The sequence below is a fragment of the Neomonachus schauinslandi genome, chromosome 7 (assembly GCF_002201575.2).
Source record: "Neomonachus schauinslandi chromosome 7, ASM220157v2, whole genome shotgun sequence".
Classification (NCBI taxonomy): domain Eukaryota; kingdom Metazoa; phylum Chordata; class Mammalia; order Carnivora; family Phocidae; genus Neomonachus; species Neomonachus schauinslandi.
In genome coordinates this window covers 9,110,542-9,182,029 of record NC_058409.1, presented here as the reverse complement: position 1 = coordinate 9,182,029, position 71,488 = coordinate 9,110,542, and the positions used below count along the sequence as shown (strand labels likewise).

The window sequence follows — 71,488 nt, the reverse complement described above, 5'->3', positions numbered from 1 at the left end:
TTCAAGTCATTTCTAAACTTAACTGAGTTATGTGTGGGTATGCTGGGCATAGGTTAGATATCCAGGGAAATGGCTGAGTAAGCTAAAGAAGTCAGAGTTTCAAGACCTTGAAAACACCAGCATTTAATGCCAAACGTTTCAGGGGTGTGAAGCCACAGGAAAAACATTTTACATGTGGGAGGAGCCATCTCTTCTCTGATTTAATTAGCACTCCTCCCCACTTGGCTTGTTTCATTCATTCATCATTACCAATGAACGGATCCTGAGTTGCCTTGCTTGTTCTCATTCCTATTGTCTTTCTCTGCGACTAGACTGCAAAATCTCCATGAGGACTGGAACCACGTGCGTTTTCTTGACGCTATATTCCTCCTGCCCAGTACATAGATGGTACCAAATATTTGTGGCATAAATGATTGGTGCATTTTCTTGAAATGTATACTTGATAATTTGGGGAGAAAATTAATTAAACTCATAGCCAATTTAACACATTGTCTTAGTATACCACGTGAGTATTTATGAAGAACAATGCAAATTTGGATCAATTTAAAATATAAAATGGAACAATTCAAGTAAATTTGCCCTTGACACTGGTGACTCAGGGTTGACTTATGAATGCCATGTGGGTGGTGAATGGGGAAATGTTTATCACATTTGTCATTAGTGGTATTTCAGGGGAAAAACTGAAAAGCACTGACTTGAAGGGTTGTCAGGTGAAGTACAGGGAGAGGAAATTTTGGCAGGGAGTAGGGATTGCGTATTAAAAAATGGAGGTGGAGGGCGCCTGGGTGGCTCAGTTGGTTGGGCGACTGCTTTCGGCTCAGGTTATGATCCTGGAGTCCCTGGATGGAGTCCCGCATGGGGCTCCCTGTAGGGAGCCTGCTTCTCCCTCTGACCCTCCCCCCTCTCGTGCTCTCTCTCATTCTCTCTGTCTCAAATAAATAAAATCTTTAAAAAATAAATAAATAAAAAATAAAAAAATAAAAAATGGAGGTGGAGAGGATTTGTGAACTGGGTTGATAGGGTATGACTAGGACTGGGGGCTTGAGGTAGATAGGGTAGAATTAGGTATTTGGCTTTATAAGGCTTTTTTTGCTTCTTTTACTTGATTGCTTTTTTGTTCTCCCTTCATATTCAGCGGAATTCCAGTCTGTTTCGGTTGGGCGGAGGGAAACCTAGAGAGGTAACTTGGTGGCTTTTTCGCAGGGGTTGATGCGCCCCGCATCCCTGCCCAAGGCCGACGACAGCACTAGTCAGTGAAGGGGCCCCAGAGAAACCAGGGGCAGCCTGGAGGACTGGAGGAGCGGCAGAACCTCGGGAAGGGTCTAGGGTTTGGGTAAGCCCGGGGTTTCTTTCCTTCAGAGTTTTGGGGCTCCTGTCTGGGATACGCGAAGGCAACGACTGCAGCCCTCATCCCAGCACCTACGTCTGTGCGGAGCAGAAACACGGGCGTCGACCGCACCCACGGCCTCCAGGCCAGGGCGTCCGGGGACGTTAAAAAGCCGCAGCTGCGCAAGGAGCGTGCCTATTCGCCTGGGTGACAGTCCCCCCCCCACCGTCGCGCGCGACTGCCGTTCCTCCGCCCCTTCTGGCCCTCTCATCCTTCTGCGCAGAGACCCCAGGAGGGTTCCTGGGACCGGCTGCCGCGGGGCCACCCTCTGCGGGTTCACGCCCAAGAGCCTACCCGCACAGAAGCCTGCGCGCCGGACCCGTATACTCTCCCTCCATGCGGCGCGTGGGGGCGCAGGGCGTGGGCACGCGAGGGGCGGGGCCTGCGCGCCGGGCCGGGACACTCTCAGTCCCGGGGGCGCGCGGGGGCGGTGGGCGGGCACGCGAGGGGCGGGGCCTGCGCCTCGGACCCGTGTACTCTTCTTCCAGGCGGCGCGCGGGGGCAGAGGGCGTGGACACGCGAGGGGCGGGGCCTGCGCGTCGGACCCGTGTGCTCCCTCCAGGCGGCGCGTGGGGGCGGAGGGCGTGGGCGCGCGAGGGGCGGGGCCTGCCGCCGGGCCGGGGCACCCTCAGTACCGGGGGCGCGCGGGGGCGGAGGGCGTGGGCACGCGAGGGACGGGGCCTGCGCGCCGGGCCGGGCACCCTCAGTCCCGGGGGCACGCGGGGGCGGTGGGCGGGCACGTGAGGGGCGGGGCCTGCGCCTCGGACCCGTGTACTCTTCTTCCAGGCGGCAGGCGGGGGCGGAGGGCGTGGGCACGCGAGGGGCGGGGCCTGCGCGCTGGGCCGGGCACCCTCAGTCCCGGGGGCGCGCGGGGGCGGGGGCGTGGGCACGCGAGGAGCGGGGCCTGCGCGCTGGGCCGAGCACCCTCGGTCCCGCCGCCGCCGCCGGGGAAGTACCCGCCGGCGGGTTCGGCGCCGGGGAGAGGAAGACGAGGGAGCCGCGGGGCCGGGCGCTGGCCGCCGCTGTGCAGGCGAGTAGCGGGCGCCGGGGCGGGAGCGGCGGCGGGGCAGCGGGGCTTGTGGCCGGCGGGCGCGCCTGCGTCCCTTCGGTGGGCGCTTGCCTCCCTCAGCAGTGAGAGTCGGCGCGGCCTTCTGCTTTGCTTCTAGTTTCCCTTTGACCAGAAAACCTGTTTTTGGGAAAAAATCTCAGAACAGAAGCAAGTGGCCGAGAGGTTCTTCGTGAGCCTCAGCCGGACACACGGAGCGAACGCTGAAACTTTCGGTTTTGGTTTTTGTATTTGGCTGGCGTCTTGGCCAAAAGCTAATTTGGATAAAAGCACTCTGGACTGGCAGCTGTGAACTAGTTTTCAGGCAATCAACTAAAAAAAGAAATCTTTAAAGGTAGGATGCATTTTAACGCTTGAAATAGTGTGTTGACTATAAATGGAGTTAACTCCATTTTATACCTCATTTATGTCGGAATGTAGGTGAGCAGGTAAGGAAAACTGCTGTACCTCTCTCTGAAGCACAGGAAATGTCAGTCACGTGTCCAGCTGTACGGAACTTGAAATGTAAATTATGTTTAGGCTGTGGAATCTTTGGCACCTTGTCTGTTGTCATTTGTTCCTCGTGGTGTTTTTATTTATGTAACAAGTACCTGCTAATAACTCTTGTTTTTAACGCCCCCAGACCAGACGTCCCCTTCTAGGTCCCACCCATTTCTTTGTTCCCCTTTATTTAAGAACGAAACGAAAAGCAGCTCTTTGAATGAAAGACTTGCTTCCACGGTTCTAGTTACACTCCTGTTTCCTCCTGCCTCCTCTCCTCTCAGGCTGCCTCCATCACCCCCCCGTGGCACTTGTGAAGTCCAGGGTCTGTGCCGGTTTTCTTTCTTTCTTTCTTTTTTTAAATATTTTATTTATTTATTTGACAGCGAGAGCAGGGAACACAAGCAGGGGGAGTGGGAAAGGGAGAAGCAGGCTTCCCACAGAGCAGGGAGCCCGACGCGGGGCTCGATCCCAGGATCCTGGGATCATGACCTGAGCCGAAGGCAGACGCTTAATGACTGAGCCACCCAGGCGCCCCAGTGCTGGTTTTCACCTTACACCACACGGTTGGTTGCTCCCTCGTCTTCCATGTTTTTTCTTCAGTTGGCTTCCAGGTCACCACATTCTCCTGCATCTCCTTCTTTCTCCCCGGCCCCTCCTCCTGTGTCTCTAGGTTTCTGTTTCTTTTCCCAGCCACTGTATGTTGGCGTGCCAGCCGTAGCGCTCAGGGCTTGGACATACTCTCTTTCTGGCCGTGTACTTTCTCCCGTCGCGGTTTCCACCCCAAGCCCTATTCCGTGGCTGTAAATAACATCTGAGCTGGTGACCTCCAAATGTTTCGCTTTACTTCTGTCCTGAGTTCCAGATGCATATTTCCAGCTGTTTCCTTAGCAGCTCAGCTTAGAAGTCTGATGGGCATTTGAACTTAGGCTATCCAAACAGCATCGGTGAAACCACAACCACCCAGTCCGCCCTTCCTGCTTTCCCGTCCTTGACCTTCCCGACCACACTGGAGCTTACTGCCGGCGTTTCAGCTCAGACCCAACATCCAAGCAGCCAGCAAATTCTGTTAACTCTGCCTTGAAAAAATACCTCGAATCTGACCACATTTCAGCTGCTCTCCAACAAAAACTACAGTTTCCTCTTACCTAGATGACTGTTAAGTGTCTCATTTGGTCCTCCTGCTTCTGCGCTTGTTCCTCTATGGTCTCTCTCCAAACAGCAGTGATTTTTTAAAAAATATAATCAGAACTTTCACTTCCCTTCAAAAATTTCCAATAGCTTCTCATCAAAATCATGACAACCGGACTCTTACGAATGCTTCAAAGCCCTGTGTAATTGAGCCTCCACAAAAACTTCTCTGATCTTGTCTGTCCCCTTCACCCTTGCTCACTCCGCTGGTGAGGCTGACCTCACTGCTGTTCTTTTTGCTTGCAGTGGGCCTGGGCTCGACCCTCACAGGCTGTTCGCCTTCACTCCCCTCGCTTCCCCATTGAAATACTATCTCGGGGGTTACTGCCTTTTGGCTATTTTAACAGCCCTTTGCTCCTGACCTTTGGTGCGGGTTGCTGTTAGATACTGAATATGATTCTCTAGTATTCCACAAAGCCTGTGGGCACCTTTAAATCATGGTGGGCGTCTAGGGTTCTCTAATATTAAAAACGCACAACCGTCTTTGTCTTGAGCGTCATTTTGATAAGTACAGTTTGCTGTTACATTCAGCGTTTTTATAAAATGTGCTTCCTGATTTGGAGAAGATTTCCCTTTACATATAGAAAATGAAAGAAAAATGGGCACTTTGCCAAAAAGAATGTGCAATGATTTTTTTTTCTCCCAATTCTTTTGTTTCATTAGGAAATGATAGTTGCCCATTGGGAGGTTTTTCGAATGGCACCAGGAATAGGTAGTTTTAATGGGAAGAAGAAAAATGGAGGCGCTTGTTCAGAAAATATACAAGTTTCTGAGTTGTGTGGTGACTAAGCCACTGTCAGAATATCAAGATTTTGTAGCAAATTTCAGGTTTCTTTTTAAAATATGTAGGGATAGAAGTGAAAAACAATATTTTTATCTTTACAAAAGGCTTTTGGGGGATAAAAGACTGTTTAATTTTTTTTTATTTTATTTAATTATTTGAGAGTGAGAGAGCACGAGAGAGGGAAGGGTCAGAGGGAGAAGCAGACTCCCCGCTGGGCAGGGAGCCCGATGCGGGACTCGATCCTGGGACTCCAGGATCATGACCTGAGCCGAAGGCAGTCGCTTAACCTGTTTCATTTTTAGTGCTGCTTTCTCACTTTTCTCCCAAGGAACTAGTTCTGTGATGACATCAGTAGCATGTGTACCTACCTTCCCTTCTTTTAAAGAGAGGACAGAAATGCTCTCATTTCAGAATTGGGATTTCAGGTTCTTGAATAAATATGTACAACGGAGGATTAAATAAACATTTAAAATGAGGGCATTTGGAGTACGGAACAAATTGAAGATAAGAACGGGTCAGTTAAGGAGAAGCCAGGAGTGAAGTTAAAATCAGAACACCTGTCACAAGCTGCTGTGTGTTCAGCGCTCATTAACCTGGAGCTTCCCAGCAGCGGAGAAAGGAGGCCACACAGCTGGAAAAGCAGGTGCCTGTGAGGATCCGTTTGTGTGTTTTTGCTTTTATACCTCACAGAAGTAAAGTTTTTGCGTTTGTTTCTGTTGTTTTATAAGTGATGAAACATTTACTTGCTCTAAGGACCTGTTGCCGGTATGAGGGAGGTACATATTCTGCCTTCTGGTGCTTTACAATAAAATAGAAAATTGGGCGCGCCTGGGTGGCTCAGGTCCTGATCTCAGGGTCCTGGGATCAGCCCCACATCGGCTCCCCCAATCACTGGGGAGTCTGCTTCTCCCTCTGCCTCTCCCCCTACTCTTGCGCACACTCTCTCTCTCTCTCTCAAATAAATAAAATGTTAAATAAAGTAGAAAATCGGAGGAACCCTGTTTTGATTTAGAATTAGCAAACCTGGACTCTTGGGAAGTTTGTGTATAGATTAAAAAACAGGAGAGCTAACAGTTAATCATGGAGATGGGCTAAAGCCATCTGGAATGTGTAGATATGGCACATAAGCAATAAAACTGCCTGGAAATCAACCTAACGTGACTTCTGTTTAAAAATACAAAACCTGGAAAACCATTTTTCTTTTTATTTACTAAAAAATCTTTTTTTCAGGTTGCATTATCATTGTAAAAAAAGAAGATATATCTACATAGAGAGATGCATATAGGTATATGTATATTCAGACATCTGGGGTATACAGATAACCAGTGTTACCTTTTTAGTATACTTTTTAACAATCTATTTTCCCTACAGCTTGTTTTGCAAAGCTGAGATCGTACTGTATATAAGATCAGACTGTATAGTCTACTTTTGTTCACTTATTATGGAAACATTTTCTCAGGTCCTTAAAATATTATTTCTAACATTTTTTATGATAGGATTCAGTCACACGAACACTATGGCATAGTTTGTGGTTGTCCTTCACCAGTGTTTGGACATTTTGATTGTTTACCTCCAGTAGAACTTTGACTAGCCTGGGATACTACACCCACGTTCTCTAATAATAAGAAAGTAGGGTCCGGGCGCCTGGGTGGCTCAGTTGGTTAAGCGACTGCCTTCAGCTCAGGTCATGATCCTGGAGTCCCTGGATCGAGTCCCGCATCGGGCTCCCTGCTCGGCAGGGAGTCTGCTTCTCCCTCTGACCCTCCCCCCTCTCATGTACTCGCTCTCTCTCATTCTCTCTCTCTCAAATAAATAAATAAAATCTTTAAAAAAAAAAAAAAAAGAAAGTAGGGTCCTATATCTCAGACGTCAGAATTACAGTGAGACATTCCCAGACATGCCTTGACAGGACGAAGCTGAGCTAGCCCGAGGAACTGAAAAAAAAAAGACTATGTAGGGGGCTGGAGGAACCAGGGGAGAGAGACATGAGCCGAGGCTGGAGCTGAAAGAGCCCGATCATGCAGCATCTCATTTGCCTTTTTAAGAAGTTCTGTGGGAGGCTTTCAGGGGTGGTCACTTTGTAGTGCATATAGATGTTGAATTATAATCCTGTACACCTGACACTTACATAATTAAAAAAAAACTTCTTTTTTATTCTAAGAGCAGTAGGAAGCCCTTGCAGAATTGTAAACGGGAGTAATGTGATCAGACGATTGTGTTTGTAAAGATCACTGTAGCTGCCAAGCGGGGGAAGAAGCAGACTGATCAGGAAAGCATGTACCACACCAAATGGGAAGAAGTGTAGTAGAAGGGTGTTGGTACAGAGGGAACATGGGAGGACTTGAGATGTATTTTGGAGGTTGAATAGACAGGACTTGGGGGAACAACTTAGAAGTGAAAGCATAGGAGAGCATCCAAATTCCATAGGAGAGGAAGGAGAAGGTGTCAGGGATGCCTCCAGGGTCTGGCTGTGGTCACTGGGCAAGTGATGGTGCCACTGGCCATAATGAAGTCTGGGAAGATGAGGCAGAAGGTACCTCCCAGGCCAGCAAGGAAATCAGAGTGCTGGGTGATACATATTATCAGAGATGGAAACAAGATATTATGGGCATCCAGAGGAGCAGTAATTAACTCAGCCTGGAGAGAAAAGGAGATGTTTTCTGCCAAATATGATGCTTGGGATGTGTCTTGAATATACCATATTTATATTCACCTCATTTTTTAAAAAATGCAACATAATGGCTCATGTAAAAAATCCAACAAGGTATGTTTGGATTGGCTAGTTCCTCTTCTGATTGAGGCAGTAATTTATGTGATAGTGATGATGATGATGATGGTAAAGAGCTCTCTTTTTAGCTCTCTCTCTAAACCTAGAAGGCTGCATTAGTCTTATATTTGGAACAGTGTCTCATTCATTCAAAGGATATTCTTGAATGCTGATTATGCTCTAGATCCTGGAGATACAGCGGTGAACAGGACAGATTTGGTCATTGCCCTGGTAGAGTTTACATTCTAGTGGGAAAAATGAGAAACTAAGCAGATACACGTACACGTCATTAACTGTAGTTGTGATCAGCGCTATGACACCACGGTAGAGGGTGCTAGGCTCCCATAACCTTGACCTTTCTAATACAGGCCTGGCACCTAAAATGAAAAATGCAGGCACTGGTTCACTTTGACCATAAATAAATATCGGTGGGGAATATTTGACAGTTTATCCTTTCATTTATGTCGGCCTTTGCCATCCTTATGGATTCTGCCTGACAGCCGATTGTCAATAATGTTATTTCAGTATAAGATCGAGTGGCTTCAAATTCTTATTGTATTCCTGAAGTTATTGAATACCCGAGTGGGATTTAAAAAGATTTCCAGTGTAAAGAAGCCAAGGAAAAGTCCACGTGTTCCTTGTCTGGCTGGCATAGGTCTGTTCTTTGGCATCCTGGCAGCCTCGTGGAGCTCGGCACTCCCATGCTGTATGTAGGTCAGGGAATTCCTGTAGTTCAGCATACTTTTTCTGGAAAGAGCCAGACAGTAAGTATCGTGGGCTCTTATGGGCCATATAGTTTCCGTTGGAACTACTCAACTCTGTCTCTCTTGCATGAAATTAGCCATAGACAACACATCAGTGAATGTGCATGGCTTTCTCCCAATAAAACTTTATTTACAAAAATGGGTGGCGGGCCGTGTTTTGCTGCTGACCTCTGCCGTAGTGCCTTGTCGTGAATGTGGATGCTCTATCCATCACGGTTCAGTTGCATAGAACAGAATCTGCTCTGGCTAGTTGAAGCAGAAGGGTATGCATTGGAGGTTATTACAGGACTTAGAGTATCGTTGGGAAAGCTGAAGAGCTAGACTCCAGGTTGAGTTTCTAGGAACACCTCAGAGCACCACTTAGCAGACTCGGTCTCGTGGGGCTGGGCTTCTGCCATGGACGCTCCTGCCAGCCCAGCAAGCTGCTGGCTCTGGAATCACACCGTCCCTGCTGGAGCCTGCCTCTCTCTCCGTAGTTAACTCAGGCATGTGAGTACTTTGATTGGCAGAACTGAAGTTATACCTGGGATCTTACCTTCAGGGGAGCCTAGGAAATTCAGCTTTTAGTGCTTGTGGTACAGGAGGTATAGGAAGGTCTGCAAACAGGAAGTTGGGAGTCAATTTTGGATGAGCCAAGCTGCAGAGTCTGCTACAGAACACCCTGTTGCGGCTTCACCTCCAGACTCTCCCCCGTCTTCGCATACTTGCACTTCCAGAAAGCGCTAGCAGCAACAGGATGCTGTCTCCCAGTATAACGCAGCTACCCCTCCTAGAAACAGAGGGGCGCTCGCTTTCTCCCCAGAAGTCCTGTAGGTCCCCACATCATCACAGGCGTTATCCCGGGACCCAGCACTCTCAGGAGTCAGGTGGCCTCTCCTCTTCTAGAGAGGGGGAGAGTAGGAGAGACCGAGCCACCCAGGACCAGGAGCTTAACCGCTCAGCTCTAAGAAGCTCACACCCCTATTTGTCATTCTCTCTCTATGAGCAAATTCCCTCCATTTCTGAGCATTCCCAGTTTCTCTTCTCTTAACGAAATCTCCTCCTGACCCTAAATTCCCTTGTAGCCGCTGGCCTCTTGTCTCCTTCTTAGCTAGGCTTTGCCCTTCCCGATGCCTCCATCTCCTGTAGACTCTTGAGCACACCACCGTCTCCTTTGGTGATTCCGCCGTTCCCCTGTAATCGCTCCCCGGGGCCTCGAGGTGCTAAGTGCTGTGGGCGCTGACCCCTGCCTGAAGCCCTCTCCTCCTTTGGCTCCCAGCCCCATCCTGGGTCTGATTTCCCTGCTGCTCCGTTGCCACTCCTGCCCCTCCCGCCTGGCCCCTTCTCGTCCAGACGCCCCTTTGGCATCAACTCTGGTCTTCAGCTCTCTGCTCTTCTCCTGTGTATTCCCAGGTGCTCACGATTTCATCTCTGGAGCCCCGCACCTACCCGTGTGAGTGCCTCCTGGACAGCTCCTCTTCTAGGTCACGGGGCAAGCTCCCTGTGTCTCAGACTAGAGGAAGAGGTCACCCCCACCCCGCTCACATCAGCGGATGGCAACACCACGCGCCAGGTTACACAGGGCACCGGCTTGGGAGGCATACCGGCTTCTTTCTCCGTGAGCCCCTGTGACTCCCTGCAGATCTTTGTGTCCCCCCGTCCCTTCGTCCCTTCCTTAGTGCAGGGCTCTGCGTCCGCACCTGGGTTACTGCCACAGCCTCTCAGTGGGTGGTTCTCCCATACTAGAGCTGTACACACCCCAGTCTGGTCTCCTGCCCTGCAGCGATGTGAAGCCGTCCTGAACAAGTCAGATCGTGTCTCTCCTACTCACACCTGCCAGGGGCTCTCTGTCTGCCAGCGTGATCACATTCAAAGTCCTTGGGCGCCTGGGTGGCTCAGTCGGTTAAGCATCTGCCTCTAGCTCAGGTCATGATCCCAGGGTCCTGGGATCGAGCCCCACTTCGGACTCCCTGCTCAGCGGGGAGCCTGCTTCTCCCTCTGCCCCCCCCCACCCCCGCTCATGCTCTCTCTCTCTCTCTTTCTTTCTCTCACTCTCTCTCAAATAAATAAATATAATCTTGGGGCACCTGGGTGGCTCAGTCATTGAGCGTCTGCCTTCGGCTCAGGTCATGATCCCAGGGTCCTGGGATCGAGCCCCGCATCGGGCTCCCTGCTCTGCAGAAAGCGTGTTTCTCCCTCTCCCACTCCCCCTGCTTCTGTTCCCTCTCTCGCTGTCTCTTTTTCTGTCAAATAAATAAAATCTTTTAAAAAATAAAAATAAAATCTTAAAAAACACAAAGTCCTCAACAGAGTATGTCAGGCCCCTCCCTCACTAATCCTGTTTATCTCCATCCTTGTGTCTCACTGGTACCCTCCCCCCTCCCGCCCCCACATACCTGAGCCATATAAGCACCTGGTGCCAACCGATCCTAAGGTCCTTGGCTCTGTGGTGCCTCAGTGGTTTTGCAAATGCTGCTCGTCTTGCCCAGAAAGCGTCCACCTCCCTCGGCCTTACTCATGCACGTGTCCTCGGCTGCAGAGGTCCCTCCTGAGCGCTTCGGCAGCGCCCCTTGTCCTGGATGGAGCGCCAGCGCGGTGACTGTTGACGTAGCCTGGCTTCACATCCCTAAAACCCAGAGGTCTTGGTGCAGAGTAAGTTTCCCACACTTGTTTATTACTAACGACGAGGCGTGCTAATTGAAGACACCACTGATGTTACACGTATTCACCACAAGGTGGTGGTGTTCAAATAGGAAAGAAGAAAGCTCCTTGGGGGCTGCAGGATTCAGGCCCTGGATGCCTTCATCTGAAATGCCTTCCGTTCCTTATTTCACTTCCTGCTGTTGGGGAGCCTCTCTTCCCAAGTGGTAAAAATGCACGTATCTACACCTCATTCTAGGGCAACACACTCTTAAGGAAGGTTCTCAATTCCGAGTGTGGTTTCTACTGAATGCGTATCACTTGCACACCATCGTGAATTCCAAACGTTGTCGGTGAAACCATCGTCCATGGGGGACCAGCTGTCTTGCTCCGAAGGCTTTCACCTCGTGGGTAAGGTCCACCCACGTTCCGGGAGGCGGGGGTAATCTGCTTGACTCACAGGATACCCCTTTACGCGGTAATCCCGTACGTCGCAGTGGCATCTGGTCTGGCTTTTGAGCAACACCTGGGCCCCAGAGCCCAGCCAGGCAGATGCAGAAAATTAACCCTCACAAAGGTCTAGGGGAGAAAAGTCAACTGAGTGGGAAAGAGAAGTTCACAGTGGTGTTTGCCTTTAGCCAGGGATGGGGACAAGAGATCTGACGGCAGGAAGCACCCCGAGGAAGCCCTGGGCAGTTTCTGAGGAAGAGGGGCTGTCCTGGGAGGGGAGCTCTCCTCCTGCCTGGGATGTCCTCTGCTGGGGGTCTTACAGGCACTGGGGCCCAGAAAGAATGACAGCGCTGGGGACACAGCCATTTCCCCCTAACCGGTTCCATCCTGTACTGTTGATGTTTCAAAGGGAGCTGGAGGTTTGGGGCAGTCCTTAGGAAGGGGTTTGCTTTCCTATTTTACTGAGACTGTTGAAGTGGCCAAAAGGGAACTTTCATGGGTGTCCCCTGCTGCACGCACCCAGCCACCGTACCTGTCCTGTCTCTTCCGCCCTCTTTCATTTTCACTAGGGAAAACGGTCCTTTCTCTCCCCGGCGAAGGCAGACCCCCCATTGGTACACCGGATCCCCCCTTGCCCACATGGGCCATCACTCCAGCAGCCCTTGTCTTTCTCTCCAGCATCACTCTCCACTAGCTCTTTCTCCTTAGGTAACAGTCATCTTTTTTAAAAATATTTCATTTATTTATTTGAGGGAGAGAGAGCATGAGCAGGGGGAGGGGCAGAGGGAGAAGCAGGCTTCCTACTGAGCAAGGAGTCGGACGAGGGGCTCTATCCCAGGACCCTGGGACCATGACCTGAGCTGAAGGCAGACGCTTCCCCGACTGAGCCACCCAGGCGCCCCACAGACAGTCCTCTTTGTAGCAAATCCTCTTAGGGCATCACACTTCCCCCAAACTCTTACCCCGTTTTTTTCCCTTTATGGCAAAATGTTTCCAAGTAATTCTTTGTACTCAGTCTCGAATTTCTTTTCTCTTGAAGCCTGTGCAGTGAGGTTTCCCCCAAAGCTGCACACCCTACACCCTCCATCCAGGGCTCCTTAGGCGGCCTGGCTCATTTTGCCTCTGGAAGCGCTGCAGGACCATTACACGCTCCCTTTCCCTCGAACCGCCTCCTTCCCTTAGCGTCTTGGTCAGCACCACACTCCACTGGTACTCCTCCAACCTTCCTAACCACTCACTCTCTGTTGTCTTTGCTGGTTCTTGCGGTTCTTGACCTGATAACGCTGGTGAGCCCTAGGGCTCCGCCCGTGGACCACTTCCTTTTTCAGTCTGTACATCTTTAACAATCTCGTAAGTCTTTAGATTTCAAATACAGTCTACACAGTGATAAAAGCCAAATATACATCCCTGGGCTGGCCCTCTCCCCCACATTCCTGACTCTGTATCTTCTGCCTACTCAGCATCATGAGCAAATCCTGTCCCTTCAACCTTGAAAATACACCCACTTCCCCCCGCGTCCACTGCACCCTGATTCAAGCCACCAGCCACCACGGTCCTCCTGGGCTCCTGCAATAGCCTCCACCCCCACTCGTGTTCTTGCTTCTCTTCGCTCTGTTCTCAGCGCGACAGAAGGGCTCCTGTGACAGAGAAGTCCTATCATGTCGTCCCTCTGCTCAAAACCTTCCCTTGGCGGCTCCTCCCCATTACCTCCTCCCTCTGGACGCCTGCTCATGAGCCCCACTGCACCCCCACCTCGTCAGGCATTAGGCCCTCTCCTGTCTCAGGGCTGGGATGTTCTTCCTCCAGATGCTCGCACAGATGCCTTCCCACACCCATGTCTTATTAAGATGGGTCCCTTGTTCCCTGACATGTGCATTTAAAAACAAATAAACAAAACTTCCTCCAACAGTCCTTTCTGTTTACCTTTTTCCCCCTAACACTTAACCACTTTCTTTTTTTTTTTTTTTAAAGATTTTATTTATTTGAGAGAGAGAGAATGAGAGAGAGCAAGCACATGAGAGGGGGGAGGGTCAGAGGGAGAAGCAGACTCCCTGCCGATGCGGGACTCGATCCAGGGACTCCAGGATCATGGCCTGAGCCGAAGGCAGTCGCTTAACCAACTGAGCCACCCAGGCGCCCCACACTTAACCACTTTCTTACATACCTTTTTCCCCCTAACACTTAACCACTTTCTTACATATTGTACGAGTGTGCATATGTATTTTATACTCTATTATGTGTTATACATATTTCCTTTTTTATTGTCTATCTCCCTTTACCGGAATTTAAGCTTCATGAGAGCAAGGATATTTTCTGCTTTGTTCACTGCTGAATTTCAGCTATTAGAAGACTGTAGATGGTTAACTAAATATTTGTTGAATGAATGAATTCAGACCGTGCCTTTTTAGTAACTGCTTACCATGCTGGATGCTTTTCTTTCACTCTAAAGAAAAACAATCTTCCTCTTTGGGAATTTGTTTGTATTTTTTTTTTTTAAGTTTATTTATTTACTTACTTTTTAGTAAGCTCTACGCCCCACATGGGGCTCGAACTCATGATCCCGAGATCAGGAGTCACGCACTCCACCGAGTGAGCCAGCCAGGCACCCCTGTTTGTATTTTATAGATTCAGCCTCAGCGTGTCATCAAATTACACATCCTCACCCTGCGGTCCTGAGGGGATGGACCCGAGTCGAGTGAGAGAGCAGCCTGAATTTTAGAATTCATAAGCATCTAGAACATAGCCCTAGAAGTACCACGAATTTTTAAAAATAAAGGGCAACGTGTTTCTCAAGAATGCCATTTGGGCAAGGAGGAAACGCTATGAAGAAGAGGGGTGATCAGGCTTCCTCCTGACAAGTCTGAAGGAATGCTCTCAGTCTCTGTAGATCCATTTGCATTTTCTGAATTTGGATATAAATGGAATCAGATTCTGTACTTTTTTTTTTTTTGATCTGGCTTCCTTCATACAACATAATGAGTTTGGGATTCGGTCCACATCAGTGCATTTATCAGTAGCTAATTCCTTACAATTGCTGAGCAGTCTTCCGCGATATGGACATCAAACGGTTTGATTCTCCCTTTCCCTCTTGATGGACGTTTCTCACGTCGTCCTCATTTCTGTAAACTGGTAATTGTATCTAAAGACTTGGTCGGAGTCAGGCTAAACATTTTTGGCAAGACTACGTGATGCGTTATGCTGGGTACATATCGAATTGCATCAGAAGGCGCATACGGTCTGGTTGTGATTGGGAAGGCTGAGCATTTGATTGAGGGCAGTGAATCTGTTCTATCTTTGAATTTTGGGTTACATTCATTGAATTTCTATTTCAGATGCATTGGGTTTTATTCTGATTTTTTTTCCAGTCTCTGTAGCGATGTATTTTTTTCAAACGGCTTTATTGTCACGGCCTTTTGCCCCTGCATGTTCTCTGATTTTTTTCAAGCCTTTCCGCCATGTTCATCTGATTTGATTTTGATCATGTTTATTCCATTCATTGCCTTCTCTGTTTTTTCCTAATGGCGTTAGACCCTCGATTCATCTGCAGTCTCTCTCTTCATGTAATTCTGTTCTCCCAGCTTCGATATTTTTGTTTCTTTGGTTACCCATTCTCTTCAGTGTGGCGTAGGGCAGTGCCCCTCAGAGTGATTGTCTACGATACTGTAAGAAGCGCACACCGAAGGTAAACCGTGCTACTTTCTTCTTCGAAAACGTCCTGCAGGGGCGCCTGGCTGGCTTGGTCGGAAGAGCATGCCGACTCTTGATCTTGGGGTCGTGAGTTCAAACCCCATGTTGGGTGTGGAGATTACTTAAAAATAAAATCTTACCGAAAGAAAGAAAGAAAATGTCTTGCTCTGAGAAAAACGTCAGCTGAGCTGAAAAGCATGCTTACCTGATGGGGTTGGCGCCAGACCGATCAGAGACCAGCCGCTTGTCCCCGGACCGCACTTGGAGTAGCCCCGGCCTAGAGCCTAGGCACTGCTTCTGTAAATTTTTCTTTAGCTCCCCTGTTATGTATCTAGTAACCGTAACAGCTGCCAACATGTTTGAGAACTGTTCTCAGCCATTTTGGTCTTCATAAAACCCCTCAAGGTAGGTACTGTGATTGTCACCATTTTATACACATGATGAAGTTAAAGCACAAAGATACCAAGCAACTTGGACTAAGTCACACAGTATTTTTATAGCAGGGCGTTGGGATTTACATTCAGGCAGTCAGATTCCAGAGCACATAGTCTTTTTTTTTTTTAAGATTGATTGATTTATTAGCAGGAGTGTGCACCGGAGGGGGGGGGTGGGGGATAGGGAGAGAGAATCTTAAGCAGACTCCCCGCTGAGCGCAGAGCCCGACAACCCCGGGGCTCGATCCTACAACCCTGTGATCATGACCTGAGCTGAAACCAAGAGCCAGACGCTTAACCGACTGAGTCTCCCAGGTGCCCCCAGAGCACACAGTCTTGATGAAAATGGAATTTTTTTGTCTTTTGCATGCTATTATTCTTCTTAATATTCTTTTTCGTTTCCTATAGTCTGTATGGCTACTTGCCAAGAATGCACATTTGTCATACTCCTCTTTTCACCTTACTCCCCTTTAATGTGGGGGATCCTATTGGGACCCTCTTTGGCCAGATACAAGGTGAGTACATTCTGGACTCCCCTTCCTTCTTATCTAGGACCTGTTGATCTTCCCTTCAGAACTTCAGCTCAAGGACTTCATTCTGATGGGTTTTTTTCCACAGAATTGTTGCCCTCAGAGGATGTCATTAGCTCGGTGGGGCTCTTGTCAGCAGCTTTGGTCTTAGATCTTTTCTGGGACAAGGGGTGGAGGTAGGGATGTCATTCTTTCAGGTTAAAAGCGCACCCACACACACCCACACACAAAAGTTTCAGTCTTACAGAGAGTAATTTGGCCAAATCTCTCATTATTACAAACGCATTTGTCCTTTGATGTAGAAATCCCATTTGGGGAGATTACTCTGCAAATGAACTTGCACACCTATGGAATGACTTTTATAGAAAGCTGCTCTCTGCAGCATTGTTCATAATAGTAGCAGACTGGGAAGAGCTCACATATCCGAGAACAGGGAACAATTATGGTACAACCACGTGGTGGAAGATTTTGTTGTAAAGAAGAATGAAGAAGTTATTGCTACTGTGGAAAGCTCTGAGCTTAGAGTATTAATGGGAAAAGCAATCTCTGTCCGCTGCTGTTTTGCAGTGGGTGTGTGTGTTTTTTTACACATGTAAATGATACTTTTTTATGAAAAGGAAAGAAAAAGATATATATTCATAAAGAAACAGTGGAAGGATATAGAAGAAACTAATAAAAGTGGTCACTGGTAGGAGGCCGTGGGGGCAATAGGCGGGATGGGGAAATGAGAATTTTCACTATCAACGTTTTCAAAGTCATTAGGTATTTCAGCCACTACCTTTTCTTAAAAAGTAAATGAAAAAATGTATACACAGATGTCTTCATTCCTGTGACCAGTGACTCCGTGTGCCTCTCCCCAGCAGCCACCTTCATGCTCCTTCCATTTCACTGAGGGGAAGAAGGTGTTTTCAGTCTGCATCTGCCTGTCGCTGACAGGGAGGGGACCTTCCAGAATCTTCCCAGGCTCCTTCTGTCAGCCTTTCATGCCTGCCTTGCGTTGTGGGAAAGCCCTCTGGTAGATGGAGTCTGGCTCAGCGGGAACACAGTCATGTTCTCTCCGGTCCTTCCAGCCTTGAGCACCACAGTCCCGGATGGAGGTCATCTGCCCATCTAGGAAGCACTGTGGTGCTGGCAGAGGCCTCCCTCCGGCTCACAGCTGTGCACGTCTCTTTCCCGTGGCCGGCTCCTTGCTCTCTGCCTCCACATTAGAAGGTTATAGTGAAGTTTTCCAGACGTTGTCGCTCACCCTCTTCTCTCTGGGCTGGGGAGGAGGGCTCTGGAGTGGGTTGGAACAGCACCATCATAGATTTCTGGAAGCTTTTGCTCTTTTTTTGCTGACCAGTGTTTAAGAAAAACGAGACCTAAAGTTGCAGTTCTCTTCTTTTGTTACTTATTTTTGTTCATATCAAGAGATTCCGTGAGTCTGGCTTGACACATCATTTTACCCTAGTAGTTTGTAGTTTGGGACACTTTTTATGAATATCTGTTGTCTTACTCCAAGCATATTTACCTGCAGTGGCTAGTGAGGAAGGTAATGGTCTTAGGTTGGTTTAACATTTTAATTGACACTGTAAATAGGGTCTTCTGAACGCTTAACAATTTTTTTGAAATTATAATATAGTTAACATACAGTGTTGTGTTAGTTTCAGGCATACAACATAGCGATTCAAAAATTCTATACGTCGCTCGACAATTATTATTTAATATGCAGGAGAAGTTTTTTTCTTCAGCTTTGCGGAGTGACACCTTTTTCCGTAACACAATAACAGAGTCAGCAGTGAATCTTAACCAGTGAAGAGTCCAAATTCACGCGGTTTTGTTGTTTGGAATGTATGTATTAGTGTTTGAGAGGTATGCCTTAAAGTATCTCTCGGTAGCTGTCATAATATACTGTGGAGTAGAATTTAAAGTACAGACATGATACATTTACTAGAGTAGCCAGCAATCCCCTCACTGTTCAGAGGGAGTAGCAAACCCTTTCACTCCTTAGGTACGTTAGAAAGAAATGCTCTGTGTTTTTCCTTATCTTTTCTTCCCATAACAGTTCTTCATAATGTTTGCTGAGTGGTTTCTTCTAACCTTGAATTATCTTGGTACATGTAAGCTGTGTTATCTATGTCATGATGATCGTAAGCCTAATTAAATTCTTGACTTGAACTCTGGTCTTTGTTCATAAACAATAAATTTAAAAGCTCTGGAATAGAGCCCCACCCTTTTGTTTGAAGTATGAAACCTGTATTTATCTGTTCTAAATTTTCTTTCTTTTGATAAAAGAATCCCTCTTGAAACTGCCTGTTTGGGGTTCTGTTAACAACACTGCTGAAGATTTGCTTAAACCAGATTCAGTGAAGCACTTTTCTTTCACAGAGGATCTAATTCTTCCACTCTGACTTCAGAATTTTTATAAAATAACACAACGAGGGGCGCCTGGGTGGCTCAGTCAGTTAAGCATCCGACTCTCGATTTCAGTTCAGGTTATAATCTCGGGGTCATGAGATCGAGCCCCACTCAGTGTGGAGCCTACTTGGGATTCTGTCCTTCTCCCTCTGCCCTTCCCCGCTCATGCTCGCTCGCTCTCTCTCTAAAATAAATAAATAAATGAAATAACAGAATGAGGATAGACTATAATGATTCTTTGTTGATTTCACTGGAGAAGATCTGTAGCCTTTGTTTCCAGATTTCACTCCCAAACCCAGAAGTTAATTTTTTCCTGAGGTGAGTACTCAGTTTTCTGAAGCATTCCCAGGATTAGCTAGAAAAAGGTATCCCTTACTTTCCCCAACCCTATAATTGCCCTGCCAGCCCCACGCCACTGCCTGACCCGCGGCCGGCGGAAGAGCTCCGAGCCAGTGAACCCCAGACGTTGTTTCATTCGACCTTTCAGATCTTCTCTCTGTGCTGAGTTAGTCGAAATGCCAGCTGGTCGTCTTGGTATTTGTGTTCTGTTTTGTATTTGTGTTTGATACGAAAATAAGTTGAGTATTTAATATTTGAGTATTCTGTCGCTCTCGACTTTTCTGTTTCTAGTTTACACGATAACTGGAGAATGAAAAAGTTGGATTTAGGGGCACCTGGGTGGCTCAGTCGTTGAGCGTCTGCCTTCAGCTCAGGTCATGATCTCAGGGTCCTGGGATCGAGTCCTGCATCGGGCTCCCTGTTCAGCAGGGAGTCTGCTTCTCCCTCTACCACTCCCCCTGCTTGTGTTCCCTCTCTCACTGTGTCTCTCTCTGTCAAATAAATAAATAAAATTAAAAAAAAGAAAGTTGGATTTAAACTCCATAGGGACAGACTGGCATGGTACTGTCTCGTCTCACTCAAATACCAAAGCAGTTGACTTTATTCTGGAGGTTTATAATACCATGTCAGATTTCCAACAGTCTCCTGTTCCATTAAAGGGACTCCCTGTTCCTCTCCCCCTTGACCACCCGTGGTAGTCCTCCTGAAGCTCATAGAAGACGAGGGGTTTCCTTTCCCCAAGATCCGATTGGCATTTCTTCCTCAGGACCTCTATATTATGATCTCTTTGAGGCTTTCAGGTTGAATGAAAAAATATTTTTTTTTCCATTTGTAATGTTTGGATGACATTCACAACATTCGCTCGCTTTGTTATTTCTTCTCTTTGTAGAATGAAAAGAAATGTTGAGAAAGAAGTAAAGCTCTCGTCCTCTGCCTCAAATATTTATGATGGGTGTCGGGAAGTCTAAAATAGACCCCTGCCCTCTCTCTCTCTCCTGGGGTAAAAGCCCCGGGGTGGAAATGAGTCAGAGACGCCAGAGGTCAGTTTCCAAGACACCCGACGACCTCTCCCTGTGCCATCTGGCTGAGCCTGGCCCCGCGGCCCTGGCGTCCGCTGGGGAGCATGAGGGAGCCGAGGGCCGGGGAGACATGTCGGAGAAGGAGGATGAGGACGAGGACGAGGTATTCCTCAAGTTCGTGATCCTGCACGCGGAGGACGACACAGACGAGGCCCTCAGAGTCCAGAACGTGCTGGAGAACGACTTCGGCATCAAGCCCGGGATCATCTTTGCCGAGATGCCCTGCGGCCGGCAGCACCTGCAGAACTTGGACGACGCCGTGAACGGATCTGCGTGGACCATCTTGTTACTGACCGAGAACTTCCTGAGAGACACCTGGTGCAAGTTCCAGTTCTACACGTCGCTCATGAACTCGGTGAACAGGCAGCACAAGTACAACTCGGTCATCCCCCTGCGGCCCCTGCACAAGCCCCTGCCCCGCGACAGGACTCCCTTCGCTCTGCGGACCATCAATGCCCTGGAGGAAGAGAGTCGGGGCTTCCCCACCCAAGTCGAAAGAATCTTCCAGGAGTCCGTGTATCAGATCCAGCAGGCTCTGTGGAAGGAGAGCCGAAGCAGTGGCCGCCACCAGGCCCTCTCCTGAGACGGAGCCCCCAACACGCGTCTGGCTGGCTCTTGTCTGGCAAAGGCCACCGCTCGTCTCCGCTTAAGAAGGCCCAGCTCTGGCAAGAAGTTGACAGAAGCTGACGCAAACCCAGGCGCTCAAGCATGATACATTTCTGCGGGACACCACATAGACTTTGGAAGTACTTTTCCATATTTCGGATAAACTTGAGACTGTCCGAGCTTCGAGAACATTCCTCTTTTCCTTTTCTGGGTCCGGGCGTGTCACAAAGGATAGCCTTCATTTGCATCCCTTGTGTCAGTCCTTGAACACAGACTTCGGTGAGAGATGCTGTACAGATATGATGACGCTTCCATTTGTTCGCAAAGGACACGCGGGACAGAAGGTCCCCAGGAGATCTGACCGCCCTTCCTTGGGAGGCCCCTCTCAGAAGTGCCCCAGTGGAGCGTGGCTGGTCTCGTGGCCCCGACGAGAACATTCAGAATGTTGAGTAACGATGCCTACGAAATTAAAAGCCGATGCAAGAGTGGTGGGGCGCTTTACAAGACACTGATCGACTGTTGTTTTTCCTTCTGCTGGAATTGGGGGATTTGGAGACAGTGCCTACCATTGACTAGCCAACCATTTGGTGGCGCTGTGGCTAGGGGACTCCGGGGAGCCCTGTCCTGAGGTCCCCTAGAGCCTCAAGCTCTTGTTAGGTCATCCGTAACCAGGGCTTCATGTGCACGGTTTCTGAAACGTGTGTGTGTCCTTGGCTCGGTGTTCTCCTTCATCTCTCTCAGGGCAGCCTTTAAAAAATTCCTCTCACTCACAGGACTCTACCGAGGAAGTATTTCTCAGCTCGGTGATCAGAGTAGCCTCAGCGTGTGCGCGTCTGTACGTCGTAGATTATCCGCAGACTTAGGATGGAAGCAGGAGACGCGTTCTGTGTGCCGCATCACAGCCTCCCGCAGAGGCCTACCCAGCCCTGTCCCGTCCCCTCATGCCCTCCTGGCTCACCTGCAGCTGAGGGAGAGGCCTCAGGTACAGACGGGCGACGGGCTGGAGTGCGAGTCACGTCATGTTGTAACAAGCAGAGCGGCCACTGGGGACCAGGAGACCTGGTTCCTGTCCAGTCTCTGCTGCTCGGGCTGAATGTGATCTTCTCCTCCTTTATCTGTGACATGAAAGGCTTGAATTGATGGAGCTCTAAAGGGCCTTTGTCCTCTCTCAGAATGTGAACAACAACTAGGCACCAGAAAAGGGGACAAGCGAAAAAACAACAATTTTGTAATGTGATGTGTAATAAGTTGCAGGAGGCTTAAGATAGGCTCCCAATGAAAGGATATGCTAATGTGTTGACGGCATAATTGATTTCCGATGCTATCTGCTACACTTTCATAGTCAAAACTGAATTACAATACTTGCTTACTCAGATTCTTTTAAAATACATTTTTTGTAGGGATTGTTGAGTAAAGACGTTCTGCCTGGTGTTTCTTTCTCCTTATCCTCACTTCGTGTCTCCTCCTAGTCCTGGGGTCTGCTCACATCTTTCTGCCTCCACCTCTTCATAGCCATGACCGAATGTTCTGCGAGGAACTTTTCCCATAATCCTGCAAGTAAGTCAAACCTCCTACTTTATAGTACTCCTTGAAGAAGAGATTGTTTTCATTGTGCGGTGACGTTTGCTTAAAGTCCCTTTCTATTACAGTAGCTTACTACTCACTTTTCTTTTTCAGTTTTAATAATACGCTTTTTTTCCCCCTCTGCGGCTTCATCTATCTCCAATTTCATATAGTAAAAAAACATTAACCCACCCTTCCTGCTTACTACCAAAGCGGGAGCCATGGATGCTGGATGGTGTTTTTTAAATAAATGTTTCTATTCATTACCCTTGACTACACTTGATTATTTCCAACTCCAGGGAAGACTGTGGGAAAGTATTTTGAAAAAAAGGCATTAATCTGTACTCCTCCACAGAGTACCAGGCACAGCGTCTCCTTCAATCTGGAGTGAAATACATTTTTTGTAATGAAGAAAAATATGAAGTCCTGAATAACTGTGTATGTTGCAATTAACTGCTGTAAAAAGAACTACCAAATAACTATACCGAGGATGACAAGAAGTCAAGGTGCAGCCTTGGTTGTATGTTTGTGTGTGTGTACGTATGTGTAGATCAGATTTACACGCACACAGAAATTCTGTAACACTGTGCCGCACGCTGGAGAGCTTCCATGTGGAGGACTCTCTGGGCTTCATTGCCCACCCTGGAGCTTCACAGAAGGGCCTGGGTTGTGCCGAACAGGTCTGTTAGGATTCTTCCAGATGCAGGAAACAGAAACCCAATGCCACGTGACCCACATCATAAGGTAAGCTTCTCTAACTTAACAAGAGGTCCCCTAAGGTATGGTGACTCCAAGGTGTCCTTTAAAAACCCAAGTTCTTGGGCGCCTGGGTGGCTCAGTTGGCTAAGCATCCAACTCTTGATTTCGGCTCAGGTCATGATCCCGGGGTCCTGGGATTGAGCCCCGAGTCAGGCTCCCTGGTCAGCCTGGGAGCCTGCTTCTCTGTCTGCCATTCCCCCTGCTTGTGCTTTCTTGCTCTCTGTCAGATAAATAAATAAAATCTTTAAAAACAAACAAATGAATAAAACCCCCAAGTTCTTATAAACAACGGCATATTATTCTACCTCAAAAAGAAGATTCTGATACATGCTCCAACATTAGATGAACTTGAAAACGTGTGAAGTGGAAAAAAAAAAACAGACGCAAAAGCCAAACACAAATATTATATATAGGACTCTATGAGGTACCTAGAACAGGCAAATTCATAGCAACCGGAAGAACAGAGGTGACTGGGGGTTGGAGGGAGGGAAGAATAGGGAGTCATGTCTAGTGGGTACAGAGCTTTTGTTTGGGGTGATGAGAAGTTTCTGGAAATGGATGGTGGCAATGGTTGTACAACATTGGGAATGTACTTACTGTCACTGAAGTGTATGGTTAAAATGGTAAATTTTATTTATATTTTACCACAGTAATAAACAGAAAAACCCAGGATCTTCTCATCCTTTGGTCCTGCCGTCCTCAGTGTCCCGGTTGAGCCCCCTCAGAGTACCCTGGCTGCTCATCTATACAGCTGGGGGAGAGCAGGGGGAGGGCCAAAGGCAGAGGGAGAGAGAGAATCCCAGGCAAGCTCCATGCCCAGCGTGGAGCCCAGTGTGGGGCTCGATTCCACGACCCTGAGAGCACGACCTGAGCTGAAACCAAGAGTCTGACGCTTAACCAACTGAACTACCCAGGCACCCCAGGTTTTATTATTTTTAAAAATTTCCACCTGCACCCAGTGGACCCCTTCCCCTGCTTCCCGTCCCCCATCCCCTGAAGCCCACTGCTGTGGAGTCAGACCCCCACCCTTTCCCTCGATAAATTGTGATCTTAAGCGAGACCCCTCACTTACTGGGTCTCAGGGTCCTCATCCAAAAACAGAGCTAAGAATACCTGGAGGGTGGGATGATTCTGAGGATTCAGTGAAATAATGCGCGTGGAGCACAGAAGGACCTCCCGCTTAGCCAGGCTACTACAGTAAGATGGGACGCTGGGTTGGGGGGGGGGGCAGATAGGATTGCCCCCAACCCTACTTTTGGAACCCTGGCAACTCGTAGGGAGCAGATTTTAAAGAGAAAGCGGACCTTGTCTCCATGAGCCAAGCCGAGCTGTGCAGATCCCATCCCAAACCCAGAGGAGCCCCTGATGGCAGGGCTGTGTGAGCTGCGGATGGTGGGTGTGGCTGAGGCCTCAGCTGCCCTGGGCGGTCGGTCTCGTGTCCCTGCCTCTCCTCCTGCACATAGCCCGGTCTTCCGCCACCGGCTGCTGGGCCGTCCCCAGAACATGACTGTCCCTCCGTACTTGCGGGAAGGTCGGAAGGGCAAGGAGGAAATTTCAGAAAGCTGCCAGGCACTTGATGGAGTGAAATCAGAGCATCTGAAAATGGATCTCCCTAAGCTGGGGACGAACGGGAATGAACTAGCGAGAGAGAATGGACGTTGTCCTTGAACCTGAGGTTTCTCACGAGATGCCGCCGAGGAGAGAGACGCTTTCGATTTTGAACCTTCCATGGCTGCCTAGGAACGATATTCTTAAAGAAATGTGTCCTCTAAGTCCTACTTGGCAGTCCACGTTGTTAATACATGAAGTTCAAGTTGGAGTAAAGAATACTTGAATGTGCCATTAACGAATAACTCAGAGCATTGGAAATTACTTGATCCAAAGCCCAACAAGTGAAGCTGTGGAGAGAAATAAGAGAGAGTTGCTCTCTTTGCCAATGCACTAGCTTTCACAACTGTTTACTCCAATATCCGTACTCCGTTCACACCTCCCTCCCTTTCTGGCATGAGCCAGAATTGTTGGGGGGCTGCTAGGGGGTGGTGAATAACGCCTTCATTTGGAATCACACTCCTCTCCTTGTCTTCAAATAGAGTTAGCTCTGAGTCACTTTACTCGAGGTGAATAAATAGGAATGCTTTTTTTAGCAAATAACAGGAACCTGCATTTAAAGACTTTTTTTTTCTTCTTCATAATCAAGTTGGGAATGTCCCTGCCAGTTACCTCCTCAAACAACAGGTTTAAAGCAAGGAAATCTCGGCTGACTAGCTCCTCCCGGGAATTTTTGTGGCCACGGCCAGGATGCATAACCAGCTTTACAGATTTCTTAACTCTATTTATAAATAAAAACATGAATCTGAAATTATATTGTGGTGATGGTTGCACAATTGTGCAAATATACTAAGTCTGCTGAGCTGTACACTTCGCATGTGTAGATTTTATGGTGTCTAAGATACAGCTCAATAAAGAATGAAAAGCAAACAACACCCCCCCGCCCCCCGCCCCCCCGCAAGCCGCAACAATGAAATGCTATAACCATTCGGAACACAGTTTGGCAGTAGCGAGTGATGTTGAAAATGGGGCTATCTTGTGAATCTAGTGATTTTTCCCCTGGAGCTGTGGAATTGTACCCTAGAGAAAGCCTCCCACAGGTATTGAAAGAAGCAGGTATACGGAGGACATCTGTTGCAATATTCTCTGTACTAGTGAAAGACTGGAAGCAATCTAAATCTCCAACAGTGGGAGAATTCAGAAACCCGTTATGGCAGGTACCTACAATTGACTACTTTAGAGCTTTTAAAATAACAAAGCTTAAAAAAATATCAACATGTGTTAAGTCCCAAAAACAGTGCTGGGGAGGGTGCAGCCAGCTATAAAATAATATGGACCACCTGATAACCGTTTATATAAAGTTTTAAAACACACAGGTGGCACTCTTTCTTGACGGATACACACATAGGCGACAGTATGTTATTTTCAATGTTTTTTCTGTATGTTCGAAATAGCTAATCTTTTTTTTTTCAGTTAGCACACACTTGCAGTCGTGTTCAGTGCTGTAGGAATTTCCTTACACATGCAATGAATTGGGGAATGAAAAAAAAAAGACTCGACAGATAATTTAGAAAAATATCTGCTGGTAATAATAGGTTTCATTTTTTTATCACCTACGGTGTCAGGCACTGAACTTACATTATGTGCAATATTCTGTAGTTCCTAGATGCTTAGTCTGATCATGTGCAATATGAGTCCCAGGAAGCTGAAGCTGGAGACACGAGTCCTAAGCCCCAGGTTCACAGGCTAGAAGACGATGGAGTCATTAGAATGTCCCACGGTCTGGCTCCAAATCCTGGTGGTGGTTGTTAGGCTCCATGATGCTGTTTCTCAGTGGATCTGCCTGCTTTCTTATGGTGGAGAATCTTAGGAGAGGTCAGTGGTGCAAAGAGAAAAAAAAAAAACAAAAACATAGCAATTTCTAAATTAAACCCCAGTGTCTGTGTGTAGTGAGGTTGCCCTATTTTTAGTCTTGGCCTACTGTGAGTAACTCATGACTGGGAGTCAGGAGATACATGTCCTGACTCCACGGAGCTGTCTTTCCTAACCTTTTCAGTCTTCTGTCTTCATTAGGCTGAAATTTTATCCTCAGTTTTGCATAGGACCCCTGCTTCGTTTTGCTTTGTCTTACTTGCTTTCTTTGCGCAGGCTAGAGGTTGCCGATGGTAAATGAAACACTGATTTAGAGGGAGGAAGAAGAATGAGAGGAGCAGGATAAGTGGACATTGCGTTTATTTCAGGAAAATCAGTGTTGCAGCGCTCCCGGATACATATAACTGTGGGTTGTTGCTATGTACCTTTAGGAAGACAAGGTGGTTTCGCAGAATCACAAAACACTAAGGGAACAAATGTAGACATTCACATACACTATGATCTGTGAGTTTCGAGAGGGGCTAGTTGTAACACAAATTATTTTTCATGAGTAGATGATACTATAGATAAAATTCCTATGACCTAGAATGCCATATGTTTTGATGACAGGACAGCCTGTGAGGACGCATTATCTAAGTTCACGTCTTAGAGCTGCTGTGAAAAGGAAATGAGTCAACCCAGGTAAAGCGCTGAAGACAGGGTGGGTGAGACTTTCCAGGAAGTCCCCGTCGTCCTGTTCCAGCCCATGACTTCTGGCCGACTGCTAAGTGATTAGCTAAGCAGTTAGATCCAGATCTTGGTTGTTGCCCTATTTTTTTTTTTCCCCATTCCAGACCATATGGGTTCACTTTTCCCTGAAAAGTTTGCCAAAAGCCAAGGAACAGTCCATCTGCCACTTAAACAAGAACAGATTTATTGCTTTCAACTTAAAAAAAATGTCAAGATGAGCTCCCCCTCACTGTGGGCCTCATCCCCCCTCACTGTGGGCCTCCTCCGTGCTGCATGTCTGGTGGCTGGTGCAGTCCCGACATCCATTCACTGGAGCAGAGCCCAGGGAGAGAACTTAGGGGCCGTGCTCTAAGGCAGGAGGTGACAGAAGGATCAGTGGTCGCTGACCCCCGGGACTCTAATACTTTCTTTGTTTCACTGGATTTTATATTTGCTAAAGGCCTGGAAGGCTCCCAGCCATTCATCCATGGGTCAAGCTAAGTGTGTTTTCTTTCCCTAGGGTTTTTTGTTTTGTTTTGTTTCATTCTTAGGAAGAACTTCCCCATGTGAAGATTATTAAAATTATCCTCCTTGGGTACCTGGCTGTCTCAGCCAGAAGAGCATGTGACTGTTGATCTCGGGGTTTGTAAGTTCGAGCCCCACATTGGGTGTAGAGATGACTTAAAAATAAAATCTTTAACATATAAATAAAATGACATTATCATCTGGTTTCTTCTAGTGCCTTAATGGGTTTATCATCCACATTGAAGTCTTTGACCCTTGTGGAATTTATTTTGGTGTAAGGTGTGAAATGTTGGTGTAATAACTTTTATTCCAGTTGCTTAACATCCTTTTGTGATCATCTGTCTCTCCCCAATAGTTTTATTTATTGGGATTATTTATTTTTTTAAGATTTTATTTTTAACTCATCTCTACACCCAACGTGGGGCTTGAACCTACAACCCTGAGGTCAAGAGTCGCACGCTCCACCAACTGAGCCAGCCAGGTGCCCCACTCTCTCCGATAGTTTTAAATGCCATCCCTTCACCTCTTAAGTGTTCATGGATGTATTCTGGGCCTATTCTTAGGCTCCATAGTGTTTGCTGTTAATCTGTCAATTTATTCACGCATACTCATCACACTGTTTTAATTATCGTCACTTTATAATATGCTGTAACATCTGAGAAAGCTAATCCACCCTCACTGCTCTTCATTTTCAGAATTTTCTTCTCCTCTGCTTGCATGTTTACTCTTTCCTAGGAGTGTGAAACATTAATTTTGATAGGTTAATGTTAAAATATGCTTATAATCCTGCAAAAGTCCTTTTGTTATTCTTATTAGGACCACATTACATTTATGGCTTAGTTTAAGGAGATTTGGTATCTTGAAGATGGGTGTCTTCCCCTTGAAGAACATCTTACGCCAAAGAGCAACACGGTTGTATACCATCCTGGGAGCTTTTAACGAAAATGCCAACCAAGGTTTTGTGTATGTACATTGTGTATGTCAGAGTTTAAAGCAGAGGAGGATGCCAGTATGGCTGCCTGATTTTCACTACCTCTGAAATACCTATTACATGCAGAGCAGTATCTGTTTCCCCTAGTGCGTCTCCATGCTCTCGGGGTGAGTGTTGTAAACTGTCTGCTACTCATCCTGTGCTGAGGAATTACACTTAGTATCCTCAGATACAGGGAAACATGAGAACTGGAAGGCAACTTTCAGAAATGAACATTTCTCCTAAGTTTGGTTTTATTTGAAATTGTTCTAGAATGCATTTTCCTCTTAGTCCCAAAGTATTTTATTGCTGAGTTTTTAGATGTTCCTCCTAATTTTTCTAAGGATTTCAAATTTATAATACACGTATTTTTTCTGGATGCTTGAATGACTTCTTTGAGCTGAAATTTTGTTGACGCACCACTATACATTTTAATCAATGAATGTACATCAAGGTTTGAAATGAAAGAAGAAGATTTATATAATAGTAGCCTTTCCGTTTGTGGATTCGGGAGGATAAAAATTTTCTCTGAACAAAAAAGGGGCGCTTGGGTGGCTCAGTCGGTTAAGCAGTCTGCCTTCGGCTCAGGTCATGATCTCAGGATGCTGGGATGGAGCCCCGTGTCAGGCTCCCTGCTCACAGGGAGTCTGCTTCTCCCTCTCCTCCCTGCCCATGCTCTCTCTCTCAAATAATAAAATCTTCAAGAAGAATTTTTCTCTGAACATATGTAGTTCCATTCAGTGCTGAGCCTGTCATTTAGACGTCCCTGTATAAGATATTTGTAATCGCATATTTTTCTGGGAAGTGAGGATTTTTCTAAGGTTGAGAAATAGGACTCCTAGTTCCCAAGTGTTGAATAGAGAGCTATTCCTACCCTCACCACCATTCAAAATCTCTTACTGAGCACATACCGCACGCCAAACATTGTGCAAGAGGCTGAAAATAGGAAGATAAGTAAGATGTGGTCTCTGTTCGCAAGGAGCGTTCATATGAGTGAAAGACACAAGCCAGGAAGTATGGCCACAGCAACAGAGTAAATGCCTCATACCAGGTACTGTGGAAGACAGAAGAGGAGCTCTTGGACTTTGAACAACCACCTAGAAATTCCACCCAGTGGGGGGCATCCTCGGTACCCTTCGGTAATAATGCTGCTGACTGATGACAAAGACAGTGATGACAGGACCCGGCACTGTGCTCAGCACTTGTACGTTATCGGCTTACTATTCACTTACACAGAGGAGGTTAGGACAATAATTGTAGTACGAAGTCACCAACGAAAAGACGCAAAGTTGAGCTACAAACCTGGGTCTGTCTGACATGGCATCCCAGGGTTTGGAATGCCGCAGAGCTAGATTCGAATTCTAGCAATGCACGTTCTCCCCGGGTCGCTGTGGGTCAATTACCTCACCTCTTTAAGCTCAAACTTAACGCCTCTGTAAGATGGAGGTAATTATAACACCTGTGAACAGTGCTGCCCCTTCCTACCTGATAGCTACTTCCTCTCCCTCCCTTGCTGATGGAGCCCACCTCCAATTACTGAGGCTGAAAACTCTAGATATTCATGTTCTCAGTTGCCACTTTGTGACTAGGGTCTGGACAGATGACCCAATGCAACTCAGTGGGAGGAACAGTTCTTCTCTAATACAAATTAAAGCTAGGGGGCCCCTGGGTGGCTCAGTCAGTCAAGCGTCTGACTCTTGATTTTGGCCCCGGTTGTGATCTCAGGGTGGTGGGATCAAGCCCCACATCGGGATCCGTGTTGGATGTGGAGCCGACTTGGGATTCTCTCTCTCCCTTTCCTCCTGCCCCTCCCCTTTCATTTTATGTGGTGTGAAGCCCAATACGACTCTAGCCAGCTTGCGGTCAAAAAGAGGGATGCCATTGACACACTGAGGAAAACTTCAGAAAAGACAGAAAGCAAAGCCGTCCTTGTTGACATCCTTGTGCCAATAACATCATGGAGCTCTGTGGGCGCCGTGAATAATACCTTTTCTACATTTTTTAAACCACTTTTACTTGGTCATTCTGTTAGTCATAGATACAGCCTATTTATTGAGTTTTAGATGAGCTAAATTGTATGAAGCACTTAGTATAATATTTGCATGTAGTAAGTGCTCAGTAATAGAGGCTATTATAATCTTTTTGGTCAAAGTTAGCATGATTTCTATTTTGTAGCATTTGATCATTAGTATAATATGGAGTTTTCTTTCATTTTTATTTTTTTTAAGATTTTATTTATTTATTTGACAGAGAGCGAGAGAGCACGAGCAGGGGGAGTGGCCGGTGGAAGGAGAAGCAGGTTCCCCACTGAGCAAGGAGCCCGATGGAGGGGCTCGATCCCAGGACCCTGGGATCATGACCTGAGCCGAAGGCAGACGCTTAACCGACTGAGCCACCCAGGCGCCCCTCTTCTTTCTTTTTTAATAACTAAATTGACCAGATCTAAGCATGTATGTAATGTATAAAGCAAATAGTCAATGCCATCTGACTTCTTAAGGGATTAAACAGTGCAGAGTAACAACTAGGTGAATGAGCACAGCGTATCAAACTATTAGATGAGTCACTGCATCAGTCATTAGTTGCTTTCCAGACTCCTTCTATGATTGGCATTAAAGGATCATGGGCATCCTGACTAACCGTCAGGAATGCACCTGCAGCTCTACTCTCTGCCCTGTTAGGATATAGTGAGAGGTCAGCAGGCTGCAACTCAGAAGAGGGCTCTCCCCCGAGTTCCACCGTGCTGGCACCCCCATCTCAGACTTCTAGCCCCCAGAACTGTAAGGAACACATTTCCGTTGTTTATGAGGGAAACAAATGCACCAGTAGTTAGACAGGTTGGATTTATTGCCTGCCGCAGAGTCGGAGAACACACCTCTTTGGGAATGATGGAGCGTTTCATTCAGTAAAAGCCTATTTGAAAGAACCTGTTAGGGGCATCTGGGTGGCTCAGTGGATGAAGCGTCGGCCTTCGGCTCAGGTCATGATCCCAGGGTCCTGGGATCGAGCCCCACATTGGGCTCCCTGCTCAGTGAGGAGCCTGCTTTTCCCTCTGTGCCCCCCCATCCCCACCCCCTGCCCACCGCTTGTACTCTGTCTCGCTGGCTCTCTCAAATACATAAATAAAAATCTTAAAAAAAAAAAAAAAAAAGAACCTGTTACAGGATTGGGATTTTGGGTGGGTAATTTGCAGGGGGTGGGGAATCTAAAAAAAAGACAGGGCTTTGTTCTAGGTCAAATGCTGTAAGAAAGCAGGGCCAATTCTGTAATTGGGAATCAATAAATCCTATCTAGAGAGAGGGGAGGTTAAAACAAGGATAAAGTTGCACTTGGCTAATAAGTAGCAGTCAGTCCAGCTTAGCCAAGTGAGATGTTGGGTATTTTCTAGGTGACACACTGACTTTATTGCTGTCTCTGCTTAGGCAAAATTATGGAGGGGCCTTATTTTGTTTCCAGTCTATCATGATCTTAGAGTGACATTGGCTGAGGGGGATGTTGGGTGAGATGGTTGATGTCTCATGGGGAGTAGCCCGGCCTCACTGTGAGTGTAAGGCAAGCTTCTGGGTGTCAGGGGCTGTCTTTTCTGTGTTCTTTCTCAGTGCCAGGTGCAACAGTAGAAGACACACACATGCCCTTCTTCGTGTAATGCTGTGTTTTGAAATTCAGAATGAAAAGCAGTAAGGTGAGGGTGCTTTCATATAAAGGGAGCAAAATGCCGTGCTTTCTTTTAATGGTTCATGTTGGGGAAATTCTAGAATTCTCTTTAGCTGGTTTAAGGAGGTTAGGTTGGGAATACCCCACCAAGAACAGGAAAATCTTTCCTCAGAAGGGTATAGACTGGCCATATCCTTCATCCTGGTACCAAAGATAAAAAAGGAATTCTTAACTACGTGTGCTATTCATCCACACTGAGTTTTTGGCAGTCAAATCTCATTTGTCATGCCTGGTTAAAAAAAAAAAAAAAATCCAGTGTTACCTTTTGGAAAATCCTTTGACTGTCATTGGTTTCTCTTTGTATTTATTCTTGTATATATATTTAACAAGAGATGACAAAAGACCATGGTACTAACTTGTTAATTAACGTACGGGGAATGGTATTGTAAGTCACAGATGAGCTTTAGTCAGTGTGAATTCAGTTCTCAGTTCTAGAAATATTTTATTTTTAAAAGATTTTATTTATTTATTTGACAGAGAGAGCAAGAGAGCATAAGCAGGGGGAGCAACAGAGGGAGAGGGAGAAGCCGGGTTTCTGCTAAGCAAGGAGCCCAGTGCAGGACTCGATCCCAGGACCCTGGGATCATGATCTGAGCTGAAGGCAGACGCTTAACTGACTGAGCCACCCAGGCGCCCAGTTCTAGAAATATTTTAGAGCCACATGTCTACTTGCAAACGAATAGTAAACCATGAAGACATAGGAGTCATAATTACAATTAAAGCTGCAATTCGATTCTGGATTGCAAGTTGGGAAATACATCACGTAGGAACTATTCAAGGAGACCCTTAATAAAAGCATTTTAGTAAATGTCACTTCTGAAAAAACATTTTTTTAAGATAGTACTTGGATAATAAAAGGAATAGATGATTGCTGAGTAGATGTGTGCAAAATAGACACAACACTGTCGTTCACACGCATAACAGCACTACTCATATGTGTGATTTTAACTAAGGCAGGATTTTATTTCTTATTTCATTTTCATTGCAAAAACCATTTTCTTCATTCAGAGAAACTAAACACCCGTGTTATAATATCTTTTTGTTTTTCATGCAAGAGATCTCAAGGGTGAGGATTACCTTCGAGCTTTCGCATTTCTTTGCTTTTTTGTTTTGTGCCTGGCCATAGTCAGTTGCTACTTGTTCATTTTCTCTCCCCTTCTCTTCTGGATCATATTCTGTGTATACTTGTTCCTGTAGTAATCATTTATAATCCCCTATAAACCTGTCTTGAATTAATATGCATGCATTCAGCTCAACGCGTCTGCTTCAGGATATGCTCAAGATGAAAAGCAAAATGAATAGCATTTGACTGCTCCCTTCCCCTTCCATGTGTCCCGACAGAAAGGCTTTAGTGGGAAAACAGAGGTAGCGAGGTAATGGCTTGGCTCTGCGGACCTCAAGTTGCTTGTCAGTGGAAAGTAAGGGTGAAGACACCAATGTATGATTCTCAAACTTTATTGCGCACCAGAATGCCCCGGTGGGTGCGTTAAAATGCCAGTTGCTGAGCCCTACACCCGAGAGTTTCTGATTCCTTAGGTCACAGGTAGCCCTGGAGAATGTACATTTCCAGCAAGTTCCCAGGGGTGCTGAGACTTCTGATCCAGGGACCACACTTCAAAAACCTTCGCTGTCTTGGTAAATATCTCTCTCTTGAAACCCCCACCTCCATGGGCTGTATCTTCCTCCTTTCAGGTCTAACCTTTCACCATGATGAGATCACTTCGGGGTGTGAATCAGTGTGAGGTCTCCACCTGTGGCTAGTCCCCGGGTCAGCTTCAGTCTTCCTAGGCTGCTTCCTGACCAGTTTTGCAGGCTCTTTGCTCATGTTCCTGAGCCTTTGTTTCCCTAATATCTTACCCGGGGCTCTGAATCTTTGAAACGTCTTCTCTGGGCCTTACCTCCAGCCTGCCTCCCGCACCCACGTGACTTGAGGTGCCTGCCACCCTCTTTTCTGTTGGCATCAACCGTTGGTGGCCTGCCATGTTCTGTGGTCACTCAGGTCCTTCAGGAAACTTCTCACCTACAGAATGCTGACTTCGTTCAGTTCCACTGCTGGGATTATGATAACGAATTAGAACTTCCCTGGGGGATTTCAGGCACATGGAATTGTGTGATTTGATTGAGTTTGGAAGCGGGGATATGTGATTATTAGCTGTTGAGTCATCATAACTTCAGGACAATGAGTAATGGATGTATTGAGTAATAACTGACTTGAGTTCTGCAAAGGCAAACTTAGATTGAGCAGAGTCAAGGCGTATTTAAGAATTGTGTTAGTTTTGGGGCGCCTGGGTGGCTCAGTCAGTTAAGTGTCTGCCTTTGGCTCAGGTCATGATCCCAGGGTCCTGGGATTGCGCCCTGAGTTGGACTCCCTGCTCAGTGGGGAGCTTGCTTCTCCCTCTCCCCCTGCCCCTCCCCCACTGCTCATTTTTTCTCTCTCTCTAATAAATAAATAAAATCTTAAAAAAAAAAATTGTGTTAGTTTTCTCTTGCTGCATAATAAATTGCCACAATGAATGTCATAAGGAAACACCCACTTGTCAGCTCCCAGTTCTGCGTGTCTGCGGTCCAGAGAGGAGAGCCAGGTCCCCTGCTCAGAGCTGCAGAGGGCTGAACTCAAGAGTATCAGCTGGGTGCAGGCTCCCTCCCCTGGAGGAAGAATCTGCTTCCAAGCTCATTCACGGTGTTGGCAGAAGTCAGTTCCCTTTGACTCTAGGACTGAGGTCCTCATTTTCTTGCTAGCAGCCGGGTGCGACTATCCACTCCCAGAGACCACTGGCCTTCCCTTTCATAGGCAGTCTGGAAACACGGAAGCAACAGAAGCTGTCGAGGCCAGGGAGACTCTCCCTTGAGTCACATGCTCTCTTGCTTTGACTCTCTCTGATTTCAAATCGCTCTGATTTCCACCAGCCAGAGGAAGCTCTGCTTGGAAAGGGCTCGTGTAATGAGATGAAGCCTGGCTGCATAATCTCCTGGTGGATATTTAATGTCCTGTAATCATGGGAGCGACATCTCGTTGCACTCACACATCTCACAAAGGTGAGATTTGTGCAAGGTTGAGGGACACTGGCCGGGGGGTAGGGAGGATTCTGACTACTTCAGTCCACCCTCTGACCCCCAATCATTCACGTCTGTCCCACGTGCAAAATACACACACCTCCTCCAAAGGTTTCTGGGGGCTTTATATCCCTTTGTAGCGTCAGTTCAAAGTCCCAAATCTCATCCAAAAATGGTCAGCTCAGAAGTCCAAAATATTCATCTGAATCAGATGCTGATCAACCTCCTGGATATAATGAGTTCTGAGCATAATTCCTTTGTATTTGTGGATCTGTGAAATTAAAGAGACAAGTTATCTACCCCCACGTGCCCCGGGGGCAGCTTGGGCAGGAAATGACAGTTACGGGCATTTCTGTTCAACAACGGGGTAAATGAAGGCACATAAGAACTATCAGTCTAAAGCAGTTTTTTTAAAAGATTTTTTATTTGAGAGAGAGCGAGAGAATGAGCAGGGGGAGGGGCAGAGGGAGGGGGAGAAGCAGACTTCCCGCGGAGCAGGGAGCCCAACAGCGGGACTCGATCCCAGGACCCTGAGATCAGGACCTGAGCCGAAGGCAGACACTTAACTGACTGAGCCACCTGGGCGCCCCAGCCTAAAGCAGTTTTTACATCCAGCTGGGCCAACTTCATTGGGTTTCAGGGGTTGGAAGTAATCTTCCCTGACTCTGTGTTTCACTCTCCAGTCTCTTGGTTTTTCCCTCCTGACTCTTGGTTCTGCCCTCGGGGTGAGGGTCATTGGAGGTCATTCCTAGAATGCTGCCTCCCGTAGCAATGATATGATTGTTTGTGTAGCCCACATTTCAGGTATCTTGAGGAATTTATGGCAGATACATAGGAACACATGATATATTGATAAGCATACTACAACCCAAATGTTTATAAAGCTAATAAAATGGTACCCCAGTTTTTAAGCACAGAGATATTAACCACCACATGTCAGGTTATGAGTCATTCCCCCAGCAGTGAGCTCATACTCATAAGACGATGACTTCTTGAAGTAAGGAGCATCCACCGGGAATGGTCATCTAATAGATGATTATCTCAAGAACAAAACATGAGGAAATCAAAGAACTGAAAAAAAAGTTTACAATCAATACTTTAAACAAAGTCCTCTCACATTTCCTTAAGCCAGGGCTTCTCTAAAATAGACAAATCTCATCAATAACAAAAAGCCAACTGAATCTCATTTGCATTTGGGTAGTTAACTTCTTAATATTAAAATAACAAATCACCACAACCTACTTTTGGCACAGCGCCTAGCACATGGAAGCCTCTTTGGGGAGAATTTCGGCAGTGGTATTAATTTAAATCCTATAACGTTGGAGAGCACTCCCATCCATGCAAATCCGTCTTGAGTGGGACCCTTGGACAAAGTCACAAGAAGGCTGATAGAGGCAAAAAAGAGAGATCTCTAATGATCTGCAGCAGACAGAGTCAAGGTAGGGACCACCTAGTAAGTGAAACCTAGAACCCAAACACGAATCTGATTCTGATTCAGAGGGAATCTTTGAGATTTCTGGATAGAGTGGAGGGGATTATGGTGTTGGAATAGCAGGCCAGAGATCACATTAGCAACAGAGCAGAAAATGGACTAGTGGACAGAGTGAGGAGAGGACAGTGGGGAGACGTGACAGCGATAATGTGGACATTTCATTCTTCTCGCATTAAAACAATGGTCTGGACCCACTATCAGCACTGAATGTTCTCTGGGGCATTTCTCGAGTAGCAGTCGTGGACTCGTGCTAATATAACTGTCACTTCTGGTTGGCAAGTGTGACAGTGGGTTATTGTTGCAGTTATGACTGTGCGTAAGGGCCTGTGTGTGGCTGGAGACGCACACGTGTTTGGTCAGCAGAGACAGGACGAGAACTCCGGGGCTGGCCTTATTACGATAATCTAATGGATACTCCTTCTCGAGTCCCTCCTGGGTGCAAAACACTATATTGAGTGTTTTACAAATGTTAGCTCGTTCAGTTCTCAAAGCAAGCGCCTGGCAGTAGGAACGTTTAGCCTGTTGTACAGTTCGGGAAACTGAGGCTCCAAGAGCTATTGGTGTTTGGACACATGATTAGTCGGAGGCGGTTGCCTCCGTAGTGCTCTGTATACTTTTCTCAAAGCTTGCCCATTAAATTCAAATTACCTGTTCACGTGTCTGTCACCCACACCAGACTGTCGGGTCCCGAGGAGAGGGACTCTGTCTTATCTTGCACCTAGTATGGGCCATACACGGGTGTTGAACTGAATTATCTGCCTGTGACGCCTGTGTTCTTGTCATCCGGCAGGTGTGCTAACTCCCCAAACTTAGTAGCCTTAGGAATGTTGTAAAAATGTGGCAGGCACACAATCTGGGCCTGGAGGCAAGGAGAGTGCAGAGTTTTAGAAGACCTTCTAGAAATGACCTGTGTTCTCTTCAGAGGAAGTCATTCTCAAAATTCTTCACTCATGCAAATTCTTCTTTATTTTTTAAAAAGATTTTATTTATTTGTCAGAGAGAGACCACAAGCAGGGGGATCGGCAGGCAGAGGGAGGAGCAGACTCACTGAGCAAGGAGCCTGATGTGGGGCTTGAACCCGGGACCCTGGGATCATGACCTGCAGCTGAAGGCAGATGCTTAACCAACTGAGCCACCCAGTCACCCCCATTCAAGCAATTTCTTGATGACGAGGAGAAACTGGTCTCCATGAACAACACTATTGTTACAGAGACACTTGCAGAAATTCTTTGTTCTTCTACCATTCTCTCCCCTCCACCTCCTAGAGCACACAGCGTCACAGGAGAAATCGGGCAAATAGTTGTTGCATGTGTCTTGTGTTCCTGGCATGGCTGCTCGGCACCAGGTAACACGAGGGGACGGGGCACAGGCCCATGGAGTGCACAGATGAGCTGACGGTAACCAAGGCCTGACCGCAGCGAGGAGCACGTATGGGACTACACGCTCCAAATTAGCCTTTCAAGGTAGAGAAAGTGCAGAGGACCATTAAGAGGCCTCCAGGCAGCATGGTGAAGTAGGCATTCACTTGGAAAGCGTTGTGCGTGAGGCCTGAAGCCAAGTGCTGAGCAAGAGTGTGTCAGAGATGCAGGGTCGCGATACCAAGATGGCGGGAAGGAAGGCTTGGAGGAGGAGAATGGTAAGAACCAAGGACGTGGGGCAAGTGGAGACCGGATCCTGGAGGGCCTTGTAAACCACATCACCGTCTGTAGCCTTCTCCCTAAGAGCAGCGGGAAGTCCCTGAGCGCAGAGGAGCGGCATGATCTACATGCATTCCTCTCTGACCAACGGAGGGGAACATGAGTTGAAGGAGGCAAGAGCAATTGTAGGGAGTTAGGGCATGAATGCCTCCATCTGCGAGGATTAATAGAACCACCCTGCGAAGCACCAGGACTGCATTCATCACCAGGTTAATTCTCGGCCCAGCGAGACCTCCTTTGCCTCCATCATGAGTCTGTCTGGACATTTCCTGAGGGTGGAGTGAGGTGGATGGCGGGCTGGCTTTGCGTACTCCTGCGGCTTGTCCCACCCTGACTCTCTCCTCCACTACGTTCCACTCATGTTTGACTTTCCCAAGTGCCTTGAGCTCTTTATCTTTTCTTTCTTTTTTTTTTAAAAATTTAAATTCAATTAGCCAACATACAGTACATACTTAGTCTCAGATGTAGTGTTCAATAGTTAACCCAGTGCTCATCACATCTTTTCTTTTTTGCTTTTAACTTTGCAACAGGCCCTTGATCAATGATGTTTGCTCCTGCCCTGCCCCCCCCCCCCCCACTCCCAGACCACCCTTTGTCCCGGCTTTGCTCATTCCCACCGGTTGGCTGTTTTTCCTCCAGCTTTCTCGTCAAATGTCCTTTCCTCAGGGCAGCCCACCCTGACCCCTGAGAATACCCGTCAGGCCCCTGTCGTGCTCGCTCGCAGACATCCCATGTTTCTCCTTCCTAAGTGTGTATCGCCGTTCGTTCTGTTTCATTGTTCCTGTTGTTCAAAAATCTTTCAATAGCAAATGAATGAAATCCTACTCCAATGGGCTAAAGCCCAACACAGAAGAGGTGGCAGGAGGGGATGCACTGGTTCACAGAACAGGGAGCCCGGGACAGGGTCGGCATGAGCAGGAGGACCATGGTCCATGGTCAAGAGCTTGGGTTCTGTGGTGAGACTGTCCGGATACCGACTCCACTTGCCACTGGCCGACTGGTCGTGCGATTTCGTCCAAGTTACTCCACCGCTCCATCCCTCAGTTTCCCCATCCGTGTCCCAGCGCTTCCAGCGTTAGGAAAATCAATAAAGCAACCAGCCTCAAGCTTTTCTACACAGCCCCTTCCACAGAGAAACAAGAAATAAATGCTCACTGTTATCGTCAGCGGCAGAACGAACGCCCGGTTCCATATTTCTGGAACCTCTACTCCCGCCTCTACGCGTGGCTACAACTTTGACCCCTCCTTTCGGGTCTCGGCTCACACATCCCTTCCTGGAGGTCTGGGCTTCCCTTCTGATGAGTAGGTGACGGGGGTTGGGATCTGCCTGCCCCACATCTGGTTTGGTCTGGGAACTCGGGCAGAGGCTGAGTCTTCCTGCCACTGGTTCTGCGTGGTGCCTGATGTAGAAATAGACTCAGACTTAGCAGTGAGGTACATGATTCTAACTAGGGGACCCAGTCTGGTGGTTTTACCCCCCAAAACCCCACACCCTGGATATTGTCTACAGCGCCCAGTCCAAGAACACCCACCACATTCCTGGGCAGGAATAATAAGGGATTCTAGCCCCAGAACCTACTGAATAGATAGATGCACTGGATTAGAGTTTGGGTGTTGTCGTGGATTAGAGATTGGGTGTGGGCTTCTTTATCTGTGTGTTGTCATGGATTAGAGTTCGGGTGTGGGCTTCTTTATCTGCATCTTGTTGTTTGAGAGTAAAGTGGAACATGGACAAATCAGGCCTTTTGACTCGCTGATCTGGAAAGCAGACCTTGAGATCTGGGTGAAAGACTTGTATTCGGGACCACCCCTTGGCTGTGGAGCCAGTGACTTAGCCAGGTGTTTTTAGCATCACGTCCAGCTTGCTCTCAGTAGAAACAGAAGTCGATGGTTACTTGACAGCCTTTAGGCTAGCAGAGGCTAAACGTGGGCCTGCCTGGCCTGCTCAGGAAAGTTGCATGGCCTTCTCATCGAGTTCACCTTCTCTTGCGTGGTTTCCCAAGCTGCTCCATGCCCTGACTCCTTCCAAACTCTCCCTTCGCTTCTCACCACTCCCCTGTCTGGGTTGTTCCCTAGCCACATGGAACTTCTGTCAGTTCCTCAGCAGCCAGGCCCTCTCTTGCCTCTGAGTCTTTCACTCTTCCTGGAACTTTCTTCAGCTCTTCCTCTGTGACAGCTCCAACCGTCACAGCCTCCGGAGAGCTCTACCCCCAGCCCCCCCCAGCCCACGTGAGATACTCCTGATGCTCCAGGAGGACAGGTAGGACGTGATCTTGCTCATGCGCTCTGTGTCCCAGGTCTCGCTGCTGGGCATGGTGCATATCAGCACAAAACACATGTTGAGAGACGAAGAGACCAAGGGAAGCAGTGAATGAATGTATGGGCAAAATATACCTATCCTCCATGAATGACTAATCAGAGAGTTACTTGCAATGGGGAGGGACCTAGAAGGTGAGGGGTTGTGGGTGTTCTTGGACTGGGTGCTGTAGACTAAGGAATGGAAGCCTGTCCGAAAGGCCTGGGAGAACCCTTAGGTCAAATAATAAAGTAAAGTAAAGTAAAATAAAATAAATAGCAAACTGATTTAGCCAAAGTACAACAAAGCCTAGAAAACTGACCGACTGTCATGAGCCTAAGTAGGATGGATGCACCGCTTCAAGGACACATCAGCTAGCCTGCTCCCGAGGATTCAATCTGTACTTCTCGAGGGGGAAACTTCCATTTATAACACAGATCTACCACAAATGTAGTCTTCAGACAGTTCCTCAAGGGCCCTCCACAAGAGCACGGAGCTCACAAAACTGACACTTTAGGGCCTTCTCCCCTTCTGACCAGGACCCATGACCCAAGATTGGCTTGTGAGAACAGTAGGCTACTCTGGCCATGCGGGGGCAGGAAGGGAGGCTGAGACTTAGCATGGCGCCCACCTACCAGCGTGGGCCAGGCTTTGAAGAACTAACAACTTCATGGCAGAGAATAATGCCAAAAGAAGAGCCAGACAGGAGCCGCTATTATGAGGAAACACAGCAGCTTTGGTTAACGATTCAGGCAGCCAGTGGCCAGAGTGTTTCCAAGCAGAAGTATGGGGAGTTAGAAGGTGTGTTCACGATGGCTTCAGCAAGAGTCAAAGGAACAGAATCCTCAGCGTCAGGGCTGAGCTCAGGGTTGGGGTCAGCACAAGTTCACGTTGGAGCTACCAGTAGGTGGCAGGAGAAAGAAGCCAGAAGCAAGTGGGAGGGGTCAGGGAAAGTGACTGTTGTAGCCCTGGCCTCTTTAGAGAGAGGTCAGCAGTGAACCCTGCCAGGCCCTTGCAGGAAGGACCTAAAGATGGGGTGGAGACCCAGAATCAGTGGACAGGGTCCCTCGATGCTCAGGAAGTCACAGGGATGGGAAATGAGGTGGGGCTGATCCTCAGGGGGATCCATCTTACACAATTCTACGCTGGGACATAGCGGATTCCACCGCAGGACAGCTGGTGGCCTGTGGTTTCTAGAGCCGTGAGCACCTCGGAGGTGTTGCAGCCACCCCGGAATTTAGGTCGTCACCTTGGCAGAGAGAGAATCGTCACTAATAATTCATCCCAACGCATGGGGGGTAGGAGGCCTTCCAGCTGAGTGTCTAAGGAGGCGCCTGGGAGCTCCCGTGTCGGGGTGCATCAGCAGGTGTGGGAGAAGGCAACTTTGAAGTGGAGTCTGGAACTGAGACAAGATGGTGAAAACACCAAAGGGGTGAGGGTGGTGAAAGCCAAACTCACTTCCAAGGCTCTTTACGAAATAAGGCACCAGATGACCATTCAGGGGCCTACGGGCAGGCGTGGTGGCTTTGATCCCAGGGCTGGGAGAAGGGGGAGGAGTGCCCTAGACCCAGGGTGGGGTGGCAGTAGGGGACCTAGTTGGGCTACTGGATTAGAGGTGGTCTGACTCCTCCCTCTCTAACAAAGTGTGGCTTCTAAGACATTGGGTGGAGTCTCATATGTTTGCAACTGACAAGAACTCAGCCTATGTGACATCAGTCTGGGCAGCGACAGAATTCAACACGAGGATTTCTCACTTAAGGTGTGGCTCATCAGGGTGTAAACCAGGTTGGTAAACTGCCCAGTAAGCAATTCTTACAGCATCAGTGGGGTCATCCATCAGTCATATAGCCAGCATCCTTGGGCCTGGGCTGAATTTGCTCTTGGCTAATGGCTGTCTTGGGTTTTCTGTCCAGTGAGTCTTACTGAGTAGACACTAAGGTAATTGGGAGAAACAGGGCTAGGATGCCCACCAGTGATGTCACAGTCTCTTTACAAAGTTGGACAAGAACCCATAAGACCATGTTCTCCAACTTAGAGGGTGGAAGAATCATCTCCTGGATTTGTTAAAACGCGGACTCTTGTGTTTCACATTGAAGCTAGTTAATCTGAATTTCCAAGAATGTGTTCCAGGAGTCTTCCCCTTAAATAACTTTCCTAGGTGGTCCATATTCTTAAGATCTGTGCACCATACCCTAAGAAACAATAATGTCGAGGCCCATTCTGCTGCAGGAAGCAGAGATGGCTTTTTTATCTCACGAGGATGGATAAGATCCTCCACTGTTTGGCTCACTCATGATGGCCTGGATGCGGTTGTAAGGAGTCTGGGAGAGATGTGGTCTTCAGACCTGAGCCAAAATCAAGAGTTGGGGGCTCAACCAACTGCGCCCCCCAGAGTTCACCATTTTTTTTTTTACATCATCCTCATGGGCAGTTTGTTCTGGTGGCAAATGGAAGAATGGAAGAATGGGTCAATGGGTCAAATTTCCTACTACTAGTCATTTATTTTGAGAACAATGTAAGCATCTCCCCCCTACACTCATCACGAACTCTGCATTCTAGTGGAAGACCTCGGCAAACTCAAGTGTCGGTGCGGGTACATCTGTAATATTTTTTTACCTGCTCTCTTATTCACAGCAGCCAGGACTTTTTTCAACCTCAGAGCGAGTTTCCCAAAGGTAAACACTTTCTCTGTTCACCAGTCTTCAGTCAGCGTGCATCTGGTCCACCCGTAAATTAGCCAGCATATCATTTGGGTCATTCTGTCCTTTGTAAATCAAGATGTTTTGTATATCCTGCCTTTAAGGACTGGACTTTTGGCTGCTTCCTAAGGGAAAAAAAAAATGTAGATAGGTGGTTATTATTTAGAGTTTAGAAGCCTGTTGTTAGCACCCTGTATTATGATGTCATTTTGCTGAAGATTGCCAAGACTCAGTCTGGATCCCTAGAGGACTAGAATGCCTTAGTTTAATTCTGCTTCCTAGCTTGCAAAAAGGGACGTATTCAGATATTCAAAAGAAATTCAAATGCCAAAATCTGAAAAAGAAAAAAAGGTGAGATGGATAAATATTCAGGGGGGATAATTACTGGACGCATCTGCCAGACTGGGGCTCAGGCCAACGAATTACTGGTGAGGCAGTAATTCCTGGTTGATTAGTGGCCACCCACATAGGCCTGGGCAGCCAGGCAGTGGCAGGCACAGAGGTCAGGGCAGGAAGAAGGGCCAAGACTAAAGGTCATGTACACATGGATCATTGTCAGCTGCCCTTGATGGACAGGACTGTGCTTCTGACAGTGGCCTCATATCTGGGGTGACTCTGGCCTCTTTCATCTGCCCACACCTGGGAGCCTCTTTTTAGCTCTTCAAGATCCTCAGATTTCCTGCTCTGAGTGACCAATTACATCCTCACCTCTTCGAAAAATTTGGGCTTCTGTGTCAGAACTTCTGGACATTGTTGAGTGGGCTGGGTTGGGATGTATCAAGGGAGACTCTCAAGGGGTGGAAGCCAGTTCTTGAGACTCTTCAGGATCTTTCTCATCTATTGCTCCTAGAGAGCTGGGGTCAGGGCCCTGACAACTTCAGGAAATGGGCTAACAGAGGAAAGAAGCAGATACTTTTACAATGACGCCGGATTTCTAGCTGGTGATAATGTGATGAGTAAGATTATGGCACCATGCCAGTGAGGGAGACAGTGCCAAGAGATGATCAGAATTTGGTGATCGAGTTGCTGCCTCTTCCTTATGCATAGTTCAGGGAAGGAAGGAGAGGCTAGGCCAAAATATACAGGGAGAATCCAGAAAGCTCCCGGCTTCAAGAATTCTGCTCTGCCTTACTTCTATGATGGTAAGATTCATCAGGGCTCACGAATTTCCTTTGTAAAAGGTGAGTACCCCCTGGATGTATTCTTGCTTTAAGTAGATTACTTGCACCCGGCCGAGCTCCTGAAACTTCCAAGAGGGCAGCCGACCTAGAGAATGTGAATTCTGGTGGAGTTGTACAACTAGGAAATGGTGAGTTGTGATGCACTTTGAGGGAGGGGAGCTGGGATTTTGCACATTCAGAGGTTGCCTAGGGTACCACCCTGTGTCTGGGGGTGGGGGCGAGTGGGGAAGAAGGGAGGGGCCATTTACCTGTGTCCGGTCATCTCCCTGCTTTCTCCATTGGGCTCCCTCCCTTCTCCCACTGCTTTTTGGCTGGGCCTACTCCCACTCATTCTTTAGGATCCACACCTCCTTCCCAGCCTCGCCCAAGGAGCATTGGCAGCTCCATCCTTTGGGCCCTCGGGGTTGTTTATATACATATTTCACTCTGATCTGTTTATCTACGTTTCTCCCACAGCCATGAGTTCTTTGAAAGCAAGGATCCATGTATTCACTTAGCATCTGACAGAGTACACAATGGGACTCACGATGCACAGGCGATGCTATGCACACGATGAATGGATTGATAACAATAAAATCCTTCGCACCTTGTTTAAACAAATGATCAATCGGTGTTGATAAAATAGGTTTCTCATACGATAAAGGCGTTTCTGAATGGCGTGGGGAAGGCTACGTGCTATTTTTGTGTTACTTCTGTATTCATGAAAGCAGGCTCCTTTCATGCTTTTCTGAATTAAACTGCTGCCCAGTTAGTTACTGAAAACAAAAAGTATTTTTTCGTTCACCCAAATCAGACCAAATTAACGAAGATCATCAAAACCGTGCAAGCGGACGGTTTCACTGAAGTTTCTGGTTTAAGCAGAGGCCAGCAAGAAGTAAACGTTTGAAAATCCCCAGAAGTGGGGCGCCTGCCAGGCTCAGTCAGTGGAGCGGGTGACTCTTGATCTGGGGGTCATGAGTTCGAGCCCCACGTTGGGTGCAGAGATTATTAAAAAATAAATAAACTTAAGAAAAAAAAATCCCCAGAAGGGAAACTGTAGAAAGAATACCCTACTAATTACAGGAGATTATATGGACCCCCAAATCACAAGGGTGGCCAGGCGAATTTGGGGAAATTTGATGCATCATTTTACACATTCTAGAAGAATTTTAAAAATGTAATCTTCAGTGGGTGCATGGTTTGGTGAATTCAGCACACTCCTTTGCTGCTCGTATCGCAGATTGGCCTAACTCTTTGGGAAAGCAGAATGACAGTATGTATGAGAAGCCAGAAAGAAGTTCCATAATCCAACTCCTGGAAATTTATCCCAAAGCAATACATGAAAAGAAGAAAACCTATACGCTTGAAAATGTATGTTGTTCTGGTAATAAGGGTGCCGTCTCTCTACTAGTCCAGTTGGTCTCCATCACCCTTTCAGGCATGGGATGATGTTGCCTCTGGGCTCCCAGTGTCCTGGGGGCCTCCCAGGGAGGTACCCTCACCGACACCTGTAAAGTGTTGGGTCTCCCACAAGCCCAGTGAATCAGAGCTGTGGATGCAGGCAACACCCCACTCCCCTCAGAGCAGACCAAGGATTCACCTTGGCTCCTGGCTGTGGCGCCTCATTTTATGTGCCATCCCTCTGGGTCCCTCCCCATTTTTCCAGTCCGCTAGTTCCCACCTGCACCATCTGGAGGCTCCTTAGAACTTGAGTCCATGGTTCTTCTTGGTATATAGCCCCCAGAGCATTCTCAGGCTTTTAGGAAGACAATAATTGCTGATTAAATCAGAATCCAAAGCCTTAACAACCAAACCAATCCCTATCCAACCAACCCAATCGAACAAAAACCTTTTACTTCCCATTCAGAGAGTGTTGGGAGGAGGCAGGTGTTTCGAAAAAGAATGTAAGACCATTTAACAAAAAAACAAAAGGAATTTTAGTTGAGATTCTTTAAGAAAAGTAAAAACTAAAAAAAAAAAAAAATTAGAAGAACAAGTTTGCCAAAATCTTTAGAAATGGAGACAACCTCCAATAGGGGATTGATGAGTAAAATTAGTGGTCCTCAAACATTTCTGCTTACTACATGAAATACTGTTTACCCTCTTGCATATTTTTAGGTTAACATTTAAAATTTTCATCATAAGTTTAAGTAGTTGCAAAGGAGGCAATTTCCTGCATACTATAAACATTAACATTTTTAAATGGAATAGTCGGTCTCTTAAATGAATCCAATAAAATGTAAACACCATAGTGATTATGCCTACTATTCACCATTTTAAAAATATATGAAAAGCCTCTTCTTTACCTACAGTATAGTCTGCCTAGTTTATTTTTCTCTTTACACTATAACTGCATTCCATATTCTCACCCCTCAGGATTAGATCCTAATTTCATGTATTTCTGTGTTTGAATGTATTTTTTCTATCACCCTACTATACTTCTCTGCAATGAAAAGATATATACATTTAAATTTCAATTTTTAATTTTCCTGTGGCTAAGTGCTGAAACATTTTCTTCTAGATTGAGATATATTTATCAGTAATAATCAAGTATTCAAAATAATATAAAATATATTACAAAGTTTTAAAATTATTAGACATAAGTAATTTTTTTTTTACAATTACTGCATGTATTTGTTGTTGAATACTACTTCTTACAAGAAAGAGATATAGTTTAGCATCAATGTTTTCTGTTTTTCATTTTTGTAAATTCTAAGAATGTTTTTACCATTACTAAGTAGATGGGGTTGTAAGGTGTTCTGAACTTTTCAATCCTTTGAACTCCTTCTAATTTATACACTCATTTAGTGATCTTAAGGTCATCCTTTATTGAAAGCAATTATTTGGAAATCATATGACTTGCAGAAGAACTTGTTACACAGCCATTAGAAGTATATACTTTCTCGGGCGCCTGGGTGGCTCAGTTGGTTAAGCGACTGCCTTCGGCTCAGGTCATGATCCTGGAGTCCCGGGATCGAGTCCCACATCGGGCTCCCTGCTCGGCAGGGGGTCTGCTTCTCCCTCTTCCCTCTCGTGCTCTCTCTCATTCTCTCCCTCTCAAATAAATAAATAAAATCTTAAAAAAAAAAAAAAAAAGAAGTATATACTTTCTCAACACAGTCCGGTATTTTAAGTAGATAAAAAACTGACAAAGTTTCCCTGAAGTTTTTACACCCTGGAATAATGCACCCTTTTAAGATTCTCAGTGAATGAGAGTTATGCCCCCCCCCTTTTTTTGCAATTTGGAAAATATAAGGCTATGGTGATACAGTTGGGAAAAGAAACAGGGAGACACCTTGACTGCATTCTCTAAAACAGCACATCAGTTTCTGGAAATAATATAGATGCAAGTTGAAGATTCAGAAACAAGTGGTCTTAAAATGATCTTAAGTGTGCACCTACCCCTTGAAAATCCCCTGGGGGGGTGCACATCTCAGTTTGCAGGCCATTTACATCATCTTATTGAATTTGGTAAGAGAGACAGGTCAGCTCAGGCTACGTCTTGGTTGGGATTTTGTAACTGGGATTTTGTAATTTTGTACCTTGGGAGTATAGAACTGTGACACTAAGGATAAAACAGCTATTCCTCTGGGTTGGTAGATTGTTAAAGAAGGCTGCCCTGATCCTTTATATTCTATTCTTCTATGTTTTCTTCTCAATGCTAGTAACCTGAACTTCAATTTTGGGGTACCAATGTGGAGCCCGTATACTGACTACCTAAATAAAAAATGATTATTAAGACTGTAAAAACATGAGAAATCTTTAGAGTATGGTAAGGGAAAAAAGCAAAATATGTAGCTGTATGAAAATTAGGACTTCAATTATGCAAAACTATATCAACTACAAAACTACATAAATTTCTCGACAACACTGAGTCAATAAGCAAAAATGAAGTTGTGATTTGTGTGTGTGTATGAAATGTCTTTTAAAATAATGATTACCTTTGTGAGGCTGGGGTCAGATAATCTGTCTAATCTGATATTCTCTTTCCCCCAGTGGTACCCAAGGAATTGGGTGCAAGTTTAAGTTCCCCAAAATAAAGCTTTCAAGAGATGGATGATCAGTTTTTCAAACACTATTTTCTCATCACGATTCACTATGGGCGTCATTCCCCAAACATGCTTACACTCTTCTTCAAGCTGGTTTAATACATCCCATGTCTTAACGTCATAAATTTGATAAGTTTTCCTCCTGCTCTATGATACTCTTTATTCATATTAACTTTTTAGCTTTCATTTCCTGGTTTTATAATGTTGCAAGAGTTCAGGAGCTCGACCTTGTTGACTTACGCTGCTCTGAAATTTTACCACTTTTCGTAAATTTTTACTTTTTAGAGTCCTTATTTAAAAAAAAAACAAGTCATGATTGGCAGCCTCCCAAACGAATCTTTTTTCTCAAATTTCTGTTTCTAGTGTTTTTCTCGTTTTGTTTTTCCGAGATCTAAGCGCTCGGTGTATTTCCACCAAAAGGAGAGAAGAGTGTAGTCCGAGAGCATTTACGGGTGCGAAGGAGTAATAACAGCCACCACCCTTCTGGAAGTTCTGGCCATGGGACCCGAAGGTCCCCCAAACCAGCCTCCCGAAACAGGCGCGGCGAAGCGAGAGCGGAGAAGCCCGCGAGATGCCCGCACCGCCCCCCCCCCCGCCACGGCCCCGGGTCGCCGCGTTACGGCGTGGCCCCGCCCCCTCGTGGCGCCCCGCCCCCCCGCGTGCCTCACGCTGGTGCGTCCTCCGTGGGGCTCGCGGCCCCGCCCCCTGCGGCCCCGCCCCCTGCGGCCCCGCCCCGCCCCGCCCCGCCCCTACGCGGTTGCTCGCGGCGGCCGCCGCCCTCCCCCGGCCCAATGGCGCGGCTGCCGCGTCAGTGATGTGAAACCTCGCTCAGGCTCGTCCGGCCCCCGGCCCGCAGCCCATTACACCATCCGTCGCGGCATCCGCTGCAGCTGCTGTAGCCCGCGCAGACAGGGAGGGCGGGAGGCGGCTCGGCGTGGCGGGGCGGGGCGAACGGCGCGGCCGGATTCATTCCTGTGGGGCGCGGGGCATGGAGGAGCTGCGCGGCTGCAGGCGGAGCAGGCCGGCCCGGGCGGCGGCGCGGACAACGGTTTCCATTTAAGGGGGGCGGCCCGAGCCCGAGCGGCCAGCGGCGGCGGAGAGGACCAGCCCCCGGGCAGGTAGTGGCGGCGGCGGGGGGCCCGCCGGAGCCCGGACTGCGGCCTGAGGCGCCCGCGGGGAGGCCCTGGCGGGAAGGGGAAGGAGGGCGCCCCCGGCAGCGGAAGGCGGCCGCCGGGGCTGGAGGCCCCAGGCTCGGCGGCCGCCCGGGCGGGGGTCGTGGTCGCTCGGGGAGGGGCCGCCCGGGTCTGGAGAAGGTGGCGGTGAAGATTCTGGAGGGGGCGACGGTGGTCGGGGGAACCTGCGATCCCTGGCGGGGAGGGGGCGGGGGGCATCAAAATGGGGCGGGCGAAGTTCGTTACAAGGCGGCCGGATTTCCTGAGAGCCTCGAGTAGTTTTAAAGGAAAGAGAAGCTGTAGGGCGAGGGCTTTGGCGTTAGCTGTGTCCGACCTTTTTGTTCCTTCTCGAAACCCATTCTGGCCACCGCGAGGCCTTCGCGCCCTTGGCTCGCTCTCTGCAGAAAGGAGAGAGAGAAACATTTCTGAACCCGCGTCTCTTGCCTCTTTCGGTTGTACTCTCCTGGGCGTGTGCAAAGCAAAAACTGGAACAAAGCTAGGCTGGTTAGGCGAGAAAACCGGTTGCCTGTAGTGTTTCAATTTACCGTGTATGGAAAAGAAACGGCCTGCCACCAAAACATTTGGGTCGGTGTGCACCTTCTTGTATTCTTTCCCACAGTGTTTGGGTGGCTTGAGGAGTCCCTAAAGTATGCCGCCCCCATCCCCCGCCGCCTAGGAGTAGAAATTAAAGAAAACCTAAATAGTGTTTTTGCCTTTACCTCTGGAAAATTGAAAACTGCTACTTTTCCTTTTTCTAGTTCGGTGCTCTGGTTGTCAGATGTTGCAAGGCAGTAAGACAACAGACTCTCCGTGGTTTTATATCCGTTTGGGGTGCAGCGATTAACATTGAACTTCGGTTCCTGTAACTCTTGCCTGTGTCGATAGAGTTAAGCTGGGGAGTTTTGCTGTGAAGGATAAAGAAAGCGCAGCCTCTCAACTGGACATAAATGGATCTAAAGACAGCAGTATTTAACGCAGCTCGGGATGGCAAACTCCGGCTTCTCACCAAGTTGTTGGCAAGCAAATCCAAAGAGGAGGTTTCCTCCTTGATCTCTGAAAAAACAAATGGAGCCACGCCACTCTTGATGGCCGCCAGGTATGGGCACCTTGACATGGTGGAGTTCCTCCTAGAGCAGTGCAGTGCCTCCATAGAAGTGGGGGGCTCGGTCAATTTTGATGGCGAAACCATCGAGGGGGCCCCCCCGTTGTGGGCCGCCTCTGCCGCGGGACATCTGAAGGTGGTGCAGTCTTTGTTAAATCATGGAGCGTCTGTCAACAACACAACTTTAACCAATTCCACTCCCCTTCGAGCTGCCTGTTTCGATGGCCATTTGGAAATAGTGAAGTACCTTGTGGAACACAAAGCTGACTTGGAAGTGTCCAACCGACACGGACATACGTGCTTGATGATTTCGTGTTACAAAGGACACAAAGAGATTGCTCAGTATTTACTTGAAAAGGGGGCAGATGTTAACAGAAAAAGCGTTAAAGGTGAGTTCACCTTCTTCATTCCGGCTTTCTAAGTGTTTGTCGTTATTTTCAGGAAGTCTGGTACCTCTCTTTAACCAGTGGCTGCTGAGTCAGCCGACACTGACAGACCTGTTTTGATGAGGTGTCCCTTCCAGCACACCCTTGTTGGTCGTGTCTCCGGTATTTGAGAATATGTTGAACGAGTGTGATACAAAGACCTCAGTCACGATGTTAAGGAGCATTTTCTGTCTCTGATTTGGAGTCCCTTCCAATTCCTGGGTTCCCCAGAGTTACGGGGGATGTTAGTGGCAGTTGATCTGAGCCCCTAGGCTTGCATTGAATCCACTTGAGAATATACTTCAATGTAATGTATTTTTCTTAGCTTTGGGTTTTTTTTTTTTTTTTTTTTAAGAACACCGGTGGAGTAGAAACTACTATATTTAGTGAGTCATTGTCTTATGTGTCTTAGCTAGGCATTTCGTTTGTTATTCTGTCAGGGAAGGCCAGGCCACACTGACCTGGAAGGATTAATACCAGTTGGTATTAGAGAAGGGAGAAAATCTGTTCCCTTATTCTCTATTTATTGTGTGGTCAATAGAAAAACCTTTCACATAGAACATGTATTAAATATAGCAAGAGAGAAAAGAGATTTTAAAAACTGCTACAATCCTGAGAGCAAAACAAGGACTGGATTAGACAGACTTGGATTTGTTGGCTAGCAACAGTGTAAACACCTTTGTCCAAAAGAAGAGCTCGGGTTTACTGTTGGGTGTAATTTTCAGGGATTGTAATAAGCCTAAAGCAGCAAATGACAGTTGAGAATTTTGTTTTTGAAACTTTTAAAAACAGCTGTTTTGGTCACATATTTTGATACTTGGAAACCTTCATATTTATTTATACAACAGCAAAGTAATTAGCTGCCCCATTAAAAAAAAACCAAACTATTAAAAGTAGCCTACCTGTATGGTAAAAAAATAAAATTCAAACAATGCAAATTGATTGACAGTGTTCACAATGAAAGAATCTTACCACCCCTGATTTCTGGACCTCCAGCCCACTGGCAAGCTACTATTTAGAAGCACTATTTACGGGGTTTTGTGTGTGCTGGAGATGGTCTGTGCAAACATAGGTACGCTTGTCTATGTCTCTTCCTTCCCCTTTCCCTTCCGTTAGTTGATACATACTGTTGTTGTTGTCGTTGTTTAAATCTTGAATTATCTTGGATGTCATTCAGTTCCAACACACAGAACTGTCTCATTCTGTGTATGCACAGTAGTTCATTGTATGAATCTACATAATTTATCTAGGCCCTGTTGATGGACAGTGAGGTCACATCCAGTGCAAGCAGTGCTTCTGTAAATATTCTTGAACAGAAGTGTGTCTTTGCACACACGGGTGAGAATGGCTGTAGGATAGATACCTGTAAGTGGGATTGCCGAATCAAAGTGTGCATTTATCATTGTGTTGGTGTCTGATTGCCTTTCAGAGAGGCTAAACCACACCATTATGGGACAGTACGTGGTTATTGGACAGAATTTACTGAAATTCGTATGGTCTTTTTTTTTTGAAAGGTTTGATATAAAATGATGCAGGCTCATTGTGATTTTCTGTAAATTTTTTTTTCAGAGAAAATATAAAAATCTCACAAAATGCCACTTAAGAGATAATCGTTCCAAAGATATTTCTGAACTTATTATATACATAGATGTATGTAATTTTATTTTATATGCTCTTTTATAACCTTTTTTTAAGCTTAATCAGTAATATCTTTAATGGCATTAATCACAGCCCTTTAATTTCAGTAGTTGCATACTCTCCTAATGGAGTTTTCTGTTGCTTCTGGTTTTTCAGTAGGAGACAAAATGTTTCTGTAGACGTTCTTTCTTAGACATTTTTTCATTTGTTCCTGATTATCTCTTTGAGGTGGGTTGTTGGCTTAGAAGACAGTGTGACATTTTTGTTTGTTTTAAACATTTATTCCTTGAAAGAATGCTGTTTTAAGAGAACAGTTACTGTTTATGTGACCATGTTATTATCGGGAATGCTTTGAAATCATAACTAGCAGAGAAAGCGTTAAAAGGTATGGCTGTTTGTTTAGGCTTGTTGGATTTTTTGTTCCTTTGTTTTGGGCTTTTTATTCATTCAAAATACAGATTGTCGAACTTACATATTTAAGTGAGGTTGTTTTAAACTCTTAGGTCACTGGAGAGATGAGTAGTGGTACCGTTTCCCTTATGGTTTTCAAAGTTGCTTTGTATACTCTTCTGGAGATAGAATGTGTGCGAGAACTGTGCTGTAAGTAGCTCATGTTCCTGTGAGCATTTTCCCCTGATGAACTGAATGGTCTCTAACTCGATTACCTTTGCTTTTTCAGAAGAATGTTCCTTTTATCACCATCATCATACAGCCTTGTATGTGAGGATGTGGTCAAATGATCTAATTCTAGAGTTGTTTTTGGTCAAATGATCTAATTTTAGAGTCCTTCCACCCCACCCGCACCCCCTGTATCAGTATCTAGTACCTGTGCCTTTCAAAAAAATTACATGTAACATGAGAAAACAGTTTTATACCAGAAATTGTTTTCAGATAGTCTCAATTTTGTATACATACAAATATATGTCATATATCTATGTTATGTAAATATGTGTGTGTATAGGTGTGCAGTGCTTTTTACCTGTTATGGTCCCTTTTAATTTTGACAGTGACTCTTAATTAAATTGGGGGCAGATTAAAGTGTATATGCACCCTCCCCAACTCTGATCCCGAAGCTTCCATTCTTTGATAATCACTCTCTCACTGGCTCTAGATTTTTTTTTAATGGGTCGGTGCATAATAAAAAAGCAGGAACCAATTGAAACTGAGGCAGGAACACTGGCGAAGGATCTATCTGATAGAGCATCAAGAAAGGATCCCCCCCCCCCCCACACACACACATTTTCGCCCTATCCAAGAAGTAGTAGAAAAGAGTGATGAGATTAGGGATAAAATGAAATAGTTTCTTTTTTTTTTTTTTAACATCCATCTTTATTTTATTTTTTTAATTTTTTTATTCTTATGTTAATCCCCATACATTACATCATTAGTTTTAGATGTAGTGTTCCATGATTCATTGTTTGTGCATAACACCCAGTGCTCCATGCAGAATGTGCCCTCCTCAATACCCACCACCAGGCTAACCCATCCTCCCACCCAAAATGAAATAGTTTCTTAGGGAATGGTATATGTCAGCTGTTGGAAATTGTTGTGAAGGAAGAAACCACCAGTAGATTATGCTTGGTCTGCTTAAACATCAAATGCACATGACTTCTGCATTCCATTACTTTTTAACAGGCAGTTGGCATTTGAATATACTATTTTAACTTTTTTTTTCCCATGACTTTTTAACAGGCTCTTGGCATTTCGAACAGGTTTTAGCCAACGGTGGAATTCATTCCCTAATTCTCTCAGAGAGCACTTCCTGAGTCCCTCAGTGTACCAGGCTGTTATACTTTAGGATGTCCAGAACTGAGTAAGACAGCCTTTCCAGTCCTTGACTCCTTGCTCTTGAGCTCATGGTTTGGTCGGAGAGACAGGTTCGTGTGTAGGTACTTAAACCATAGTAGGCTAAGTGCAGCAACAGTGAGTGCTTTCTTGTATTTGATTCTTGATAATACTTTATCACCGACCACCAGCTCGTTACCTGCGGGGACGGTGGGTTCTTTGTTTTCTCATGGCATTCACAAAGAGGAGAAAAACTTTGAGATATTTAGGAATACTTCTCCAGTTTAACACAGCAGCTGATTTTTGCAGCAGGAGAGTAGGTTGCTATTTAAAACCATAGACCCCAAATCAGAAGTGATTAGACAAGCCCATAGAGCTACCACATTGATTTCAGCACTTCATGGTTACGGTCATCTTTGGCTTGCTTTGTTTTCCCTCTTTTTTTTTTTAATGTTATTGTTGGATTTAAAATAGGATCTCTGGTAAGGTTACTTTAGCCCTTCAGTTCTGCTTTTACACCCACATTCCATTGGGCAGTGATTTGAGTACTACAGACCAGTAGAAGAGCTTCTCTGAGTTGGGTTTGGGGAGACTGGCCCTAAGAGGACAGGCTATCCTCCTGCATGGGTTAGTCTTTTTAAATACCCAAGGTAATTAGGTAAATTGGTAATAAGATAACCACTGTGCATTTTCTGTAGGCAAGACATTGTGTTGGACATTTTGGAGGCTTACGAGAAGATAAGGACGTTGCAGTGTGAATCTCTGCTGATGGATTTTAGGAGTGTGATCTTCATGGAGATATTGAACTGGGCCTTGAAAGGATTGTCAGGGTTCAGATCTGTAGAGTGTATTTGATACAGTTTTAAAGGTTTAGGAAATGGCATAAGGAAAGGCACATTGAGAACCTTGGAGGATCCAGGAAGTGGAAAAGTAGGCATATTTGGACCAAAGGGCACTCAGGACTAGATTATAAAGGACATTGACTTCTAGGAAAAGGAGTTTGATTCTTTATGCAGAGGTAAGCTAGTGAAAAGTTTTCAATTGAGAAATAACTGGGATTTTTTTGGGGGGGAGCCCATCTAACTGGATTCTAATTCTGTTACATTGTGAGCTCTTTAAGGCTAGAGGCCTGGTGTTTGTATCCATGTGGTGTTAGACAGGGTGGCTCATAGTGAATATTTGGTAAATGAAGTTTGTTGAATGAAATAGGTTGGATTTAAGAGAGAAAGGATTATAAACTCCCTGATGGCAAGGACTGTTTTGTTGTTCTTTCACTACGGAAATAAATCCATACATGAAGACGTGAAGTAAGAAATTAAGGCCATAATTGTGAAGAATGAGCAGTACAGGTAGAACTCCAGAAATGGGAGAAATTCGGGTAGGCTCATAAGTAGAGCTGGCTTTAAAAGGGTTTGAGAGAGAGCTAGTTCAGGCAGTTTATTTGCCTTTTTATTATGGAAATTTTCTAATTTCTGCGTAAGTGGAGAGAAGAATATGACTTGAACCACTGTGTACTTATCACCTTGCTTCAACAGTTACCCACATTTGCCAAGGTTTTAAAAAATACATTTCTCTCTCCTCTCCTTTTGTTTTCTGCAGTAGTTTAAAGCAAACCCCAGGCATGTTATATTAGTTGTCTCCCATAGTATATAGGCATTTTAGGGTGTAGATGTATTTCAGTCAAGACAACGTGAAAAAAGAAAGAAATCCCATTATTTTTTTTTTTACGCACTGTAAGTGCAAAGGAATCTCAGGTAAGAAAATCTCCCCTGTAAATTAAGAACATTTGGTTGGTGTTAAGATCAGGGACCAAGAAAATGACCCTTGTCCTGTCAGTAGGCTCTTCTGCTGTACGTGACTTTCTGTGTGTTGGAAGCAGAAGTTGTCCATTCTTTCTTGACTTTCCAGGGTTCTGCTCAGCTGCTGGTCAACCTCCACACACCTACTTTCCAAGATTTAGAGAGAGGGACTTAAAACTTCCTTCTCTTCTGTGGTGTATCTGTGTTTGTTTTGATTTAGTAATAATGTTTAAACGACTTACTGGTTGAATTCATTAACATTTTAATCCCCCCTCATCAGGTTGCTCCTGCAAGTTGTGCACATTCGTCTTTTCCCTCTTGTGTCCCCTGGCACACTTCTCCGTGTCCCCAGGGTAGAAAGTGTGTAGATTGAGTGCAGTGGGGAAGTACTCCTCTTGTTCCTCTAGGCCTGGAGATTGGATTTTGAACTGTGAATCCTCACAATTGAACTGAAGTGGAGAAAATAAGTAGATCCTGAACTCTCCTGCCCTTTTAGCTGCACGAACTTAAGACAGAGGCTGTTTTACTTATTGACCATTGGGTATGAGTGGTTCCCTCGCTGAGTTCATCTTTATCAGATTTTCCTAGATTACAGTTGTTTCTTTAAAACACAATTCCGGAAGCCCTTGGCATTCTGGAGACGTATGCTATTGAGACATCAGGAATGTATGTGATGGAAGATAGAGGTGGGGAAAGGCCCAGGTAAAGAAGTCATAGGGGAGTGGCAAATCTGCCAGAAACATCTTTCTTCCCTTTGTCCCCCACGCTTGGGGAAGAACAACGGCTGGAAAGGGAATTTTAATGAAGTCTGAATTATAATGTTGATGTTTTGACATTGTGTAATTTTCACCCAATTACACTAATATTTGCTTTAGTCCTGATCCCTTAGCTCAGTTCCTCTTAGCCTTAAAATTCCACTTGATGTCAAGACCCATCTCCCAGGCACTTTCTGATTTCCCTTTGAGTCATAAGAATTCATCTTACCTCTAGATGCAGATGTTTTTAGTGTTTAACCTTGTTGTGAGCTTCAAGGGCCTGTGTTGTTAAATTTCCATATGCTCCGAACTCAGTGCCTTATACAATTAATGAAGGGAAGGCACATGGTAACCTTGGCACAGTTTGTATTTGATTCTGCTCTGATTCCTTTTTTTTGAACTCCTGTCCTTGAGTATCTCTAGAGTTAGAATATACACGGCTAAGGGAAACATCCTAAATGGAGGAACCTTCTAGTGCTCCTTGGATATCCTGAAGTGTTTCTCTCTACCCCTTCTCACTTCTTCCCTTAACACGTACCATTTAGTTATTCCAGGAATAAAATACTTGGGATCAGCATTGTTCTGCAGTTGAATCGCAGGCCCCTCCCCATCTTTGGAAGTGGGCCTCTTACAAGTCCCAGCTACAAAGTTGAAGAAGAATGGATGGCAAGCACAGTAGGCTAAAGAGGAGAGGTGAGAATTATTTTTGTGCATTTCCAGCAAATCTGTTACAGTAGGAGACCCTTTAATTGCTGCTTCTAAAGGTCAAAAGTTACACTTCTACCAGAAACACAAGTACTTTGATTTTAAAACCGCTTTGAGACACAATTTACATACCATTCCCCCATTTAAGTGTTCGCATTAGTGTATGTTCACAGAGTTGTGTGGCTGTTGCCGCAACCACCTTTTCCTCACCTTCTCCCCGCAAAACCCATATCCAGTAATACTTACTCTCATTCCCCCCTCCTCTCCCACCCCGAATGCAGTAACCTTAGGTAACCGCTGATCTTTCTGTCCCTATGCATTTGCCTGTTCTGGACATTTCGTAATAAATGGAAGCATAGTACGTGGTCTTTTGTGGTGTGCTGCTTTCCCTTAGTGTGATGTTTTCCAGGCTCATTCATTTTGTAGCATGTGTCAGTACTTTATTTCTTTTTATTGCTTTAGTCTCTTTACTGTATAATCCCTTGTGTAGATAGACCACATTTACCCATTCATCAGTTAATGGGCATTTGGATTGGTTCTCCTTTTTGGCTCTTGGAATAAGGCTGATACGAATATTCATGTACAAGTTCTTGTGTGGATATAAGTTTTCATTTCTCTGGGACAGAGATGGAGGAGTCGAATTGCTGGGTCACATGGCAACTCTGTGTAACCTTTTAAGGAACAGCTCAACTGTACCATTTTACATTCCTGTCAAAAGTGTAGGAGAGTTCCAATTTTTCCACACCCTCACAAACATTTGTTATTACTCTTCTTTTTTGAGATAGCCGTCTTAGTGGGTGTGAAGTGGTGTCTCATTGTGGTTTTGATTTTTATTTCTTCAGTGCTATGATGTTCAGCATCTCTTCACGTGCTTATTGGCCGTTTGTTTATCTTCTTTGGAGAAGTGTCTTCGTATTCTTTGCACGTTTTATAATTGGGTTATTGTTTTATTACTGAGTTGTAAGAGTAATTTTTATATTCTGAATACAAGTCCTTTATCAGCTATATGATTTGCAAATATTTTCTTCCATTCTATAGATTTTTTTCACTTTCTTTTTTTAAGTAAATTTAGTTTTTTTTTTAAGAAAACAAGGGAAGTTAAGAGTAACAGAAAGGGAGTCAGATACACCAGTAAAAAGAAGAGGAACAAGTGAAATGAGTACTGGTCACAACTTAATTTTTTTTGGTAAATGTCTCTCTCATTTCTTTTCCTTCCTTCCTTTTTATTGAAGTAAAATTGACACACAATATTGTATTAGTTTCAGGTATACAATGTAGTAATTTGAGTTAAACATATGCAGTGTTCACCATAATGAGTGTAGTTACCATCTGTCACCATTCCATGTTATTACAGTATTATTGGCTATATTCCCTATGCTGTACTTTTCATCCTTATGACTTATTTTATAACTGGAAGTTTTTACCTATTAATCCCCCTCACCTATTTCCTTACTGCTCAAAGTAGCAAAGACCAGCAGCATGGGCTTCCCTTGGATCCACCCTAGATCAATTGAATCAGAATCCACATTTTACTGTGATCCTCTGGTGACTGTGTACATTAAAGTTTGAGAAGCACAACTGTATTTGACTAAAACAGACACACACAAAACTTGAACTGTGTGAGGACTTTACAAAATAGCAATCTGTTGAATTGATATTTCTAGAAAAAGCACTTGAAATTGTAATAGACATTTTGTATTTGTAAAATATTTTACAGCCCTTGTGAGAACATTTTTGTTTCATTAAAAATAGAAATTGGGAGTGGTTTAGAAACTGACTTAATTCTAATCCTGGAGAATCTAAGTAATCTTACCCAATTGAGATATTTATAAATTCTGTGTCGAAGTTCTTCTATGATTTAAGTCATTAGTTGATTGGTAACAATCTCATGCAAACAATCACTTATTAATTAGTCAAACCCAAACATCTGGTTTGGAGCGAGGGCACTCTAAGGGCTCCAACTAGTTATTACTCAAAATACTGGTATGTTTTGGGATTACTTATTTTAGGAAAATCTCACCCCTTTGTTAGGCACTTACACAAATCCCTATCTTTTATATGCCTGCTATCAAAAGATTGCAGGTTTCTTAGGATTAACAGCAACTAAGATTGGTACTTTTAGATAGGTCTTCTTGAGAAATACTACCATGTTTTTTGTTTGTTATTTGTTATTACCTATTAATCCCCCTCACCTATTTCACCCATCCTCTCTCACACCCTCCCTCTGGAAACCACCAGTTTCTTATTTTCTTATTTTACTAAGTTTTTTATTTTAATTCCATTATAAACATACAGTGTAATATTCGTACAATACAGTGATTCAGCGCTTTAAAACATCACCTGGTGCTCATCACAGGTGCACTGCTTAATCCCTATCACCTCTTTCCCCCATCCCCCCCCCACCTCCCCTCTGGTGACCATGTTTTTGTGCATGAACACTTGCATCATTTCCTTCCCTTAGTATCCATCCCAGAAGCATCTCAACGAATATGGCTACTTTTTATTCTTAGCACTCTTTCAAGGTTAAGTTACGTAGTTGAAAATTAATATATTTATATCATACTATTTTAACTTTCTGTATAAATACTTTAACTGAATTAACACTTTAAGGACCATTAGCTTGATTTTTAAATGTCCATTTAACAAACATGTCTTTTGAGAAATCATGAGAATTTTCCATAATGAATTCAGTGTCAGAAATTTTATTTTTTCTCCAAATGAACATGTTCTGAGTCAGACACTGAGAATTGCATAATACAGTATTTATTTTCTTCCTTTTTTTTTTTAAAGGTGAATTATATTTCAGTGCTAAATAGCCTTGATTTCATCTAAGATGCCTGGTAGTATTTTTGAACTTTGTGTTCTATTTTTAATTGTCTTTCTCACTCTGAGGATACAAAATTAAGACATTATGAGGTAGAGATACCAAATCTTCCATCATATTATGGAAACATAGAGGCGCATAACTGAGGGAAAATGCTTGAGTTGAATATTCAGTAGTACTTGGCATATGATGTTATGCACCAAAAATCTAAATCACTGATGTTACTTAGTAAAAATTATATATGATTTTATTGGTCTTTGGCATGTAACTTAGCACAGACTGGTCACAAGAACATAGTAACTTGATTTTTAAATTCACCTTGTTAGATGTTTTCACAAGAACTTGCATTTCATCCTGAAAGCATAGCTCTCTTGAATGAAACTGTTAATAGAGCAAATACAGCAGATAGCTGATTATCATTTTATAAGATGAATAAAGTCAGACTAATAATTCCAGAAACTGGAACATAAATAGACTTGTCATAAAAGAAAATAAAGTTTGTGAACAGACATGGAAAAATGTCCTATATACCTAGGTACAGAAGTAATATAAATTAAAATTCAAAATTAATCCTAGTGCCGGAAAGAATACTATAAAAGTGGATCTTTTAGGGCGCCTGGGTGGCTCAGTTGGTTAAGCGACTGCCTTCGGCTCAGGTCATGATCCTGGAGTCCCGGGATGGAGTCCTGCGTCGGGCTCCCTGCTCAGCGGGGGGTCTGCTTCTCCCTCTGACCCTCTTCCCTCTTGTGCTCTCTGTCTCTCATTCTCTCTCTCTCTCAAATAAATAAATAAAATCTTTAAAAAAAAATAAAATAAAAGTGGATCTTTTAAAAGATTGTCTAATTCCTTTGGAATGAATTAGAGATGTATCTTAAGCTGTCATATACTTGTGATTCTGTTTTAAATTAGGCATTAATTTTTTCATCTTTTAATTATTGAAGTATAATTTATACACAATAAAACCCATCCTTTTTAGTATATAGTTGTGTAAGTTTTGATAAACATACACTGTAGTTTATCCAGCAGTACAATAAAGATAGAACAGAAAGTTCTTCATGCCCCTTTGCAGTCAACTTCTGTCCCAGAATCCACCTCCTGGCAGTCACGTATTATCTGTCCTTCTAGGTTTTTAGGCATTAATTTTTTTTTTTTTTTTTAAATATTTTATTTATTTGACAGAGAGAGACACAGCGAAAGAGGGAACACAAGCAGGGGGAGAGGGAGAGGGAGAAGCAGGCTTCCCGCCGAGCAGGGAGCCCCATGCGGGGCTCGATCCCAGGACCCTGGGATCATGACCTGAGCCGAAGGCAGGCGCTTAACGACTGAGCCACCCAGGCGCCCCTAGGCATTAATTTTAATAGTGAAAATTCTGAAGCAGTGCAGATGTCCATCAGCCAGGGAAGTGTTTATGTGAACTTGGACATGCCTCCTTACTTGAACTTCTACGATAAAGCCATTAAGAATGATGATGTGTTATCTGTGGAGTTCATGTAGACTACCTACTGGTCACTTACCAGGAGAAAATTACTAAGATGTGGGAGAAAAGCAGGTAACAGTTGTATATGGACTAATTACAACTTTATCAAAACATCTATATAGAGAGACTGGGACCTGAGACAAAAATTATAGTTGCTTTAAAATTAAGCTTTTTGTTTGTTTGTTTTTGAAGCTTCTCTTTTCTAAACTTTGGAGGCAAGATCTAGGCTATAATTCAGAAGCACTTTTTTAGGGCTTTGAGGGCATGAAAGTGTGATGGTCATATACTTAACTTGTTAGAGAAGTTACGATCTCTCTCCTAAGACTTTACTTTTTAAACTTATTTTATCCTCAGAAGCTAAGTTTGAATCACTTTTTCTGATAATCAAGTATTAACAATTTAAGGCTCTTACCGTAACCTTAGCAGTGTGCTAACTGCTAGTTGGGATATAAAGGAAATATTATGTAGGATCTGTGTCCCTTAGGAATAGACCGTTTAGGTAAGAAAACTGTTGTTTGTGGCAGTAACATTGTACTTATTGTAAGGTATTACATAATACCGTATTAGTTCATGTAATAGGAATACCCACCAGGAAGAGTGACACATTTATTCACCAGGCAGCCTCAAAATGACAAGTTGGTGTGGTATCAACAAGCAAATCTCTTTAGGTGGCTGATGTTGCTGTTGAAACTTGAAGGACAAGAAGTTAAAATGGTAAAGAAGAAAGAGTATATTACAGAAAAACGAAGAGCAGAGGCGTGGAGGTTGAAGTGAGCAGGCTTGTCCCCCGTGCTGGGAGGGACACTTAGGCTGGAGGGACGGGAAGCGTGAGTAGGGTCTCCGCCATGTGAATCGCAGGCACTGGCAATGTCCCAGAGGAGGTGTTGGCGGACTAGGGCCCAGGCGTCAAAGCCTGCCCCCCTCCTGTTTCTCTGCTGCCTGACTGTGAAGATGTTATGTTTGAATGGTTGGGGGAAAAAATGGAATGAAGAATAATACTTTATGACCCATGAAGATGCCCTGAAAGCCCTATTTCAGTGTCCGTAAGTCAAGTTTTGTTAGAACAAGACCATCTCCATTCATTGAATGCATTGCCAACGGGTACTTCTGGCCATGGCAGAATTGAGTGGTTACAGCGGGGACATTACGGCTTGCAAGACCTAAAAATACCATCGAGCCCTTTATAGAAAAAGTTGGCCAACTCCTGGCAAGATTCACAGTGCAGCATTCATGTTGGACACGAAAAATGAGGCTGGCCAAGTAGGGTAGGCAAATAAGATCTCAGTCTTTTAAAATCCATTTCTCATAGTGTACCTTGTGTGTGTTCCCACTAACCAAGATTAAGCTTTACTTCACATAACGTTTTCTGAAACTCTGAATTTCTTTCTCTTTGCCCCCCTGCCTTACACGGATAGTGCTTTGAGAATCAGTGTTGTAGAATTTTGAAAGCCATCTTAAAGGTTTTCAACTGTGGAAGCATGAAAGGTTTTGAGTTGGAAAGTAACGTGATCGGTGGAGTTCCACTATGAGGTTTGGCTTATATTAGATAGAACTTACTCATCAGATTCTAGTATGACTAGCATTTAAAATATGACCCCAGGAATGCACAGTACACTGCAGTGGCGATTGGGAGACATGGGTTTATGTTTTACTACCAGTTTCCCTGCTTTTTGTTTGTAGAATAAGTATTTTCTCTGCTTTGCCTAGTTATGAATATAAGATTATGAGGGGGCAACTGCTAATACATCAGATTCAGGAAAAGAGAAAAATGGTGTGCTAACATATGGATACCTTTTTTTTCCCCCCCCCGGAACTGGATTTATTGAGTGAATGGCTATTTTAACTCCCTTTCTCCCCATTCCGCGCCCGCCCCCGCCCCTGGATACCTTTTTCTTCTCCATTAATCTCTGCTTTTATGATTCGCTTCAACTTTCTCTGGGTCTAATTTACTGTTTTTCTCCTTTACTTTCTTGAGATGAAAACTGAGCCATCTTTTTAAAGCCTTTCTTTTCTAGGGTGCACATAGAAGCACAGTTTAAGCCACATCCCACAGGATTTGTTACTTAAGGTTTTCATTTTCATCCGGTTACAAATATTTTCTGTTTTTCCATTGGGGTTTCTTCTTTGACACATAGGTTATTTAGCAGTATGTATTTAAATTTTCAAATCTGTGGAGGTTTTTCTAGTGTTTTGTTGTTGCTGTTGAGGGGTGTGGGGGTGTGTGTGTGTGTGATTTCTAACTTGCACTGTGGACTTAGAAGATAATCAGTGATCTCAGTCCCTTGCTGTTTCTGTGAGTCTCACTTTATGGCCAGAATGTGGTCAGTGTGTGTATTCTTTCCTATATCCTTGAAAGAAAATGGTATTCTATAGGTGTTAAGTCCAGTGTTCCTTTATATACCTCAGTTAAATCAAGTTTGTTCATTGTGTTCAAATCTTCTCTCCCCGTATTGGTTTTGTTCTCTCCTGAGAAAGGTGGCTCAAGTGTCTGGTGCGGGTGGGTTTGTCTGATTTTCCTCGGAGTTCTGTTGATTTTTGCTCTATATAATTCAAACCTATGTTTTTAGGTAAAAACAAATTTGGAAATACTGTATCTTTATGTTCTTTTGGATTTTATATCCTTGTAAAATGTTTCCCTTTATCTCTAACCATGCTTTTTGCCTCAACGTCTCCTTAGTCTGGTATAATATCACACAGCTTTCTTATTTATGCTTCCTTTTTGCATAGGGTGTAATTTTTTTCCATTTTTTTCGCTTCAGCCTTTTTCTGTCCCTGTATTGAAGGTTGTGTCTCCTGTAAGCAACATGTAGTTGAGTTTTACATATTTCTATTTTCAGTCTGACAGTTTGTGTCTTTTAATGGGAATGTTTAGTTTGCTTGCATTTAATGTAATTACTGATATATTTGGGTTTTACTCTCCTACTTTCTGATTTTTATTTGTCCTACCTGGTTTGTGTTCTTTGTCTCTCATTTTTTTGTCTGCGTTTGAATTATTTTTTTCTTACTTCATTTTTTTCTCTGTATTAGAGAGTATGTAGTAATAAGATGCATACCCTCTGTTATTTTAGTGGTTATTGTACTACTTCGACTTACCAAAGGAATAACGTAAATTTCTGAGTTTACCTCTGTCCAAGCAATGCAAAAATCTTTAGAATACTTTAATTCCAATTGCCCTCATTACTTTTATGCTCTTGCTATCACTCATTTGACTTCTGTATGTATTTCAAGCCCTGCGAGACACTTGTTATTTTCAAAGTCAGTATTTCTCCCAAATTTACCCTTCTTGTTGATGCTTATATCCATATCTCTATGCTTCCATGTGGCTTATCCTCGTTTTGCCTGGAGAACACCCTGTAGTACTAGGTCTGCCAGTAATAATGGGTTTTCTCTTTTTGTTCTCACCTCAAACAGTCCTTCATTCACCTGATTCTTGCTCTGGGTATAAAATTCTCAGTTGGCAGTTATTTTCCTTGAGTGCTTTCAAGATACAGACACCATTCTGTTGTCCTCCGGCTTCCTGTTCCTGGTGAGAGCTTTGCCGTCAGCTGAACTCTTGCTCTCGTGCAGGTCATTTCCACGTTTTCCTTGTTTGTGAAATTTTTCTCTTTGTCTGAGTGCTTAGCAGTTTCACTGGACTGTGCCTCTAGGGAATTTTCTTTGTATTTCTCTCTCTTGGTGTTTCTAAGACTTACTACATTTATAATACTCTACCAGCTTCAGAAAATTTTCAGACTTTATCTTTTAGGTATTGCTTTGGGCCCATTTTCTTCCTCTGGAATTCTGGCTTGGAGAGCGTTAACGCTCGGTCGTTCCCTCGGTCTCTCAGTGTCTCTGCTCTGCCAGCCTGTCACCCCCATGCTTCTTTCTGTGTATTTTCATCTGGCTGATTTTTCCAGCCACTCATTCTCTGTTCAGCTATGCGTAATCTGCTTGGAAAGCCACCCACTGAGGTTTTCAGTTCTAGAACATCCATCTTGTTCCTTTTTGTAGTTTCCAGTTTTCTGTCTAATTCTCAGAATTGTTTTTTAATCTCTCTTACTTTGCTCAGCATAATTACTATTTTAAAGTCTGTGTCTGATGACTGTATGAGCAGTATCTTCTGTTGGGCTTTTCCATCAGCTCTTATTTCCTTTGGTTTTGTGTTGCAGTTCCTTTGATTGGATACCAAACATTAGATATAAAGAATATGAAAAATAATTTGGGCCCTAGTAAATAGATGATATCTAGATAATATTTTCTGTAAATGGTATTTGTACCTGCTTTTGGCTTTTGACTACTTTCGCTAGCAATCCTGAATTTCTTTAATTCAGTGTTGACATGATCTTAAATTAGATTTTGGTTCCTCCAATTGCTGGTCTGTTTGTAGTTTGTCTTTAAGTACGCGGGTGCAGCCCTTCCGAGCTCTAACTCAGGAGTGTATGGGGGTTTCAAAGTCCCCTTCTTTGTGGGTTCTGGACTCTAGTTTTCTCCTCCAGCCCTGCACAGGTGTCAGAAGGTCCCCTCAGTGTTTTCACTGGTGCTTCCAGAATCAGAAGAGGCCATTGGGGGAAGCTTCCCTAAATTCTGGACCTCTCTGATTTTCTTTCTTCTTCTGGATGTTGTCCTCTTTTTAGCTCTTTACATGCTATCAAACAGATTTTTAAAAATAAAATTTTCAGCTTTTTAAGTTATTACTGGGGAGGGTGATCATATCACTTCTGCCATTACTAGATGTGAAAGTATTCTATAGGTTTTTTTTATTTAAAAAAAAACAAAAAACATTTTTCCCCCCGTGTTTGGTGTATTCTGATACAGCAGTTAGGTTAATAGAGCCTTAAAAATACATTTAGTAATAGCTCTGCTTACTTGAGATTACTTTGAACAAGTGAACATTAGTTTTAGTAGGCAGAAGTTCTGGGCTCTCTCAGCGCTTGGTTACAGACACATTGCTAAAACATTCCATCAGACACCATTCCATTATAGACCTTTGAAATCCTGAGTCAGAACAAATGTATGCAGGTAATCATGTACTTCCTGTAGGTGTCATGGAAGACTAAACAGGAGGAACCTGTGGAGGGATTCAAGTCCCAGTGTGTAATAACTGGCTCTTTCGAATTTTAGTTACAGATTTGTTATGGGAAGTGTTCAGGTTTAAACTACTTTCTTTTTTTTTTTTTTTTTTTAAAGATTTTATTTATTTGACAGAGAGAGACACAGCGAGAGAGGGAACACAAGCAGGGGGAGTGGGAGAGGGATAAGCAGGCTCCCCGCAGAGCAGGGAGCCCGATGTGGGACTCCATCCCAGGACCCTGGGATCATGACCCGAGCTGAAGGCGGTCGCTTAACCAACTGAGCCACCCAGGCGCCCCTAAACTACTTTCTAACATCCATGCTGTGTCAGGGGTCCCCCAAGGCCTTCCCTGTATCTGGAGGTGAGTCAGCAGAGAATGGTAATCGTGGCTAACATTTATTACAGTGGTGTGATAAGGACGTGCAGCTGGATCCTAAAGGGGAAAGGCACAGGTGGGGGCGTACAGGAATCTCTGTGCAGGCTTTTTTATGCCGTGTCCTCATAACAGGGGACACAGAGCAGTTTCTGCCCAGGGAAACCCATTAGGAGACTCAGAGCCCAGGGCTTTTATTGGATGCCATTCACGGAGGCACCCTTTCCTGAGATACCCCAAATTCCAGGCTCCCAGAAAGAAAGCAGGTACTCAGCCCAAACTGTATTGTTCATACAGACAGTGAGCCCCCCTTATCATGGAGGGCGAGTTTTCTGAACAGGCGAGTTCTCCAATGGGAGCTGAGGGCCGGCCCGGGCAGCCAGTTCTTTCTAAGGAAACCTACCAGTGTCTCCGGCTCCCGGCTCCCGTAACTCTTCACTGCACCCGCGCCTCCGGTGACTCACTGTGGGAGTTTTCTGTAAACACCGTAGGTAAATATCAAAGGTCCGTGTGGTGATTCTTGTTATGACAAGTAGTAAGATGTTTGGCATTAAACTTCGGCAGCTAAAACACCTGTGTGGTTGTAATGTCTTCATATGTTGCACACGGGCTTTTCCCAATGTGCCAGTGTCTGTTGTCTGTTTGAATCCACGTGTGGGAAGAACACGACAGCATTGGAACATACAGTACATCTTCAGAGAATATGTAAAAAATTAAATTACAATGGGAAATAATCCATTACGAAAGGACACTTCAGATGGCTCCTTTTAAATTTCCAGTTGAACCACCCACGTGTTTTTTCACATTTTACTGGACTTGTTTTTCTCCTGGGAGCTTTCTGAGGAAAAGTACTTTGTCACCGAGAATTTTGACTAAGACAGCTGAAGTTTATTTGGCAATCAGAAATATGGAAAAAATAATTTCTGACTCCTGTTAGACTCAAACTGGAGAATCTTAGACGTTCTAGATTAGATTTCTGGCTTATAAATGTGGAAGCTGACCCAGAAAGTTTAAGTGACTGGCTGCAAAGCTGACTAGCTGGTTAATTGCATTTCATCGCTTTTTAGTCATAGAATATGCACTTGCAGTTGCTATTGAAAAAAGCCAAGAGGCCGTGGATTCATTTTGAATTTCCTTAGTGACTTTGATGATCTTTTCATGCCTAATTTGGTCATTTATTCAACAAACTTAACAAGTATTTATTTAACCCCTGCAGTGGGTCACACTAGTTTTAAGTGCCGAGGATTGTTTTTTTTTCCTCATTTGTATTCAGATTAAACTCTGTCCCATTAAGGTCAGCCTGGAGCCGCCTGCTTTTTATGAGATTCCTAGGCTACGAACATGTACTACATTGTCTCCTGGTCCCTCAAAATATGTTATCTCTTTTTTTCCTCTCCTTAAGGTAATACTGCATTGCATGATTGCGCAGAATCTGGGAGTTTGGACATCATGAAGATGCTTCTTATGTATTGTGCCAAGATGGAAAAGGATGGTTACGGGATGACTCCCCTTCTCTCAGCGAGTGTTACTGGTCACACAAATATTGTGGATTTTCTGACTCACCATGCACAGACCAGCAAGACAGAACGGATCAATGCTCTAGAGCTTCTGGGAGCTACATTTGTAGACAAAAAGAGAGATCTGCTTGGGGCCTTGAAATACTGGAAAAAGGCAATGAACATGAGGTACAGTGACAGGACTAATATAATTAGCAAACCAGTACCACAGACACTAATAATGGCTTACGATTATGCCAAGGAGGTGAACAGTGCAGAAGAGCTGGAAGGCCTTATCGCTGACCCTGATGAGATGAGAATGCAGGCCCTATTAATTAGAGAACGTATTCTTGGTCCTTCTCATCCTGATACCTCTTATTATATTCGATACAGAGGCGCTGTCTATGCAGACTCTGGAAATTTCAAACGATGCATCAACCTCTGGAAGTATGCTTTGGATATGCAGCAGAACAATTTGGATCCTTTAAGCCCCATGACCGCCAGCAGCTTGTTATCTTTTGCAGAACTGTTCTCCTTTATGCTCCAGGATAGGGCTAAAGGCCTGCTGGGCACCACCGTTACGTTTGACGATCTTATGGGCATCCTGTGCAAAAGCGTCCTTGAAATAGAGCGAGCTATCAAACAAACTCAGTGTCCGGCTGACCCGTTACAGTTAAATAAGGCTCTTTCCATTATTTTGCACTTGATTTGCTTGTTAGAAAAAGTTCCTTGTACTCTAGAACAGGACCATTTCAAAAAGCAGACTATCTACAGGTTTCTTAAGCTGCATCCGAGGGGGAAGAACAACTTCAGCCCGCTTCACCTGGCCGTGGACAAGAACACCACCTGTGTCGGCCGGTACCCCGTGTGTAAATTCCCGTCCCTGCAAGTCACGGCCATACTGATCGAGTGTGGCGCCGACGTGAACGTCAGAGACTCCGACGACAACAGCCCCCTGCACATCGCTGCTCTGAACAACCATCCCGACATCATGAATCTCCTTATCAAATCAGGTGCACATTTCGATGCCACAAACTTGCACAAGCAGACTGCTAGTGACTTGCTGGACGAGAAGGAAATCGCTAAAAATTTGATCCAGCCCATAAATCATACCACCCTGCAGTGTCTTGCTGCTCGTGTCATAGTGAATCATAGAATATATTATAAAGGGCATATCCCAGAAAAGCTAGAGACCTTTGTTTCACTTCACAGATGATAATCTGACTGTCGCGTCGCACTCTTGAAAGCACGGATCGCTGACAGTTGCCTCATACGTGAGCACTGTTGTGAGAACACCAGCATTCACTTAGCTTGATGTCCTCGTGCTGTCATTGGCTAAAGCATTAGAAGCATCAACTTTCCAGGATTGGTTTCCCAGTATTTAATATAAATATACCATATAATATATTATTTGTGAATTATTGAGAAATGTAATGTCCTATTCGAATTTCTAAAATTGTCTGCCAAAGGCTTATCTGTTCTGGTTCTGTTTGCTGTTGGGCGTTTGGGACAGAGGTCACCGTTTCTCAGTGGTGTCTTTATACTTTACTGGCTTGTGAATTTTATACAATTGAAGGTCTTTCTTTCTTTTTTTTTCCCCTGCTTCTTCCCTCTTTCCACTTGATTTATTTCCTCACCATTTCTACTTACCGGTTTTTTCCCCGTTACGGACCCATGCTAGGTTGTATACCCTTTATGGACCTGTTACCATTTGCAATTACCATAAGTGCTTTATCTCCTCTATGCAGCGGCTTAAACTTGACTGTTGTATGTTAGCACATTTTTCTATGCAGCAGTTGGTCAACTTCAACTCAAAACACTGTTACGTTTGTTACAAAGTCCATTTTTTTGAAAGTAGTACTCTTCGTAGCATGACAATTTTTTAGAGCTACAGCTTAGCTCCCTGAGCTCAGGCTTTTCTGTTTGTTTGGTTTTTCTTCTTCTTCCGAGGTTTCTCTCTCTAATCCACTGAAATTATTGTGTGCTAAATTTGGGAAACAGATCTCTTCTAACTCATTAACCCAGTTGAAATTTAGGTCTGTCATTTTAATATATCATGCAGTAAAAGGAAGAATCTTTACAAAGTGACCCACCTTTCATGCTGCTATAGCGTTGTCCTGCTTGTGCTGATGATGTGATTAGGTGTTAGAGAATTTGCTTCAATTTAACCTCAGAGTTGATCACACAGCTTTAATGAGTCCCGC

The 71,488-nt window shown here is 45.1% G+C and overlaps 2 protein-coding genes across 2 annotated transcripts; both read left to right on the top strand.

Moving 5' to 3' along the window:
• The first annotated feature begins 2,590 nt into the window (after positions 1-2,590).
• On the top strand, positions 2,591-22,402 carry TICAM2 (toll like receptor adaptor molecule 2). The gene is made up of 2 exons (XM_021702219.1): positions 2,591-2,787; positions 19,785-22,402. The coding sequence occupies exon 2, from the start codon at positions 19,841-19,843 to the stop codon at positions 20,555-20,557; it is 717 nt and encodes a 238-aa protein (XP_021557894.1). The 5' UTR covers positions 2,591-2,787; positions 19,785-19,840; the 3' UTR covers positions 20,558-22,402.
• A 27,242-nt stretch (positions 22,403-49,644) lies between these two features.
• Positions 49,645-70,793, top strand: FEM1C (fem-1 homolog C). The gene is made up of 3 exons (XM_021701970.1): positions 49,645-49,801; positions 50,614-51,346; positions 69,191-70,793. Exons 2-3 carry the CDS (start codon positions 50,803-50,805, stop codon positions 70,498-70,500), a joined length of 1,854 nt encoding a protein of 617 aa, XP_021557645.1. The 5' UTR covers positions 49,645-49,801; positions 50,614-50,802; the 3' UTR covers positions 70,501-70,793.
• Positions 70,794-71,488: the final 695 nt, after the last annotated feature.

Excerpts from the sequence above, each read along its gene's own strand:
- FEM1C (XM_021701970.1), top strand. The coding sequence starts at position 50,803 with ATGGATCTAAAGACAGCAGTATTTAACGCAGCTCGGGATGGCAAACTC. Across the intron at positions 51,347-69,190 it reads TAACAGAAAAAGCGTTAAAG|GTAATACTGCATTGCATGAT; the intron begins GTGAGTTCACCT and ends CCTCTCCTTAAG.
- TICAM2 (XM_021702219.1), top strand. The coding sequence starts at position 19,841 with ATGATGGGTGTCGGGAAGTCTAAAATAGACCCCTGCCCTCTCTCTCTC.